Genomic DNA, 71,380 nt, shown 5'->3' with positions numbered 1-71,380 from the left:
TCTCATATGCTGGCTGGTGGGCTGCAGGAAGTCGGGGTATCAGGACTTGCCTGTGGGTGTCCCTGCCAGGTGGGTGTAGGACCAGGAACTGGAATGTGGACGTACCTCCAGAGGCCTCCTGAGCCTGAGCCCAGATGGGCTCCCTTCCTAGTGGAGGTGTCACTGAATTTATAAAGGCTTGTTCCACAGTGGACAGGACCCAGGATCTGGCTGCTGGAAGCATGTTTAGCAGTGATCCACAATCTCATTGCCTCCCAGGCACTAGAAGAGCTGCAAGGCATCTAAACACTGATATGTTTAAAGGAGATTCCAGTACTGGGGGTAGTTTTTGCTTAATTATTTTAGTAAATATAGTATGTTCAAATTTTTCTACAATGAACTGGTATTCTTGAACAATAAAAAATACTTTAAAATGGTGGGAAATAAAAGCTTTCTGCTATATTTAAATATTGTGGGTGGGGTCTCTTCTTTTCTTTTTAAAATGTAGTCACCATTGCCCCTCCAGCGTGGCTCAGTGGTTGAGCATCGGCTTATGAACTAGGAGGTCACAGTTTGATTCCCAGTTGGGGCACATGCCCAAGTTGTGGGCCCAATGCCCAGTAGGGGGGCATGTAGGAGATAGCTGATTAATGATTCTCTCACCATCAATGTTTCTATTTTTCCCTCTCCTTCTCTGAAATCAATAAAAATATTTTTTTAAATAAAATATAATCACCGTGCTGTACATCATTTATCTTATACTGTAACTGGAAGTTTGTACCATTTGACCAGCTTCATCCATTTCACTCACCCACCCACTCCAAGCAATCTGTTCACTGTATCTATGAATTTTTTGTTAGTTTGTTTTAGATTACACATAAAAGTGACATCACATAGTATTGGCCTTTCTTTATCTAACATAATTCACTTAGCATAATGCCCTCAAGATCTATCCATGTTGTTGCAAATGGCAGGATTTCCTTTTACATGACTGGATAATATTCCATAACTAGAGGCCCGGTGCACAAAAATTTGTGCACTCGGGGGGGGGGGGGGGGGCGCCCAGCCCGGCCTGTGCCCTCTCACAGTCTGGGACCCCTCGGGAGATAACGATCTGCTGGCTTAGGCCTGCTCCCGGGTGGCAGAGGGCAGGCCCAATCCCTAAGTGCAGCCCCTGGTCAGGCTCAGAGCAGGGCCGATTGGGGAGTTGGGGCGCTGCCCCGTCATGCACAGAGCAGGGCGGATCGGGAGGTTGCGATGCCACCCTCAGTCACACTCAGGGTAGGGCCGATTGGGGGGTTGGGGCACCGCCCCCTGTTACACTCAAGGCAGGGTCGATGGGGAGGTTGTGGCGCCACCCCCTGTCACGCACAGAGCAGGGCCAATCAGGGGGTTGGGGCGCTGCCCCCTGTCACTAACAGAGCAGGGTCCATCAGGGGGGTTGGGGCACTGCCCCCTGTCACTCACAGAGCAGGGCCCATCAGGGGGTTGAGGAGCTCCCCCCTGTCACACACAGAGTAGGGCTGATAGGGAAGTTGGGGCACCGCCCCATCACACACAGAGCAGGGCGGATCAGGGGGTTGGGGCGCTGCACCCTGTCACACTCAGGGCAGGGCCAATGGGGAGGTTATGGCTCTACCCTGTCACACACAGAGCAAGGCCCATGGAGGGAGGTTGGGGCGCCACCCTCTATCACCCACAGAGCAGGGCTGATCAGGGGGTTGGGGTGCCGCAACTGTCACACTCAGGGCAGGGCCGATGGAGAGGTTATGGTTCTACCCTGTCACACACAGAGCAGGGCCGATCAGGGGGTTGGTGCGCTGCACCCTGTCAAACACAGAGCCGCAGGGCAATCGGGGGATTGGGGAGCTCCCCCCTATCAGGCACAGAGCAGGGCTGATCAGGGGGTTTGGGCGCTGCCCCCTGTCATGCTGATCCCGGTGCCGGGAGCCTTGCTGCTCCGCTGATCCCAGTGCCGGGAGGCATATTACCCTTTTACTATATAGAATAGAGGCCTGGTGCATGGGTAGGGGCTGGCTGGTTTACCCTGAAGGGTGTCCTGGAGCAGGGTGGGGGTCCCCACTGGGGTGCCTGGCCAGGCTGGCTGAGGGGCTGAGGGCTGTTTTCCCGCTGGCAGTTGACTAAAAGCTCCCAACCGCTCCTTGTTTTCTTTTTCTTTTTTATTCTGGGCCAGCTTTAGCTCTGAGGCCTCGCTGCTGAAAACATGGATACAATGTTGCGGTCCGGGGCTGACTGAAAGCCGGTTTTGTTTAGCTTCTTATTTGCAACATAGTAATAGTTGCTTAGAGTTGCAGTTGAGAGTCAGGCAAGTGAGGCGGGGAACGTTGGAGTCTGCAGTCCCTGGAGGAAGCAAGCCTCATGTTCACTTCAAGCTTCCTGGCTGCCGGCCGCCATCTTGGCTGACAGTTAATTTGCATAAGGATATGCTGATTAGCCAATGGGAAGGGTAGCGGTCGTACGCCAATTACCATGTTTCTCTTTTATTAGTGTAGACTAGAGGCCTGGTGCACAAAAATTTGTGCACTCGGGGGGGAGAGGGGGTCCCTCAGCCCATCCTGTGCCCTCTCGCAGTCTGGGACCCCTCAGGAGATAATGACCTGCTGGCTTAGGCCTGCTCCTGGGTGGCAGAGGGCAGGCCCACTCCCTAGGTGCAGCCCCTGGTCGGGCTCAGAGCAGGGCCGATTGGGGGGTTGGGGCACCGCCCTCTGTCACACTCAAGGCAGGGTTGATAGGGAAGTTGCGGCGCCACCCCCTGCCACGCACAGAGCAGGGCCGATCAGGGGGTTGGGGCGCTGCCCCCTGCCATGCACAGAGCAGGGCCGATCAGGGGGTTGGGGCGCTGCCCCCTGTCACACACAGAACAGGGACCATCGGGGCTTGGGGCTCCGTACTCTGTCACACACAGAGCAGGCCCCATCAGGGGTTTGGGGAGCTCCCCCTTGTCATGCACAGAGCAGGGTCAATCAGGGGTTTTGGGAGCTCCCCCCTGTCATGCACAGAGCAGGGCTGATCAGGGGGTTGGGGAGCTGTCCCCTGTCACACACAGAGCAGGGCCAATCAGGGGGTTGAGGAGCTCCTCCCTGTCACGCACAGAGTAGGGCCAATAGGGGAGCTGGGCACCGCCCCCTGTCACATACAGAGCAGGGCCCGGTGGGGGGGGGGGGTAGTTGAGGCGCCACACCCTGTCACACTCAAGGCAGGGCCGATGGGGAGGTATGGCTCTACCCCGTCTCACATAGAGCAGGGCCCGTGGGGGGGTTGGGGCGCCGCCACTGTCACACACAGAGCCGCAGGGCAATCGGGGTTGGGGCGCCACCCTCTATCACCCACAGAGCCGCAGGGCTGATCAGGGGGTTGGGGCGCTGCCCCCTGTCACACACAGAGCCGCAGGGCAATCAGGGCATTTGGGCGTTGCCCCTTGTCACGCTGATACTGGTGCCGGGAGGCCTCGCGGCTCCGCTGATCCCGCCCGGCAGGGTCACAGATCCGGGTCCCAGACCACAGACAGCCTTGCCTGCTGCCGCCCGCCTTCAGTATGCAAATTAGCCGCCATCTTGTTGCTTCAGGATGGGGGTCTCCACTGGGGTGCCTGGCCAGTCTGGGTGAGGGGATGATGCCTGTTTGCAGCTGGTCACACACCCTTCAGGGTGGGGGTCCCCACTGGGGTGCCTGGCCAGTCTGGGTGAGGGGCTGAGGGCCGTTTTCAGGCTGGCGGGCGACTGGAGCTCTAAACCTCTCCTTTTTTTCTTTTTTTTTTATTCTGGCATTTATTTACCTTCTATGGCTGTCACTGGAGCTGAGAGCCAGCTTTCTCTCTGAGGCTCCGCTGAAAGCAGGTTTCTGGCCTTTGTTTTCTGTATTGGAAACAATGTTGCGACTCCAGCTCTGAGATCCCGGCTGACTGACAGGAGGTTTCTGGAGTTTTGTTTATCTTCTGTAAATGTTACTATGTTTCCAACTGAAGCTCAGAGGCCGGCGGGGAACGGGAACGGGAACGTTGGAGTCCACAGCAAAGCAAGCCTCCTGTTAGCTTCCAGCTGCCTGGCTGCCAGCCGCCATCTTGGCTGACAGTTAATTTGCATAAGGATACGCTGATTAGCCAATGGGAAGGGTAGCGGTCGTACGCCAATTACCATGTTTCTCTTTTATTAGTGTAGATATACATCACATCCCCTTTAAGCATTCAACAACATGGGCACTTAGGTTGCTCCCATGTCTTGGCTATCTATCTACCTATCTATATAATCTAATAAAAGAGAAACATGCAAATTGACTGCACTTTCACTACACCACAAGCCATGCCCACCAGCCAATCAGAGCAACTATATGCAAATTAACCCAATCCAGATGGCGGCGGCAGCCACGGAGCTGGAGCAAGCAGGAGGCTTGGTTGCCCCAGTATTGGAGGAAGCCAAGCTTCCCGCCTGCCCTGGCTGGCTGTGGCCTCTGCTCAAGGCAACAAAGTTTCAATTATAGAAGATAAATAAATCCCAGATACCTGCTTCCAGCCAGCCTCCACTGGGAGTTTGGGTGGCTGGGGGCCATGACCAGCCTGCAAACAGCCATCAGCCCCTCATCCAGGATGGCCACACCCTCATGGGGTGAGGGTCCCTGCTGGGGGGCTTGGCCAGCCTGCAAACAGCCATCAGCCCCTCACCCAGACTAGACAGGCACCCCAGCAGGACCCCCCCCCCCCCACCCTGAAGGGGGTGTGGGCAGCCTGAAAATGGCCCTCAGCACCTCACCCAGGCTGTCCAGGCACCCCAGTGGGGACCCCCCACCCTGAAGAGGCTGTGGCTAGCCTGCAAAGAGCCATCAGCCCCTCACCCAGGCTGACCAGGCACCCCAGTGGGACCCCAACCCTGAAGGAGCTGTGGCCAGCCTGCAAACAGCCATCAGCCCCTCACCCAGGCTGGCCACATCCCCATGGGGTGAGGGCCCCTGCTGGGGGGACTTGGCCAACCTGAAAACAAACCTCAGCTCCTCTCCCAGGCTGGCCAGGCACCCCAGCAGGACCCCCACCCTGATCTGGGACACACTTCAGGGCAAACCAGCGGGCCCCGACCCATGCACCAGGCCTCTATTCCTATATAATAAAAGGGTAATATGCAAATTGACCCTAACAGCAGAACCACTGGGAATGACTGGTCACTATGACACACACTGACCACCAGGGAGCAGATGCTCAATGCAGGAGCTGCCTCCTGGTGGTCAGTGCACTCCCACAGGGTGAGCTCTGCTCAACTACAAGCCAGGCTGATGGTTGCCAGTACAGCGGTGGTGGTGGGAGCCTCTCCCGCTTCCTCAGCCGCGCTAAGGATGTCCGACTTCAGCTTAGGCCTGCTCCCCGCTGGCAAGGGGGCATCCCTCAAGGGCTCCCAGGCTGCCAGAGGGATGTCTGACTGCCAGCTTAGGCCCAATCCCCTGGGGGAGCGGGCCTAAGCCAGCAGGTGGTCAACCCCGAGGGGTCCCAGACTGCAAGAGGGCACAGGCCGGGCTGAGAGACCCCCCCCCCCCCCTGCTGAGTGCACAAATTTTTGAGCACCGGGCCTCTAGTCCTATATAATAAAAGAGAAACATGCGAATTAACCGTCCCTCTGCTATGCTCAAGCTACGCCCAAATGAACACCGGGCCTCTAGTCTACACTAATAAAAGAGAAACATGGTAATTAGCGTACGACCGCTACCCTTTTCATTGGCTAATCAGTGAGTATATGCAAATTAACTGTCAGCCAAGATGGCGGCCGGCAGCCAGGCAGCTGGAAGCAAACATGAGGCTAGCTTGCTTCAGTGACTGCAGACTCCAACGTTCCCCGCCTGACTTTCCGGCCTCTCAGTTGCAACTCTAAGTAACTATGTAATATGTTGCAAATAAGAAGCTAAACAAAAGCCCAGAAACCGGCTTTCAGTCAGCCGGGCTTTAGCAACATTGTATCGATGTTTTCAGCGGCGGCGAAGCCTCAGAGCTAAAGCTGGCCCAGAATAAAAAAAAAAAAAAAGAAAACAAGGATTGGTTGGAAGCTTCAGTCACTCGCTTCCAGAAAACAGCCCTCAACCCCTCACCCAGACTGGCCAAGCACCCCAGTGGGGACCCCCACCCTGATCCAGGACACCCTTCAGGGCAAACCAGCCGGCTCCCACCCGTGCACCAGGCCTCTATTCTATATAGTAAAAGGGTAATATGCCTCCCAGCACCGGGATCAGCGTGACAGGGGGCAGCGCCCAAAACCCCTGATCGCCCTGTGGCTCTGTATGTGACAGGGGGCGGGGCCACAACCTCCCTATCTGCCCTGCTCTGTGCCTGATAGGGGGGAGCTCCCCAATCCCCTGATTGCCCTGCAGCTCTGTGTTTGACAGGGTGCAGCGCACCAACCCCCTGATCCGCCCTGCTCTGTGTGTGACAGGGTGCGGCGCCCCAACCCACCCCCACCCCCCACGGGCCCTGCTGTGTGTGACAGGGTAGAGCCATAACCTCTCCATCGGCCCTGCCCCGAGTGTGACAGTGGCGGCGCCCCAACCCCCTGATCAGCCCTGCTCTGTGGGTGATAGAGGGTGGCGCCCCAACCCCCCTCCACAGGCCTTGCTCTGTGTGTGACAGGGTAGAGCCATAACCTCCCCATTGGCCCTGCTCTGAGTGTGACAGGGTGCAGCGCCCGAACCCCCTGATCCGCCCTGCTCTGTGTGTGACAGGGGGCGGTGCCCCAACTCCCCTATCGGCCCTACTCTGTGAGTGACAGCGGGGAGCTCCTCAACCCCCTGATCAGCCCTGCTCTGTGCGTGACAGGGTACGGAGCCCCAACACCCCTGATGGGCCCTGCTCTGTGCATGACAGGGGGTGGCGCCGCAACCTCCCCATCGACCCTGCCTTGAGTGTGACAGGGGGCGGTGCCCCAACCCCCCAATTGGCCCTACCCTGAGCGTGACTGAGGGTGGCATTGCAACCTCCCGATCTGCCCTGCTCTGTGCATGACAGGGGGCGGCGCCCCAACTCCCCAATTGACCCTGCTCTGAGCCTGACCAGGGGCTGCACTTAGGAATTGGGCCTGCCCTCTGCCACCCGGGAGCAGGCCTAAGCCAGCAGGTCGTTATCTCCCGAGGGGTCCCAGACCTCGAGAGGGCACAGGCCGGGCTGGGGGACCCGCCCCCCCCCCCCGGCCCCGAGTGCACAAATTTTGTGCACCGGGCCTCTAGTCCTATATAATAAAAGAGAAACATGCGAATTAACTGTCCCTCTGCTATGCTCAAGCTACGCCCAAATGCCACGCCCACTGGCCAATCATGAGCAAGTATGCAAATTAACCCCACTAAGATGGCTGTGGCCATGGAGCTGGAGCAAGCAGGAGGCTAGGGTTGCCCCTGGTGATCGAGGAAGCCAAGCTTCCTGCCTGCCCTGGCCAGCCCTGGGCTCCACTCAAGGCTACAAACTTTCAATTATAGAAGATAGATAAATCCCAGAAAAGAAAAAAAGGAGAAGCTGGGAGCTTGGGTCACCAGGGGGCGTGGCCAGCCTGAAAATGGCCATCAGCCCCTCATGCAGGCTGGCCAGGCACCCCAGTGGGACTCCCCCACCCTGAAGGGGATGTGGACAGCCTGAAAATGGCCCTCAGCCCCTCACCCAGGCTGGCCACACTCCCATGGGGTGTGGGCCCCAGCTGGGGAGCTTGGTCAGGCTGCAAAGAGCCCTCAGCCCCTCACCCAGGCTGGTCATGCACCCCAGCAGGGACCCCCACCCTGATCCAGGACACCCTTCAGGCAAACCAGCCGGCCCCCACCCGTGCACCAGGCCTCTTTCCTATATAATAAAAGGGTAATATGCAAATTGACCCTAACAGCAGAATGACTGGGAATGACTGGTCACTATGACACACACTGACCACCAGGGGGCAGACGCTCAATGCAGGAGCTGCCCCCTGGTGGTCAGTGCGCTCCCATAGGGGGAGCTCTGCTCAGTCACAAGCCATGTTGATGGCTGCCAGTACAGCGGTGGTGGTGGGAGCCTCTCCCGCCTCCTCAGCAGCACTAAGGATGTCCAACTTCAGCTTAGGCCTGCTCCCCACTGGCATGTAGGCATCCCTGAGGGCTCCAGGGCTCCCGGGCTGCCAGAGGGATGTCTGACTGCCAGCTTAGGCCCAATACCCTGGGGAGCAGGCCTAAGCAAGCAGGTGGTTATCCCCCTAAAAGACAAAGACCAGGTAGGCAGCAGAGAACATGTTATGAGGTCATGAACACAGAGAGTGTTGCTGGAAGGTCAATGCCTGCTAAAGACATAATGCAAGTAACCTTGCCTTCTGCCAGTGATAGTTCATCAAAGAGGCCAATTTAAAATAAGGCACTGCCTGCAGAAGGTAAAAGGAAGAAGCAAAGGTCTGATAAAGCTGTAGGCAATGGATGTCTGATGAGACTACAGGCATTGGGTAAATAAAGGACACACACTCCCTTCCTCTGGGATATGTGCACAGCTGGGAGGTAGTGTAACTGGATAGCCAATGGGTCCAGGCTGCCTCTCACTACTTGAGCCAATTAAGCAGAGTCAGAGTCACATCATATATGAGTGTTTATCCCAATAATGCTGGCAGTATAGGAGAACATCCACAAAAATCTGCTCTACTTGAGGAGAAGGACAAAGATTACATGGGAAAGTAAGAATATAGGTATGGGAAAGTAGAAAAGGTATAATGGTTACAGGCAATGCAATCTGGGGGGTCACAGAGGGCAGGTATTTCTGGTTTCCTCCAGGACCAGATTACAGGCAATAGGGGCTGGAGGCTGCAAAAGCCCGGCACCTCTACTGAGGCCAGATTATTAATCTAGGCAATTCTCAGAAAAGGAGGATGGACTGCATTCCAATGTTAGCTCCCATGTCCCAGGGTGTACAACTTTCAGCCAGATCAGAATGTTCTTTCTCTAAACAGAACAGATCACAGGTAACAGAGCATGATTAATATTTCTTATAATTATAAGCAGCCCCCATTATTGTATTTCTGCCCCTAACAGTAGATCCAGTCTTCTCTAAGGTTCCTAAGTAGGAACAGTTTGAGGAGGACCCTCAGCTCTGAGTCCTGCACCATCCCAATTTGTGAGGGCAGGCCAGCAGTGCTCCCACCATGCTCTCTGCTCCTAGATTCATTGCAGAAAGCTCGGCTTTCTTCCAGTGCTTTTTGGGATTGTGGCAAAGAACCTGACTCCTTTCCTCACATATTTTAGCAGAGGTTCGGTCACCAACACGAGAATACAACTTTCAGGTGATCACTCTCCAGTGTTTCTTTCAGACTCAGAGGAACCATGTGCTAGAGAAGATTCCTCATCTCACTGGCTTTCCTTCCCTAAAATGTGACCATAGATTTGAAATCGATGTCAACATAAGAAACATTTGGACTTGTGAAGACTTTTTTGTGAGTTTATTTGAGCCAAACTGTAGACAATTGCTGGGAAGCAAAACCCCAGGGGGTTGAGATAATGTTCCAGAGAATGGCAGTTTTGCACCTTGTTTTATACATTACAATCAAAAAAGGAGACATAAGTGGGTTACATGAAATGCATTGGTAATAGATTAGGGAGGCAGCAGAAAGCAAAGTGGGGAAATATATGGAAGTGGATGAAAAGTAAAATAATAAGCATATTTCTTTTATTTAGGTGGGTATAGGTAAGTTAAGAATAAACAATTAACTCAATAACGATGAGGTAATTTTCGGTCTTTACAGAGTGGTGCTTGTGCTTTGAGGGGTCTGGAAAAAGGAAAATTACTTTGACATTCCAAATGTAGATGCAAAAGACAATAGACAGGTTTAATTAAGGTAAATATTGACCTTTGTCAGGCAAGATGCTGGACTAGGACATAACTAGCTGCCATAAACTGCTTTTAGTTTAAAAGTTTTCATTTCAGACCATCCTTGTGGTTACTTTAGTTTTCTGAATTTGTAAGGCCACTATACAGGCCTCCCCTGAGGTTGTTAGTTTAGCATGTGACCCGTTTTCATCCACACATCTCCCTTTTGGTCATAAATCAATCCAAAGGATGCATTGATGATCAACATTTTGGTTGGATAATGGGGTCCCATGGTCCTAGGAAGGCTCATTCCTAGGAAGTCCCAGTGTTAGCATTTGTCCTGCTGAACATGGTGGACTGCTGGGAATGGGGCAAGACCATAAAGTTAGATGGCATTCACGGTTGAATTATTATTTAAAATAAAAAGGCAATGAAAGGAAGAAAGAAAGAAAGAAAGAAAGAAAGAAAGAAAGGAAGGAAGGAAGGAAGGAAGGAAGGAAGGAAGGAAGGAAAGTCAGGTGAATGGGAGGCAGTCAGAACCTATGTGACCTTGTTAAAAAAAATATTCTGGATCATATCTAATTTTTCAACTATCATAATCTGAGTCTTTTTTTTAAAATATATTTTATTGATTTTTTACAGAGAGGAAGGGAGAGGGATAGAGAGTTAAAAACATCGATGAGAGAGAAACATTGATCAGCTGCCTCCTGCACACTCCCCACTGGGTATGTGCCTGCAACCAAGGTACATGCCCTTGACTGGAATCGAACCTGGGACTCTTGAGTCCACAGGCTGATGCTCTATCCACTGAGCCAAACCAGTTAGGGCCATAATCTGAGTCTTATTGCTGCTTATCTTAAGTTTTGTTTTTCTGCATCTAGTATAACATTTACATGCCAGGAACAAAAGCATCAGTATTAAACCAGTAATACTGATTAGGAACAGAAAATGTCTAATTTTCTAGACAAAGAAGGATCTAAGGGGAACAAGCATCCCAGTCAATTGAAAAACCCTTTACATGTGTTATCATTATTTTTTATTAAGCTAGTTATATGTTTTCCTTCTTCATACACTGTCACTTGCACCTTATGATATGTTTGGCCAGGTAAATAAAGACTTTCTACTATTTAATTATACAGAAGCTCTAATTTTTCTCCTAGCCAGTTAGTTGCAATAGAAATGACTTCATAGGGAGGATTAATTTCAATTTCCCAATACTTTGGATTTTCAGTATCAATATCATAGATTTTATTAACCTTAGGCAAAGTTATTCTGCCTATAATTTCATATTGTTTTCACTATGAAACCATAAGGAGGATAATAACAATATAAAAATTATTTTATGGAAGGCAGATTAAAAATGGCAGTGGAGTAAGTCAATGCTGCATGGCCATGCTCCCAGAACCAAATTGGAATTACAACTAAAATACAGAAAAACTTCCTGAATAATCAACAGAAGACTCACTGAAGAGAACCCTGATAACAGAGGACCTAAAGTGAAGACCACATAGAGCAGTGGTTCTCAACCTTCTGGCCATTTAAATACAGTTCCTCATGTTGTGACCCAACCATAAAATTATTTTCGTTGCTACTTCATAACTGTAATGTTGCTACTGTTATGAATCGTAATGTAAATATCTGATATGCAGGATGGTCTTAGGCAACCCCTGTGAAAGGGTCATTCGATCGCCAAAGGGGTCGCGACCCAGAGGTTGAGAACCACTGACATAGAGACTGGTAGGAAGGGTGGAGGTGCAAAAGGGCTAGCCGGGCTCCCACAAATAGCAACTGAAGTTCCGGAGAGATGTCTCAGCTGTCAGGGGTTCCCACTGAGAAATCTGAGGTATAATCCCCAAGCTGGGCCCCCCAGTGAAGAGCATCAGAACTGAGAAGGGTACCCACAAAATACCTGGCTATGAAAAGCAGCAGGATTGCAGTCTGCCAGGAAGAGATGGCTAGAAATTTAGGCATCCTCTTAAAGGGCCAACACACAAAATTTCCTGTAGAGCCACCCACCTTGTGCTCTGGCAGAGGGAGGGTTGGTTGGACTGGAGCTGTTTGAGCAAAAGCCAGGATCAAAGGTTCTGAGGTTAGAGCTTAGAAGGCAAAACTCCAGTTTCCTGTGCTGAGTCATTCCCTCATCCTGGGAAGGCCATCCTTCTCACCCAGGATGTACAGGCAACCTTGCCTGGGGGGGAAAACAGTTGATTCACCCTATTGGAAAACACCTTGCCTTTAGTGTGGAGTTGCTCAGGCCCATTAAGAGACTGACAGTAACAATTTCTAGGCAGAAGCAATTGTCCCACCCTGTTGAAAAAAAAAAAACTCCTGCCACACCTGTGGACAATTGCCTCAGGGCAATTCAAGACAAAATCTTATCAGTCTGTAGACAGAGGCGGTCTTGGAAAGCTTTGAATTTTGCCTGATCTAATTAATCTGAAACCACGTTTGACATTGCCTTGCCCTAGAGATTGAGAGGCATAGCATATATACCTAATACATACTCACGAGCCCAAACAGGCAGCCAAAATGAGGGGACAAAGAACCCTCAAATGAAAGAACAAGAGAATTCTCCAGAATAAGAGATAAATGAAATGGAGATAAGGAATTTATCTGATGCAGAGTTAAGAATAATGATAGTAAAAATGCTCAACATCATGAGAAAAGATATAGTAACTATGAAAACAAAAATAAAGAATTACATAGCAAAAATAAAGAACACATTGGAAGGAATACACAGCAGGTTAGGGGAATCTTAGGATCACATCAGTTAATTAAAAGAAAGGATTGAAAATATCATTCAATCAGAGAACCAAAAAGAAAAAACAACTCGCCGAAACCGGTTTGGCTCAGTGGATAGAGCGTCGGCCTGCGGACTGAAAGGTCCCAGGTTCGATTCCGGTCAAGGGCATGTACCTGGGTTGCGGACACATCCCCAGTAGGAGATGTGCAGGAGGCAGCTGATCCATGTTTCTCTCTCATCAATGTTTCTAACTCTCTATCTCTCTCCCTTCCTCTCTGTAAAAAACCAATAAAATATATTTTAAAAAAAGAAAAAACAACTTAAGGGAGCTGTGGGACAATGTGAAATGTAACAATGTAATAATATAACAATATTCAGATAGAAGGTATGTTAGAAGAGGCAGAAAGGGTGAAATTGATAGAGAATGAGTTTGAAGAAATAATGGCAGAAAACTTCCCTGACCTGATAAAGGAAAAAGTTACAGAAGTCCAGGATGCACAGAGAACCCCAAGCAAGAAGAACCCAAAACAGGCCCACACCTAAACACATCATAATTACAAGACAAAAATTAAAGACAAAGAGAGAATGTTAAAGGCAGCAAGAGAAAAGCTAACTGTTACCTATAAAGGAGCTCCAATAAGGCTGACACCTGATTTCTCATCAGAAACTCTACAGGCCAGAAAGGAATGGCCTGAAGTACTCAAGGTAATGGAAAGCAAGGATCTGAGACCAAGATTACTATATCCAGCAAGGCTATGATTCAAAATAGATGGTCAAATAAAGAGCTTCCCAGACACAAAAAAAAAGGCTAACGGAGCACATCACCACCAAGCCAGCATTACAAGAAATGCTAAAGGGACTGCTGTAATGAAAAGAAGAAATAGAGAAACCTAGACATACAGAATTAAAATGGCAATAAATAATACCTATCAATAATAACCTTAAATGCCCTACCTGGTTTGGCTCAGTGGTAGTTTTAGAATATTTTGGGAATTTTATAATTGTCCATTGTTTAGGTTAGTGTATGGTATTTTAAAATTCTGTAACTAGTTTTCCATTTTTTATGGACTGTCCTGAGGAAGTTAGGAAGCCTCTCTGTTTACATAACGTTCCAAAGTCATAAGCTACACCAAATGCATAGTGACTATTAGTGTGAATATTGACTATTTGATTTTTGGCCAGTTGACAAGTTGAATTAGAGTAACTTGTTTAGCTTGTTGGGCAGATCTGACTTCAGGCAGATAAGAACATTCAGTTATGTCTACCATGGAAGTTAATGCATATCCAGCTTGGTAAGGTTCCTATTTATTTTTCAGATAAGGTTTATCTATGAACTAAATTAAGTCAGTATTATCAATAGGAGTTTCCTGAAAATCATTCCTTCCTAGGATGAAGAAGTGGTCAGTAAACTAAATACAATTCTAGGTGTCTTTTTTTTTTTTTTTTTTTTTTTTGTAAAGAGGATAACAAAATTTTGTAGGGTTAAGGCAATTAAAATAATTGCCTGAGTTAAAATAATATTATGTGTAGAAAGTAGGAGCATTTTATGAGAAGTCAATCGACTGACAGAGAAGTGTTGAGCGTGATAAAAATTCAGTTAAGATTCGACAGAATGAGGAACATAAATAGTTGAAGGAGAGCCCATGAAAACATCTTCTGTCTGTTTATGTAATATAGCTGTAGTAGAGATTACCCTTTTACAGGGATGGAGCCTTTTCCTACTGAACGTAGTTGCTGACTATAATATCCCGTAGGTCTATGATGATCTCCATGTTTCTGAATTAGAACTCCTAAAGCTTTTCCTTTACTTTCATGTGTGAAAAGGAAGGAGGGAAGTTTATGATTTGGATGTCCCAGAGCAGGAGTTTTAGACAATACTTCTTTTAGAAGCTCTACAGCTTGTTTCCTTCTGGTGTTTTATTTAATTGGATTAGGTTGATTTGATTTGATATATACTTTTTATTAACTTCAAGGAGGAAGGGAGAGGGAGAGAGAAATAGAAACATCAATGATGAGAAAGAATCATTGATTGGCTGCTTCCTGCAGGCCCCTACTGGAGGTCAAGCCTGAAACCTAGGCATGTGCCCTGACCTGGAATGGAACCATGATCTCCTGGTTCCTAGGTTGATCCTCAACCACTCAGACACACTGGTCGGGCTGATTTGACTTTAATAGGCATATAGAGGCTGGGCTATTAATGAAAAGTTTGGAACCCAAGTTTGACAATATCCAATCAAACCCAGGAACCTTCTACGTTGTTTTTTTGTTTTTGGAAGAAGGAAAGATAGGATTCCTCTAAGTCTTACAGAGTTAATTTGTAGTGCATCTTTAGATATGAGATGGCCAAGGTATTTTACTTGAGGTAAGCAAAATTGAAACGTATCCTTTGAGGCCTTATGTCCTTTTATAGCTAGTTGCTCCAATAGGGAAATTGTGCCATTTGGGGCATAAAAGTAAGTCATTCATATACTGTATTAGAGGGGAATTTCTCAGAAATTTAACATCTATATATATAAAATCCTAAGTGACTGATTGTCCATTCAACCGGTTGCTATGACATGCACTGACCACCAGTGGACAGACACTTAACGCAGGAGCTACCAAGCGACAGCAACTTTGCAGAGTGCCCTCTTGCACTCCCGGATCCCTCGGGGGATGTCTGACTGCTGGTTTTGGTCCGATCCCCACGGGCCAGGCTGGGGAACCCCACCTGCCGGAGGGACCCCGCTCACTCTGCAAATGCCCTTTGAGCCCTGGCACTGTCCCAGGTGCAGCCAGTTGGGGAGGGACCGTAGGAGGTTGGCTCCAGGGCATATCTGGCCAGTCTTGCCCAGTCCTGCCCTGCTGGCCACCTAATTAATTTCCTTTCAATGTGCATGAATCCATGCACCAGGCCTCTGGCTATTTATATTAGTTTTTAATAATTGGAAGAAATAGGTTGGACTTTCGGTTTATCCCTGGGACATTACAGTCCAAGTAAGTTGTATATTTTCCCAGGTGAAGGCAAAGAGATATTGACTATCTTTTTCTACTAGAATTCTGAAGAAGACACTACATAAATCTATTATTGAAAAATAATGGCAGTTTACAGGAATGGCTGATAAAAAAAGTATGTGGATTTTGAACCACAGGTTGTGTGGGTATAACTATTTTACTTTCGTTCTGAGATTCCATATAAATTTTTATTCTTTGCAATTTTTTTTATTGGAAGTTAAGAGAATTACAGGGCCTTGTATATGAAATTATAAGTCTGCTTGTGAAGTAATCTTACATAATGGGATTAATTACAGCTAGTGTATTAGGTCTTAAATGATATTGGTGAGTATTCGGCAGAGGCAAAATATTGTCAATAGTTACTTTAAAAGGAGTGGCTGACTTGATTTTGCCAATATCTGTACTGGAAAGGGCCCAAAGTGGTATTGGAATATCCAGTAACAAATGTTGAGTTTCAAGATTATTTTCCTCTGGTGGAAGTTTCTTTAAAATCATTATTTTTCCAATTGATTTAGCATTTGATTAATTTGGTTCTAAATACATTCCACCCTTCCAGGAAAAGGATATGTGGGCATTATGGATTTTAAGAAAATCTCTCCATATCAGGTAAATCAGGGCCCATTGGACCAGTAAAAATATGTGTTGCCCCATAACATTCCTTAGTTGAAAGGTGACAGGTTTGGGTTTTAAAATTGTCATTGTTCAGATATCCCTGGCATTTGCACAGAAGCTTTACTCTGAGGGAAAGGGAAACTTAGTTGGGTAGCATTAAGAATAAATAAAGTAGCCCCAGTATCTACAAGGGCCTTAGTAACTTCCCCTTTTAAGATAATTTCAATTTCTCCTAAAGTATTAGCAAGGAGAAATCCTATAAGCAGCCATATGTTTGTTTTTTCTTTGTAGATGCCATTTCAGTGTTCTGCAATCTTTCTTATGGTGACCTGGCTTTCCACAGTAAAAACAGACTCCTTTCTCCCCTTGTCTAAGAGACTTCTGAGTAGATTTGATTTGGTTGTTTAATTGTTGGAGGTGTAAGTTCATAATTTTGTCAGTTTTATTTTATTTTTTTCTCTTTTGAATAGTTTTGATAGTTGATTGGCCAGAATAGCCAATTAATTAGCATGGGTGGTCTGTCAGTTCAATTTGTGTTATTTGATCAAAGTTACAAGCTCTTCATCTAGTCCTTCCATAAATGCCAAAATCAGTAAGGGATCATTTTGATGATCCTTAAAATCTTCTGGAGACAGCCCTGAGTATTGTTTGAAAGTTCTTTCAAAATGGTCAAAGAAATCAAGCACCATTTTGTCAGGCTTTCTTTTATTTTGCTGGATCTGGGTCCAGTCCATTTTCAGAGAAAAAATCTCATGTATGGCTTGATGAAGCTGGTGAGCTAATTCTCTGCATTTTTCCCTGTGTGTCTCTCTCGGTTTAAAAAAATCCTCTACAGGAGTATGCCAGCTCACCTTATTCTGTTGCCTTGCTCTCAGAAACCAGTAGGTATATTAACTGGAATAGCCAGGATCATATGTTCTAGCAGTTCCATCAGATTCCTTTGCAAACCCACCAGCATCCTGGCTGGAGCAGGCCAGGGAAATCTTTAGTTAGATTTCTTAATTCTGTTCTAGTCCAGGAAGATATACAATTGCTGGATCCCCTCTACCTGAGACAGGCTTTTCTCTGAAAGTAGCTGCTAGAATTCCTGCTTTATCTTTCTCTGAATTTGTATTCTCATTTTTCTCTAGGTCAGAAGGGAGTGGAAGTGAAGGAGATATAGAAGGAGAAGGAAGAAGGGAGGTTGAGGGCAAGTCTGCACAAGGCAGCTTAGAAAACAAAGGATACAGTGGAGAAGCTGTAGAAGGAGGAGAAATGGGATCTTGGCATTTATTGGCTTCAGAAACCTTCTTTAGTTAAGAGACAGTATCTAAAGTTGTTTACTAACTTCCTTCAAGAAGGATATTTTATCTGAGCCTCTCCTAGAAGCTTCTCATTTCCAATCAAGATAAGCTTCCCATTCATCTTATTTAATTTTAGAGCCGTTTTTTTCTAATTGAGTGTATAGGGAAAAAATCAGTTTGGAGTTGTCAAAATTCCCCACTTTGGCCATTTCAAGTTGATATCATTTTTAGTTAAAATTTTCCAATTTCTATAGATACTTGTAAGTTGAGATTCCATATGAATTGTATGTTCCTTGGGGGCATATTAATGAGGGGTTGGGATTCTTTGGGTTTATTGACTTTAGAGGCACAATTTTCCATTTTAATTTTAGTCTTTCTCTCGATATCTATGGAGTTTAAGAAAAATTTCTCGGGACTCTATGTAGTGGGTCAAAGTGTGCTGCTTATGGGTTGTGCTTCATGAGGCTCTCACTCCTCAAGTCATATTCAACCCTCTTAAGTGTCTTAGTTTCTCTCCCAGCTGTCTCAAACAACCAGAAGGGCTCAGGGCGCCGGGAGACCAACCCTCATGGGCACTTCTCCAGGGAAGCCTGTCAGTTTAATTACAGTGAGTTGGAATTTCCCTATGGAGTGGCAGCAGGTGGTAAGAAATGACTATTGATATCTCCACAAGTATTCTTTTTTTAAAAATTAAATCTTTATTGTTCATATTATTACAGTTGTTCCTCTTTTTTTTCCCCCATAGCTCTCCTCCACCCAGTTCCCACCCCACCCTCTGCCCTTACCCCCCTCCCCACTGTCCTCATCCATAGGTGTACGATTTTTGTCCAGTCTCTTCCCGCACCCCCCACACCCCTTTCCCCCCAAGAATTGTCAGTCCACTCCCTTTCCATGCCCTTGGTTCTATTATATTCACCAGTTTACTCTGTTCATCAGATTTTTTATTCACTTGATTTTTAGATTCACTTGTTGATAGATATATATTTGCTGTTCATAATATTTATCTTTACCTTTTTCTTCTTCCTCTTCTTAAAGAATACTTTTCAGCATTTCATATAATGCTGGTTTGGTGGTGATGAACTCCTTTAGCTTTTCCTTACCTGTGAAGCTCTTTATCTGACCTTCAATTCTGAATGATAGCTTTGCTGGATAAAGTAATCTTGGTTGTAGGTTCTTGCTGTTCATCACTTTGAATATTTCTTGCCACTCTCTTCTGGCCTGCATAGTTTCTGTTGAGAAATCAGCTGACAGTCGTATGGGTACTCCCTTGTAGGTAACTGACTTTTTTTCTCTTGCTGCTTGTAAGATTCTCCCTTTGTCTTTTGCTCTTGGCATTTTAATTATGATGTGTCTTGGTGTGGTCCTCTTTGGATTCCTTTTGTTTGGGGTTCTCTGTGCTTCCTGGACCTGTAAGTCTATTTCTTTCACCAGGTAGGGGAAGTTTTCTGTCATTATTTCTTCAAATAGGTTTTCAATATCTTGCCCTCTCTCTTCTTCTGGCACCCCTATAATTCGGATGTTGGTACACTTGAATTTGTCCCAGAGGCTCCTTACACTATCTTCATATTTTTGGATTCTTTTTTCATTTTGCTTTTCCAGTTGGGTGTTTTTAGATTCTTCGTATTTCAAATCTTTGACTTGATTCTTGGGATCCTCTTGTCTGCTGTTGGATCTCTGTATATTATTCTTTATTTCAGTCAGTGTATGCTTAATTTCTAGCTGGTCTTTTTTCATATCCTCCAGGGTCTCACTAAATTTATCGGCAGTTTCCAGAAAATTCTTGAAAAACCTTATAACTGTGGTTTTGAACTCTATATCCAGTCATTTGCTTTCCTCCATTTCTGTCATTTGTGACCTGTTTCTTTGTCTCTGCATTTTTTTATGCTTCCCTGTGTTGGTAGAGTGGCTTTGTGTGCTAGGTGTCCTATAGGGCCCAGTGGCTCAGCCTCCCCAATTACCTGAGGTAGACAGTCTTGGTGCACCCCTTTGTGGGCTTTGTGCACAGTCTTGTTGTAGTTAAGCCTTGATTTTTGTACTTATCACTGGGAGGAATTGACCTCCAGGCCAATTGGCTGTGAGAATCAGCTGTGTCTGTAGTGGGAGAACTTCTGTGCTGAAGACACCCTTATAATAAGGGCAAGACTTGCTTCAGTGGGGCTTTGGTGCTCACTGAGTGTGTCCCTTATGGATCTGAGGAGTTGTAATCTAGATGGTCCCGCTCTGACCACTGGCTCTTAGATCTAAGGAGGTGCTAATTTAGCCTCTACCTGAGGCTACCCAGCAGGAGCTACGGAGAGATCTGTAGATTCCTCTTCCTTTTTGGGGGTTTGGAGGTGCCCAGATGAGGCCCAGCTGTGAAGCAATGCAAGCTGCTGTGGGGCCTTGGGCCTTCTCTTGGAAGTTCTGGGTCTGTCTGGCCCAGCTGCAATTTGTTAGGTAATTTTCAGATTGCAAAGGGCCAGGGCATTCATATGCAAAAGCCTCTGCACAGCTTGGGTGGGGCAGGGTCTCAGGGAATCAACAGGGTGGAGCAAGCAGGTATGGCTGATCCTCAGCCCTGCCCTAAGGGGCCCCGTGTCTCAGTGTCCTGGTAATTGCTGCAAGCACCTCTGAGAGAAAGCCGCCCTCAAGTTCTGAGTTCTGCCTGCTGCCAGACAGTCCAGTTTCTCCCTGTATAAGTCCTGCGTCCCCAGAGACTTCCCGGTACCGGAGTTCAGAGCAGTCGGGAGCTTGTGACTCCCTCCCGATTCAAAAAGACAGCCGAGTCCTCAGCTGCCAGCCCCTTTCCGAGTGCACGCTCGAGCCTCAGTACCTCTGCACTTTACATCCGAAGCTCCTCTGAGTCTCAGTGTGCTTTTCTCTTTCCTTCTAGTTGTAGAATTTCCACTCAGCCAGCCTTCCTGTAGTTCTGGATAATGTTCATTTTGTCTTTTTGTTGTATTTTTGAAGTTGTTGTGGGAGGCAGCAATTTCCAGTGTTTAACTATGCCGCCATCTTGGTTTCTCCTCCACAAGTATTCTTAGTCACCTAAGAAAACCAGAGATTTGGGCTGGAGGGAGGGTGTGCCCCTTATCTTTGGAGCTGAACAAATTCAGCTCTCATTTATATAGCAAAGGGTTTTGTTTGTTTGTTTGTTTGTTTGTTTGTTTTTTGCTCAGACTCTCAGAAAGCAATTCCAATTGAAAAGTGGAAATCAAAATGGGCCACCCATTTCAACTTCTGTCCTTTAGTGCCACCTCAAGGATTTTCTAACAATAGTTTAAATAAAGTCAGGCCTTCTACCACCAGCAGGGGAAGATCCTGGATTCAGGAGACAATTTACCCACGTTCACCTGATGCAGTCAGTGGGAAGCTGGCGGGGCTCAATGGGCTCATTGCTGCATCCTAGCACAAGTGTTCCTGGGTGAGCTTTTCTGGAATCCTGCCAACTATGTCAAGTAAATGTCGATGTAAGAAACATTCACACCTGTGAAAAATTTTTGTGAGTTTATTTGAGCCAAACTGTTGACAATTGCAGGGAAGCAAAGTCTCAAGGGACTGAGATAATGCCCCAGAGAATGGCAGCTTTGCCCCTTATTTTATACATTACAATCAAAAGAGGAGACATAAAGGGGTTAAATGACATCCACTGGTTATAGATTAGGGAGGTGGGAGGCAGCAAAGCAGGGAAAGCTCACTAAATATGTAAAGCTAAAAATAAATATAAATATAATCCATAGATATAGTAAAGAGCTGATAATTTCTGATCATAAGATTTTAAAAATAGCTAACTGATAAAGAAATAACTGATAGGGGGCAGCTGACTTTGGGCAACCTTATTCCGAGGCCCCAGGTCGTTGCTGACGGAAGCTAGATAAATTCGCATGAGAAGTTTAAGGAAAGTGCTCCCTCCAATGCCAGAGCTCAACAGTTATGACGCTATTTCAGCCAGTCTGTGGCTTGTGCCATAGCACATGCAACAAGCCCCACCGTTTTTGCTTCCCTGGTGCCGGAGGTACTCTGGGATACAGGGGCTGACACTGGGACTTGCAATGCAGAGCAGTGGCCTTGGAGACCCAGAGGCTGCCTTCTTGGCCAAACTCCATGCTCAGAGAGTGGGATCCCCTTGAAAATGCACTATATTCTGCACAAAGGTAAGAGGTTTAATTTAGAAATACAGGCTTGGGCACCACAGAACCAAAGCCAAAAGGGACATGAGATACACATTTTTACATCTGCTTGGGGAAGGGTGGTCAGAACATTTCATTCTTTTTATACAAAGGCAAGCAGTTCAAGCACCTAGAGCAGTAATTCCCAAAGTGGGTGCTACCGCCCCCCGGTGGGTGCTGCAGCGATGGGGGGGGGGGGGGGGCGGTGATGGCCACAGGTGCATTTGGGGGCGATGAGTAACTGCTATTAAAATTTTAAAACAATTAATTTCCAGGGGCTGAGTAATATTTTTTCTGGAAAGGGGGCGGTAGGCCAAATAAGTTTGGGAACCACTGACCTAGAGGTACCCATCCACCCTGAGATACTGAACCTCAGTCCCTTATCAGGAAGGCAACTGTTCACCAAACCCCAGGGACAGAGTAGCAAGGGCTGAGGGAGGGGTTCTATCACCCTGTCACTCCTGCTCCTTCCTCTCCCCCACCCCAAACCCACCCTGTAATACACATACTTTCTCTCCCTTTCCTAGGGGCCATTGCCATTTCCAAAGTCAATGTAAGATCTTCAGAAGAATTGTGGGAAGTTCTTATCCTGTGAGTTATCTAAGTAATATGGGCAAAGTCTTTTAGATCATTTACTGGGTGATTCTTGGATAACTTGATGTTTGCTCATCAGCTGTAATAACTTTATTACATGGACTATCTAGCATTCATAAAATTATAACAGTGACGCACAAATGGGTAGTATGATTGATTATTTTGTTTATTCCACAAAAGTTTATTGAGCACCTACTATAGTCCAGAAGCTACACTAAGGTCTGGTGATATGGTGATAGAAGACATGGTCCCTGGCCTCGATATACCAGATAGATATTGTGATATTATAGAAAATATGTATATTGGTCTCTGCCTCCTGCTCCCAACACAGAGCTCTTGAAACCCTTGGGAGTTCCTGGGTGGTAAGAGCACTGGGAGCAGCTTTTGTTCTAATATTTGGTCTTTGACCGCAGGTCCTGACACATGGCTCCTGACACCCCTGTCATTTCCTGGCCGAGAGCAGTGTCTTTTGTTCACATGAAGAAACTCCAGATGGGCTCTTGGATAAAGGCTGTTCACCAGACTGACAAAGCCGTGGTTAGAAGCTTGGAGTTCTCAGCCTCACCCAGGGACAAGGGTTGAAAATGGAGTTAATCATTAACCATGATGAAGCTCCACCAAAAAAACCATTGGATGGGACTTAGGAAGCTTCTAGGTTTGCAAACATCCATACCTGGAGGGTGATGCACCCCAATCTATGGGCATACAAGCTCCTGTGCTGGGAACCCTAACAGAGCTCACCCTATGTATCTCTTCATTTGGCCATTTGTCTGTATCTTTATCAGATCGTTTAATATACCAGTAAATGTAAGTAGGTGTTTCCCTGAGATCTGTTAACTGATCGAGCAAATTAATCAGACCTGAGGAAGAAGAAGGGTCATTGAAACCTGCAATTTGTAGCAAAATCAGACAGAAGTTGTGGGTAACCTTGCGGCCTACTACTTGCAACTGGCATCTGAAGGGGGTCAATCGTGTGTGACTGAACCTGAAACCTGTGGAATCTGACTCTATCTCCAGGTTGGAGTGCTGAGTTAAGTTGTAGGACAGCCAGCTGGTGTAGTGGAGAACAACCCACACATTTGATGATCAGAAGGGTCAGAGCGAAGTGTTGTGTCAGAGCGAAAAACAAGAATGAGCTAAGCAGGTGACACACAGGAGGAAGGATTCTAAACTCAGCAACGGGAACACTTACAAAAGTATGCATGTTTGAGGAAACAAATAACTTACTATCACGATATCACTCAACCCGAGGCAGTTTAGGCTGATGTGGAGAGACTGTTCCAGGGCGTGGCCGCTGTCAGACCTGCAGGCAAACTGGACCAGGGCCTGAACGGAGACTGTAATCAATGACAGTTCTGACATAAACTAGCACCCCTCCCCTGCTACATGCTGCATTCTGGTTCCTGGGACAGGCCTTTGTCCTGACCTGGTCCAGCATGTGATTTCCCATACCTGGTAGCTTTCACATGCTAGTACCCATGACTGTTCCCCCTTTATCCTATATGATTCTTTGCTCCTGCCAAGCTGTGTGGAATCCATTTTGAATTGAAGCCACCTAAGATGTATTTAATGAGCTATGTCCATTAATAAACTATATAAATTACCAGACTGGAGTGGCTAGCCTCTTTCGTCTATCTTTCCCTGCCCTCTACTTACAGAGCTAGATTTTTAGTCCTGGATTCTTCACTGGGTCTGTGTATCAACAACTGGATATCTATGAAGAGCCTAATATGCGATGCCAATAAATTTCTACTTTACCTCACAGGCTACGGAGAGCCTCTGAAAAATTCTGAGCTGTGTGGTCACATAAACAGAATCATGTACTGGAAAGATTGCTCTGCAGCAATGTAGACAAATAGGATGAGGACAGAACAGAAGTACCAGTGCCGCAATATTTCCAATGAAAGACACCACGTGATGAACTGGAGGCACAGAAGGAAGAGCTGCTTGAGAACAATGCAGGACAGGCCCAGGGGATTTTAGGTAGGAAGGAGAAATCCAGCATAACTTTCAAGTTACTGACTTGGACCATCGGGCAAATGGCTGACAAGCAAGATTGGGAGAACAGAAGGCAAGTGAATTTGGAAGAGAAAATGAATTTCGTTTTTGATGTGGTAAGGTTGGGGTTCCATGGAAGGTTCAGGTCTAGGCACCAATGTCATTGTGGGATTCATCAGCCAATGGATGTAGCTGAAGTCAGGTGTTGGGGAGGCTTGCCAGGGAAAGGAGGGGACCCCTAGGAATGCTAGTACATAAGGGAGAATGGCATTTCCTTGTCTTTTTCTGGCATATTTCTAAAGACCCAGGGAAAGACACAGAGAGGCTGGATAGGCCAGAAAAGCACAAGAAGAATCAGGGAGTTATTAACAAAAGCACAAAAAGAGTTTTAAAGAAAGAGCTGCTACAATAATCAAAACAGTATGGTATTAGCAGAAAAATAGACACACAGACCAATGGAACAGAACTGAGAGAGCAAAAGTAAACCCTCATGTATATGGGCAACTAATTTTAGGCAAAGAAGCAAAAAACATACAATGGAGAAAGGAAAGCCTTGTCAATAGTGTTGGAAAATTTGGAAAGACACATGCAAAAGAATGAAACTAGACTGCTATTTGACACCACACACAAAAATTAACTCAAAATGGATTACAGACTTAAATAGAAGACCTGAAACAATAAAATACATATAAGAAAACATAAATACCAAACTTATGGATCTTGGTCTCAGAAAGCCTTTTGTGAACTTGACCCCAAAGGCCAGGGAAATAAAAGCAAAAGTAAATAAATGAGACATCAAACGAAAAAGCTTTTGCTCAGAAAAAACAAAAAAAACAAAAAGGCAACCAACCAAATGGGAGAAGATATTTGCAAATAATACTTTTGACAAGGGCTAATATCCAAAATATATAAATAACTCATAAAACTCAACAACAACAAAAAAACACCTAACAATCCAATTTTTAAAAAGGGATAGGAACCTGAACAGACCCCTTTCCCAAGATATACAAATGGGCAACAGGTACATGAAAATAGGCTCCACTTCACTAGTTCTTAGGGAAATGCATATAAAAACCACAATGAGACACCACCTCACATCTGTTAGAATGGCTATTATCAATAAGACAAGAGAGTTCTTACCATTTGCAACAGCACAGATGGAACTGGAGAGCATTATGCTAAGTGAAATAAGCTAGTCAGAGAAAGATAAATACCACATGATCTCACTCATTTATGGAATATAATGAACAACATAAACTGATGAACAAAAAGAGATCCAGAGTCAGAGAAGCATCGATCAGACCATCAAACCTCAGAGGGAAGGCAGGGGAGGGTGGGAGAAGGGGGAGAGATCAACCAAAGGACTTGTATGCATGCATATAAGCCCAACCAATGGACACAGACAACAGGGGGGTGAGGGCATGAGTGAGGGGGATAGAGCGTAACGTGGGGATAAGGACACATATGTAATAACTTAATAAAAAAATTTTTAAAAAAATAAGACAAGAAATAACAAATGTCAAGAAAAAGGAACCCTCATACATTGCTGTGGGAATGTAAACTGGTACATTCACTATGGAAAACAGTATGGCAATTCCTCAAAAAATTAAGAATAGAGCTACCTTAATGACCCAACAATCTTCCTTCTGGGTGTCCACCCGAAAAATTTGAAAACATTTATTCATAAAGATATATGTATCCCTATGTTCATTGCAGTATTATTCATGATGGCCAAGACATGGAAACAATGTACAGTACAGTGGGGCCTTGACTTACGAGTGTCCCGACTAACGAGTTTTTTGAGATACCAGCGGTCTCTCAGCTGATTTTTTGCATTGAGTTGATAGAGTAATTTGAGTTAACGAGCTCCGTAAGAGCTCCTTAACGAGCTCGGTCTCCGAACGAATTAAACTCATAAGTCAAGGCCCCACTGTAAGTGTCCTTCAGTGGATGATTGGAAAAAGAAATGTGGTTCTTTTATACAATGTAGTACTACTCAGATGAAATACTGCTATTTGTGACACCATGAATAGATCTTGAGAATATCATGCTAAGCCAAATAAGTCAGATGGAAAAGAACAAGAACCATATGATTTCAGTCATATGTGGGATATAAAACAGAAAGCAACGAAAGAACAAACAAAAGAAACAAACTCATGAACACAGACAACAGTATGGTGCTCACCAGAGCGCTGGGGCTGGGGGCAGGTAGTAAAGGGTAAAGGGGTCAAATATATGATGAGGGAAGAAGACTAGACTTTGTGGGGTGAGCACACAGTGCAATATACAGATTATGTATTACAGAATTGTACATTGAAACTTATATAATGTTATTAACCAATGTCAGCCCAATAAATTTAATTTTACAAAAGAAGCTGAGAAAGTGAGCAGTGTGGGAGGATTAGCCCATGTGTGACAGGAGTGGGTAGCCATGGCTGAGATGAGTAAGTGTCGGCTCTGAAGACACTAGGCTGCAGAGGTGTGGGGGGATAATGGCTGAGAAATGAATGGGGAAGCTACGTCAGATGCTAAAAACCAGCACGCAATTACGGGCGGTGTGGAAATGGCGGCTTGGGAGGAGGCCACCCAGGCCTGTCCAGCCGGAGCTGGAGGGATCAGATGGCGACTTTGACAGGAGGGTTCCGGAAAGGCGAGGCGGGGTAGGGCGGAGGAGGGGTGGATGGCAGGCCGTTCCAGGAAACACGAGCAAGTGACGGGAATGAGAGGGCAGAGCGCTGGGGTGAGTCCCGGAGCGCAGGGCGTGGGGTTCGCGGGAAGAAGGAGGGAGACGTGCTGGGAAGGGCTTGCCTCGGGGGAGGCAGCTGAGCTGTACTGGGAAATGGGCTCGGTGCCCCTGAGAGCTTCAGGCACCGCCCGGCCTCCAAGGGGCCAGCCCTGCACTGGAGTAGCGGCACCCCAGGCTCACCCCAGCTCCTCTCTCGCCTAGGTGCATGGGTGAGTGGAGGGGGGTCCGATGCGAGCCCAGCGGTTTGGGGACCGTCCTCCCGACCCCCATCCCCCGATCGCCCTCCCTTCCCGGGGCGCCCCTTCCTCCCCGCTGCGCGGCACCTGGCCTGGCTGGAGCCGCCCCTCCGCGCCCAGCCGGCTCCCAGAGTACCAGCCCTTGGTCTCAGTCCAGCTGCACCCACAGGAGGAAGCCGCTCCCTGAGCCCCCAGAACGCCACACCTGGGCGGGGTCCAGGGGACCAGGGCGCGTCAGGGTTGGGCGCAAGGGGAAAGAAAGGACCGGAAGAACGGGGCTGGGACAGGCCAGGGGCGGAGGGGGGGCGGGTAATGGGGGAGCTGGGACCAAAGGGAGGCGTGGCACCGCTGCAGGAGGACCTGGGAGGAGGATCCCCTGTGTCCGTCACCAGGGCCCTGCCCAGTGGAGGAGGGACTAGCGGCACCTACGCCGCTCAGCCCATTAGTTGGTACCACAGCGCCCTCTGTATTTCCTTCACGGCACCAGCCACCACCCTAAGGAGGAATTCCTCCCTGGGTTTCCACCAGCAGGTCACTGCCCGGAGAGGAGGCCAAGTCTCCTCACAGTCCCCGACCTGGGACAGCGCCAGGCGCGAGGTGCATCCACGAGGGTGGGCGAGGGGAGGGGAAAGAAGGGTAGGCCCAGGAGGCTGGAAGCCCGGGGAGGAGGAAGGACTGGGGCTCAGAATAAGGAGAGCTCTGCGGAAGGGCAGGGGGCTTGGCAAGGTCAGCATAGGGTACCTGCAAGAACGGTGTCAGCTCCCAGCACCACCATAGGAGAGCTAACCTCAAACCATCCGACCGACCGCCCATCCACTTGATGCACTCAGACCACTGCCAGAGCCCGCTGCCTTTGCCAGGGTTATGTCTCCAGATCATTAGACCACACCAATCACACACCTCAGGTGGGCCAGTGTGCGTACACTCTGTGCTCATGGAAGCCCTGAGACATTGCTTTCTGTTGTCTCTCCAATTCCATGTTTGGGATCTTATCTACACCTTAGAGCACTTTTACTGCACTTTCAAAAATAAGCACAATATATAATTTAACTTCAAGTTTATAGTAGAGTTTTCCTCAAACTACGCAAGTCCTTAAAATAGTAGATGTGTACCAGGCCCGAGTGGCTCAGTTGGTTGAGTGTCGTCGCCCTGTTCACCAAAAGGTTGTTGGTTTGATTCCTGGTCAGGCACATACCTAGGTTTCAAGTTCCACCCCAGGTTGGACATATACAGATTGATGTTTCTTTCTCACATGGATGTCTCCCCCTCTCTCCCTCTCCCTCTCCCTTTCCCTCTCCCCCTCTCTCTCTCCTTTCCTCTCTCTAAGCAATTCCTCCGGTGAGGATTTTTAAAAAAAAACAAAACAAAAAGATAGTAGCTATGCCTTGGAAGTTTTGCTGGTGCTTACTTCAGTGTACTATTCTCAAAGTTCGGATAAATATTGTAAAGTTGTGCTATTCACTTGGGTGGGCACACAGTGTCCAATTCAGGAGCTGATCTTCCTTTCTGCTTCTAATTAATCACCTTGGGTGGGAGCCAGGGTGCTATATCTGTATCTCTGAATCCCTGTGTATGCTTAGGGCTTCGCTGGAGCTGTTCCAGCTTTTATACCAGTAATCTCCTGTGATTGTACTTTTTCACTAAGTCCAGCTTTCTATTTTCAGTCCTTATTGGGAGTTTCTCTGATCCACCAAAAATTCTCTTCTTGTTTTCCAGTGGGACTAAGGGTTTATTATTTTATTTTTTCCCTAGTTCTAGGGATTTGGATGGAAAACCTCGGTATAAACTCAGTCTGCCATTATGTTTTTATCCTAGTTTAATTCCCCGTTTAGCTCAAGCCCAGCCCAGAGATTGTTCAACATAGACTATAATACTGTTGCAAGAGAACCAAGATGGCAAGAGTAAATGCCTGTACTCACCACCTCCCACAACCACATCAAAATTACAACTAAGCCCTAGCCGGTTTGGCTCAGTGGATAGAGAAGTGGCCTGCAGACTGAAGGGTCCCAGGTTTGATTCCAGTCATGCTTGGGTATGGGCTCAATCCTCAGTATGGGGCGTGCAGGAGGCAGCCGATCAATTCTTCTCTCTCATCATTGATGTTTCAATCTCTCTCTCCCTCTCCTGTCCTCTCTGAAATCAATAAAAACTTATTTTTAAAAATTATAACTAAAATACAGAACAATCATCATTCAGAACTGCTTAAAATCTGGCTGTATGGAAGTCCTACAACTAGAGAACTAGAGAAGAAAGCACATTGAGACTGGTAGGAGGGGTGGGGGCACAGAATGGTTGATCCAACACTCATGTGTAGCATTTTTTTAATCAGGAGGGATATCTCCAAGGTCTCCCGTGATAAGCAGGGGGTCTCAGCCATACTCCAGACCCCCAGCCCAGGGTTCCAGAGATGAGAAGAGAAGTCCCCTTAACTTCTGACCATAAAAACCAGCTGGGATTGTGGCTCAGTGACTAAAGCTGCTGAAGTCCCAGGTGTTCCCCTTAAAAGGCCTGTGCACAAACTCACTTCATCTAAGTTCCTGTGGGGCAGTAGCTTCGGGGGAATCCAGGGACATATGTGGAGGAACTAGACTGTCTGGCATCAGGACAGGAACTCAGGGGTGGCTTTCTCCCAGAAAAGGGTGTTCACAGAGGTCATTGTTCCTGTGCTTGAACCTCCCCCATTGCAGAGCTGACTGGAAGCCATATCTGAGTTCCCAGCAGCATGGCCCACACCTGGGTGATTCCCTGAGACCCCAAGCCATCCAATTTTTATCCCCACCTCAGCTGCTTTTCTATATGAATGGCCCTTCGTGGCTCAAGATTCAGACTTTGCTAAAATCTCTTAAACAATCAGCAGCTGGAGTTAACATGACCCTAACCCAGTGGTCGGCAAACTGCAGCTCGAGAACCACATGCGGTTCTTTGGCCCCTTGAGTGCGGCTCTTCCACAAAATACCGACTTCTGTGCATGGGCCACGAAGTTTCAATCGCACTGTACATACGCGCCTGCACGTGGTATTTTGTAGAAGAGCCACACTCAAGGGGCCAAAGAGCCGCATGTGGCTCGCAAGCCGCAGTTTGTCAACCACTGCCCTAACCTATCAATAAAAAGCCCAAGACCTAGCACTACCACCAATCTGCCTTGCTTCACAGTTGGGCCTCACCTGGGCACTTCCTAGCCCAATACAAGTAGCAGCCATCTGCAGATCTCTCTGTAGTTTCTACCCAGTGGACCCAGGCAGTGGCTGGCTTTATACATCCCAGAAGCCCCCAGAGCCAGTGCACCCAATGTAATCAGACCATAACAAATTACAACTCTACACATCCACAAGCAACACACTCAAGGGGAAAACTCGGTGAGCACCAAAGCACCAATGAAGCAAGTCCTGCTCCACAGAGGTGTCTCCTGCACAGCAGCTGTTCCATTGAAGACACAGCTGGCCCTCACAGTCAATTGGCCTGGAGGTCAATTTCTTCCAGTAACACCAATAGCAATCAAGTTTCAATTACAAGACTATGGACACAGCTCACACAGTGGAGCGCCTAGAGTGTCCAGCTCAGGAAACTGGGGAGATTGAGGCACTGGGCCCTACAGGACATCTAATAAACAAGGTCAGTTACCAATCCCAGGAGACATAATAGCTCTATCTAACATATAGAAACAGACACAGGGAAGTAGCAAAAATGCAGAGATAAAGAAACATGGTACAAATGAAAGAAAGGGAAGCAAGCAAACTACTGGATACAGAGTTCAAAACAATGGTTATAAGGTTACTCAAGGATCTTAATGCCAGCTTCACGGGAATTAATGAGAGCATTAAGGGACTTAGTGAGACTTTCAAGGATCTTAGTGAGAATATCAAAGACATGAAAAAGGATCAGTCAAAAATTAAGTATACACTAACTGAAATAAAGAATAATTTACATGGATTCAACTGTAGAGGATTCTGAGAATCATATCAACAATTTGGAATATGAAAAAGCAGAAAACACCCAACCAGAAGAGTAAAAAGAAAAAAACAATCCAAAAATATGAAGATTGTGTAAGGAGCCTCTGAGAGAACTTGAAATACCCCAACATTTGCACTATGGGGGTGCCAGAAGGATAAGAGAAAGAATAACAAATTGAAACCCTATTTTAAGAAATAATGACAGAAAACTTCCCCTACCCTGAAAGAAATAGACTTACAAGTCCAGGAGCACAGAGAAACCCAAGCAAGAGGAACCCAAAGAGACCCACACCAAGACACATCATAATTAAAATGCCAAGGGTTAAAGAAAAAGAGAGAATTTTAAAAGCAGCAAGAGAAAAATGATTAGTTACCTACAAGGGAGTGCCCATACAACCATCAGCTGATTTCTCAACAGAAACTGTGCAGGCCAGAAGGGAGTGGCAAGAAATACTCAAAGTGATGAATAGCAAGAACCTACAACCAAGATTACTCTACTTAGCAAAGCTATCATTTAGAAATTAAAGGTCAGATAAAGACCTTCACAGACAAGAAAAAGCTAAAGTAGTTCATCACCACCAAATCAGTATTACATGAAATGTTGAAGGGTCTTCTTTAAGAAGAGGAAGAGAATTAGAAGAAGAAGAAGAAAAAAGATCAAAAATATGAACAATAAAATGGCAATAAATACATATCTATCAATAATTGAATCTAAAAGAATTAAATGAACAAGAAGTCTAATGAACAAAATAAACTGATGGATAAAATAGAATCAGAGCCATGGAAACATGGAACAGAGAGATGAATCTCAGAGGGAAAGGAGTGGGGGAGTAAGAAGAAATTAACCAAAGATCTTATATGTATCCTAGAGGCCCGATGCATGAATTCATCCACCAGTGGGGTCCCTTGGCCTGGCCTGCAGGATCGGGCTGAAACTGGCTCTCTGACATCCCCTGAGGGGTCCTGGATTGCAAGCGGGTGCAGGCCAGGCCAAGGAACCCCACCAGTGCACGATAAGGACCTAGGAGGGATGCGAGAGGTTGGCAAGCTGGGGAGGGACCACGGAAGGGCTCCAGGGCATGTCTGACCCATCTTACTCTGTCCCGATAGGTCGGACCCCAGCAGCAAGCTAACCTACTGGTCGGAGTGTCTGCCCCCTGGTGATCAGTGCATGTCATAGCAAGCAGTTAAGCAGCCTGAGCATATCATTAGCCTATTATGCTTTGATTGGTTGAATGGCTGACTGGATGACCAGACACTTAGCATATTAGGCTTTTATTATGTAGGACTAGTGGCCTGGTGCATGAAATTCATGCACATTAAAAGGGGATTAATTTGAGGAAATATTTTAATATTGCTATTTGCCCTTTCTTTATAATAGAAGTGTCAGAGATGAAAGAAAATTAGTAAAATGTATATGAAAATCTTCCTCCTGTCAGAGTCTGAGGCACGCCGTGGGACCCAGAGTCAAGTCCCCACCCAGTCGTAGTGCCTCAAAATCGTGCGAGATCCAGACCCGGCTGGCCCCACCCTTGTCAAGCCCCGCTGGGTGGGGGACGCAGCCTCAAGTCCCCTGGCCTGGTGCCAGGCAGGGGAATCAGTTTCAGGGCCCCTGTCAAGCCCCACAGGGTGGAGGGCACAGCCTCAGGTCCCCTAGTGCACCCTCAGGTCCCCCAGCCTGGCACCAGAATAAGGGGTGCTGCCTGAGGTCCCTCGGCCCAGCGCCAGGGTGGGGGGCACAGCCTGAGGTCTCCTGTCCTGGCGCCAGTGCGGGGGGTGCAGCCTGGGTCCCCTGGCCCAGCACTGGTGCAGGGGGCACGCCTTGAGGTCCCCTGTCAAGCCCCGCCAGGTGGGGGACACAGCCTGAGATCCCCTGGGGCATGGCCTTAAGGCCCCAATCAAGCCCCACCTGGTGGGGGGTGCAGCCTCAGGTCCCCTGCCCCGGACCAGCGCCAGGCAGCCTCAGGTCCCTGCTGATTGCTCATTAAGGCTCTTTATGGGAACTCGGCCTCCACTATGGGTGCAGCCACCTTGTGTTATGGAACTCGGCCTCCACTGTGGGCACAGCCATCTTGTGTTACGGAAACCCCACTTCTGCTGTGGGCGCCACTATCTTTGTGATGGTGTGATGGTCAATTTGCATATTCCCTCTTTATTACATAGGATATGCATTTCCTATGGACACAGACATTAGGGTGGTGAAGGCCTAGGATGGGGCAGGAACTGGGTGGAGGGAGGCAATTGCGAGAAAGTGGGGTGGGGGCATCTGTAATACTCTCAACAATAAAGATTTTTTTAAAAATAATAATAATATTGCAAAAACAATGTGTCCCTGTAACAAAATCAAGCATTCCAGAAAAATGAAAAGGGAAGAATGAAATGTTTCTCTCCTTTCTTCCCCAAATAGCCTTGGTATATTAAAATATGTATATATGGAAACATCTGCATTTATGAGATACATTTACAACATCTGCATTTATATAAACACTAGAGGCCCGGTGCATGAAATTTGTGCACAGAGTGGGGGTTCCTTCAACCCAGCCTGCACCCTCTCCAATTGGAGACCCCTTGGGGAATGTCCGACTGCTGGTTTAGGCCTGATCCCTTGCAATCTGGGACCGCTGGCTCCTAACTGCTCACCTGCCTGCCTGCCTGATCTCCCCTAACTGCCTCTGCCTGACAGCGTGATCACCCCTAACTGCCTTCCCCTCCCGGCCTGATCTCGCCCCCAACTGCCCTCCTCTGATGGCCAATTTTGTTCTGATTGGTCAGTTTCTATGCCAGTCGGCATCAAAAGCTCTGCCTCTTAGGCACCCATTGGCTCCCCACAGCACCCAGATTCGGTTCTGATTGGTCAGTGTCTATGCCAGTCAGCGTCAGAAGCTCCGCCTCCTAGGTAGCCATTGGTTCTTCACAGCACCCACATTTGGTTCTGATTGGTCGGTTCCTATGCCAGTCAACATCAAAAGCTCCACCACCTAGACAGCCATTGGTTCTTCAGAGCACCCACATTTGGTTCTGATTGTTCGTTCCTATGCTAGTCAGCATCAAAAGCTCCACCTCCTAGACAGCCATTGGCTCTTCACAGCACCCACATTTGGTTCTGATTGGTTCAGTCAGCATCTCTAGGCCTGATCAGAGAGGCGGGGCAGAACAGCAGCTCCCACAGAGGCCAGGAGAGAAAGAAAGGCCCGGCTGCTGGCAAAGCCCGGAAAGAAAAAGGAAGAGAAAGAGAGAGGCAAGTACTCATCAACGGCTGCCACTGTGGCTGCGGATCAGACCCTGCCTCTCTCTCTGGGTCTCAGCCCCTGGGCAGTCAGCACTGGGTCGCCAGGCTGCAGCAGGGCAGTCAGTGCTGGGTCACCACGGCAACCCAGAGCTGACTGAAGGACTTCCAGGTTGGTCAGCCTTCGGTTGTGATTGGTCGTTTTGACCCTGGGCTTTTATATATTAGGATTTTATATAACATCTATACTTATATTAATACTTTTTATAAAAATGGAGCCATAATATTTATAAAGAAAGGCCTGCAAATAAATAATCCCCAACAGGAACTGAGACCCCCTTGTACTCTTATATTATTTAATTTTTCCCTAGAAGCAAATGAGATTAATAGCATGATTATCTACTCTTCCTAAGGTCTGTGAAAAAGACAGGCTGTATACTTTGGCACTGAGGGAGAACACATAACTGCCAGGGTTCTTGTTCCAGCATTAAGAAGTGTTCAGGAAATCTGGAGAAGGCTGTGAGTAGATTAAATAGGAGTCCAGAGATGAAATATAATTTTATAAGGCATTTGGGGGTCAGAGGAGCATAGTTTAAAGGAATCTAAGATCTCTTAGACTCAGGACCCCATGCTTTTTAGTAACACAAATTGTCCTGAGGTGAGGCAGAGATATACACTTCAAAGGGTCAGGGTTTCCTATACAGAGGCATTGTCAGAATGGAAGAATTAGCCTACGGCTGTTCAGGTGTTTGGCCAGTAGGAGGCAATAACATGTAGATTAAGATGCCCTGAGCTGTCTGGCAGCAAACAATTTAATGTATCCTATTCAGGTTTGGGGAAATGCCATCAGCTATTCCCAACAGGTGACAACATACGTGACTCAACCCTTGTTGAGTCCCCAAGTTCCATCAACCTTTTGATGAAACTCTTGCAATTATGACATGCTAGAATTGGCTTCCAGCATGTAACATCAGCAAAAATTTCTCCACATCAAGCCTCTTTATTTCAAACCTAACTCATTCTCTCTCTCTCTCTCTCTCTCTCTCTCTCTCGCCACCCCCCCCCCCCCACCCCCTTCGTCTTCAAGATGATTGCAATTATTCTTTGCACTAGCTCCCATTTCCCCTGGTAGTTTGTATGTTCCATGACTCCAGGGGACCAAGGAACCAGAGTCTGTTTTTGCTCAGATTTGAGTCCTCCAGGCCCCAAATAGTGACTGACACAGAGTAGGTGTAAACACTTTCTGAATGAATGAAGAATGAAAAAGGTGAATGAATGAATAAGTCCTCCTGTTCTCAAGCTTTGTCATTCTTTTATTATTTTTTAAAAATATATATATTTAAGATTTTCTAATTGTCAGCCATCAAGATAGTGTTGCATTGGTCTTCCTTAATTCTGGTTTGGTTTCCATGATCTCAATTCACTTCTTACCTACTTCTCTTTTGATTTTGCGTTGACACAAAACATTTAAAAACTTTTAATTTGCTAGAACACAAACACAAGGGATTTCTTCCATTGATATTTGATGTGAGATATAATAGAGGTGAAGTGTTTCATAAAAATATGATAAAATGTCATAATTACTATAATTTTCTATCTTTGGTGTTAAGGCATGTAACCACTCTTTAATCATATATAATACAGGACCAAGATTTGGTTCAAAAAAGTGATTTCCTTGAAAAAGACTTACTTGTCTCCAAGGCATTTTCTAACACTTGCTATTCCACAGCTTCCTGGTCCTTTCGTGGGATCCACACCACCCAGAGGTCTGGCTGTTGTTTTCTTAGAAGATCTCACAGCACAAAAGACAAAATACACCCCTCCCACTGGACACCAGGGTTACTTTCCCTCATTGTAGGAAAATCTACCTTCTGTTATTCCAGAGAACCTGACCTGCACCTCCCTTTCTTAGGGTGACTCATTTACTTTCTACCACACAACTATTATTTGAGGACCCCTGAGCCAATTAAACCAGAAAGAGGAGAAACAAAAACAAATGTTATCTTTGTGGACATTCTAGTATATTTGGAAATACCTTGAGTACTTTTCCTCTGATAAAGGTAATTCTAAAATAAAGTCTGCTTCCAGGACTTCCTAGGCTCACAATGCAAGGTGGCCCCGTCCCCTGCTGGCAGGAGGGCATCCCAGAGAGACCATATTCTCCTCCCTGAATACAAGGAAAGCAGCAGCAGCAGACAAACCAACCCCAACACCGTCTACAAACAGCAGCACTTGTGCTCATGAGGAACATTAGGAACACAGGGGATTCCTTACTTCTGCCCTATTGTTTGAACAGAACCATCCAAGGACACCAGAAATCAAGGCGCAGAGTTGGAGGACAATCCTTGGGATGTCATCATGGTAGATGGACTGCCAAATGAGATGGCACAAACCAGCAAGTGGTGGGAAAAGGAAAAAAGAGACAATGAGCTCATTGGCTGTATCATTAGTTCATTCCTTTTTATTGCTAAGTGTTGTGCCATGGCCCATCATCTTTAAAATTTACTTCAAAATTATAGTTATCATACAATAATATATTACTTTTAGGTGTACAGCACAGTGCTTAGATATTTATATACCTTACAAAGGGACGACCACAGGAAGTACCTACCTGGCACCACACATCATTATTACTAGTATTGACTAAATTCCCAATGCTGTACTTTTTTATCCATTCATCTACTAATGGGCAGGCCTTGTGCAACCCAAGTTCCCCTGTGATGTTTTTATAACTAGCAGCTTGTACTTCTGAATACAGTTCAACATTTAAAAAAAAAGAAAAAACAATCTCATTAAGACATGGGTGGAGGACCTGAACAGACATTTCTCCAAAGACATACAGATGACCAACAGGCATGAAAAAATGGTCAACATCACTAATCATTAGGGAAATGCAAATCAAAACCACAGTGAGCTATCACCTCACGCCAGTTAGAAGGACTACTATGTTGGCCAGAATGTGGGGAAAAGGAACCCTCCTGCACTGTTGGTGGGACTGTAAATTGGTGGAACCACAATGGGAAATAGTAAGGATTTTCCTCGAAAAATTAAAACTAGAATTACCATACAACCCAGCAATTCCACTTTGGGGAATTTATCCGAAAACACTATTTCAAAAAGATAAACGCACCCCTGTGTCCAATGTTGCATTACTTACAACAGCTAAAATATGGACCTTCACTTTTTACCCTAGATCCCTACCTGGGCAGGGCAGCCCTCTTCCAAGCACGGTGGGCCCACCATCCCCCACAGCACTCAGCCAGCACAGGTGCGGCTTCAATCCGAGGGGAGGAGGGAGTGGGCACAAGGCGGGGCCAGCGGCGTGACCAGAGGGCATTGTCTGAGGAAGCGGAGCAGGGTAGTGGGTGGGGCGCGGCCGCAGCGGGGCGAGGGGGAGGGGTGAGGGGGCAAAGAACGGCCCTGGAGCCGGCAGGGGCGGAGCGCGGGAGAGGAGTCCTTGGAGGAGCCGGGGGCAGGGCGCCCGGGACCAGCCCTTGTGCAACCCAAGTTCCCCTGGCCGCTGGGTCTGGGCCGAGCAGGGCAGTCTGTCCTCGGCCTGGCAGCTGCGAGTGCGCGGCCGCAGCGGCCGGAACCTGGCGTGGACGCCCGGAGCTTCCCTCCCGCCCACGCGGGTTCGGCCCTGACGCTTCTTTTCCGGGGCGTCCGCTTCCAGAGGGTGAGTGCCTCCTCTTGCCATGGACCCGGGGGCTTGGCCGGCGCAGCTCCCAGAGCTCAGCGCGCTCTTGGCGGGGACTGCAGGCTGGAGAGGTCTCTGCGGATTTTCACGTCCCGGCCAGAGTGGACTCACTGGTCCCCTTGGTTCTTCCTACCGTGGCCCACTGACCCTTTCAAAGTCAGGATTTTACGGACCTCTTCCTAAATCCTACCGCATGCCAGGCCTGGTTATATCGGGCTCCTCTAATCTGCTCTCAGCCCTATTACAAGTGAGGACATTTACAATCGAAACAGGCTCAGGTTCGTGAAGAGGGTGCCAAATAAGGCCAGCGCCCCACAGCTCGCCCTTTGTCCAGTACATTGTGGCAGTCTGTGACGGAACCTTTAAACATTTTAAACAGCTTCTTTAACCTTTAATTTCCCTTAAAATATCAGCCAAAAAATACATGGAAAGGGGCATGTATTAAATATTATATGCTTCTAGCAGTGCTGTGTATAGTTCTGGACATAACCCAAGTGCCCAGAAATGGAGAAACGGTCACAAATGGGCATGCAGACAGTGGTCTGGTTACCTAGTGAAATGCTATCTACCTGGAGTGACAGGCACAGAGCCTGCCAGTGTGTAAAGAGGCAAAGTGAAAACACAACAGCTTCTGGATACTGATAAAGAAGTAATGCACATCAACAATATCAGCCTATTTGATGCAGTCTATGTAGTTTAATAACCGCGTGGTTCTTTTCTGTCGACCTGGGTGAGAGCATAATTCCTATCAAAGGGGAAGGATTCCTGCTGTGGAGTGGGGTGTAAGGAAGGGGAGTGAGTGGGAATTGAAGGGCACTGGACAGCAAGTCCAAAGCCTGGCTCGAATGTTTTATTTGGAACAAGTAACTTCCTGAGCCTGTTTCTTATTCTGTACAACTTAGAGAACTGTAGGAGAGCGGGAGTCACAAACTCATGCCTCAAGTGTCCAGGCATGTGATGTGAATATGTAACTGGGCCAGGCAAGCAAGAGGGAATGGAGGGGTTTGGGGACACAGAATACATGTCCTGCTAGAGGCATTGAAATTAAATAATTTCCCCCCAACCAAAATTGTCTTGGGCCTTCATCGTAGGAAGCTCAGGATAAGTTATTATTTGAGTCTGAAGTGACAATGATAACTTTTTAAAAAGTAATCAGGACATATCATTCCTGCTTAAGAATAATGTCCTCACCCCAGGCCCACTGACCCCACCCACCTCTGACTGCATTGCCCACGAAAATTCTGTGTTTAACCACAGGCTAGTCAAACAGGGTTTATTGAATACTCTAGGTCAGTTCCCAACTCTGGCCTCTTACTAGTACTTGCTATTCTCCCGAGGTTTTACATGGCTTGGCCCTATCATCATTCATCTGTGCTTAGAGATACCTTCTTGGACCTTTCTATCCTAAAATATCAAACACAGTCCAGCCATTTTATCTGCTAAAGTACTTTATTTTCTTTCTTTTTTTTTCTTCTTTCTTTCTTTTTTTTCTTTTTTTGGGGGGATCACCATTTATTTAATGTATTTTATAGTGTTACAGATATTTTCCACCCCCCCCCCCTTTGTCCCCTCCTCCCAACCCCTACCCACCCCCTCAGATCATATATAAGTTCTTTGGTTTATCTCTTCTCATTCCCCCAATCCCACATTGAGGTATGTCAGTCTGTCCCATGCCTCTATGCTTTGGGTCTTATTTTGTTGGTCAATTCATTTTGTTCATTAGATTCCACAAATATGTGAGATCATGTGATATGTGTCTTTTTCAGATTGGCTTATTTCACTTAACTTAATATTTTCCAGGTCCATCTATGTTGTCCCAAAGAGTAAGAGATTCCTCTCTTTTTTACAGCTGCATAGTATTTCATAGTATAAATGTCCCACAGCTTTTTTATCCATTCATCTACTGATGGGCACTTGGGCTGTTTCCAAATCTTAGCTATTGTAAATTATGCTGCTATGAACATAGGGGTGAATATATTCTTTCTGATTGGTGTTTTAGGTTTTTAGGACATATTCCCAGAAGTGGGATTGCTGGGTCAACAGCAGTTCCATTTTTAATTTTTTGAGTAAACTCCATACTGTTTTCCATAGTCTCTGAACCAATCTGCATTCCCAGTAGCAGTGAACTAGGGTTCCCTTTTGTCCACATTCTCACCAGCACTTGTTGTTTGTTGATTTTTTGATGATAGCCATTCTGACAGGTGTGAGGTGCTATCTCATTGTGGTTTTAATTTGCATCTCTCTGATGATTAGTGACTTTGAGCATTTTTTCATATATCTCTTGGCCATTTATTTGTATGTCCTCTTTGGAGAAATGTCTATTCAGGTCTTCTGCCCATTTTTAAATTGGATTGTTTGTCTCCCTTTTGTTGAGTTGTATGAGTACTTTATATATTTTTTATATTAACCCCTTATCAGAAGTATCATTGGCAAATATGTTCTCCCATACAGTGGGTTCCCTTTTTATTTTAATGATGGTTTCTTTTGCTGTGCAGAAGCTTTCTATTTTGATGTAGTCCCATTTGTTTATTTTCTCTTTAGTTTCATTTGTCCTATGAGATGTATCCATAAACATATTGCTACATGAGATATCTGAGATTTTACTGCCTATGTTCTCCTGTAAGATTTTTATGGTTTCATGCCTTACATTTAAGTCTTTTACCCATCTTGAGTTTATTCTTATGTATGGTGTAAGTTGGTGGTCTAGTTTCATCTTTTTGCATGTGTCTGTCAAGTTTTCCCAGCACCATTTGTTGAAGAGACTGTCTACTCCATTGTATGTTCTTGCTTCCTTTGTCAAATATTCATTGACTGTAATGGAGTGGATCAATTTCTGGGGTCTCAGTTCTGATCCATTGGTCTATATGCCTGTTCTTGTGCCAGTGCCAGACTGTTTTGGTTATAATGGCTTTGTAGTATAGTTTGATATCTGGTATTGTGATCCCATCTACATCATTCTTCTTTCTCAAGATTGCTACAGCTATTCGGGGTCTTTTATGGTTCCATATAAATTTTTGGAGTATGTGTTCTAGCTCTATGAAGTATGCCATTGGTATTTTAATAGGGATTGCATTGAATTTATATATTGCTTTGGGTAGTATAGACATTTTAATGATGTTAATTCTTCCAATCCATGAACATGGTATATTCTTCCATTTATTTGTATCTCCCTCTATTTCTTTTTTCAATGTCCTATCATTTTCCAAGTACAGGTCTTTTACTTCCTTGTTTAAGTTTATTCCTAAGTATATTATTTTTTTGTTGTTACAATGGTAAATGGGATTGCTTTTTTAGTTTCTCTTTCTGAGAGTTCATTATTGGTATATAAAAATGCCATCGATTTCTGGAGGTTGATTTTGTATCCTGCTACCTTACTGAATCCATTTATTAAATCTAGTAGTTTCCTGGTGGAGTCTTTAGGATTTTCTATGTACAATATTATGTCATCTGTGAATGACAGTTTTACTTCCTCCTTTCCAATTTGGATGTCTTTTGTCTCTTCTTCTTGTCTGATTGCTGTGGCCAGGACTTCCAGAACTATGTTGAATAAGAGTGGTGAAAGCAGACATCCTTGTCTTGTTCCTGTTCTAAAGGGAAATGTTTTTTTTTTCCCTATTGAGTATTATGTTGGCTGTAGGTTTGTCATATATGGCCTTTATTATGTTGAAGTCAGATCTCTCTATTCCCTTTACTGAGAGTTGTTATCAAAAAAGGATGCTGGATTTTGTCAGATGCTTTTGCTACATCTATTGATATGATCATGTGGTTTTTGTCTTTCAATTTTTTATGTGACCTATCACATTACTGATTTGTGAATATTGTACCAGCCTTGTATCCCTGGAATAAATCCCACTTGATCATGGTGTATGAACTTTTTCATATATTGCTGGGTTTGATTTGCTAATATTTTGTTGAGGATTTTAGCATCTGTGGTCATCAGGGATATTGGCCTGCAATTCTCTTTCTTTGTAGTGTCTTTATCTGGCTTTGGAGTTAGGTGACATATTTCAAATACCTTTTGGAAGAAGGCCCCTCAGAGGTTACAGTGATCTCGCTCTTGCTTCTTTCACTGGTTACAGTGCCTCCACCAAATTTCCCAGCTGTGATTCTGTTTGCTACAGAGTGGGGCAGTCACTGGTGAACTTCAGAACCCACTTCTTTTTCTGCCCATTCACCACCAGCTTCTTCACTGGCGCCCGGCCTCTCCGGATAAGCCTTTTGCCTTTTGCTGATCCATTTGCGTGTCCTTCAGAAAGTGGTGGTGAGGCCTGGAGCCAGTACTTCAGCCTCACCTCCTTGTCTCCCCACCTCCCTCAAGTGTTTGTTTTTTCTCTTCTAGGTTGTTGAGGCCCGAGGAGACTGACTACATCTGAGAGCCTGGGGCTCACCACTCAGAATCCTTGCCCAGGATTAAAGCAAACCTCCCCTGTGACCTGTCAGAGAGAAATCCATCTGCCTAGAACATGGCAGGTGACTATTGGCTATTAACTTTTCTAAATTAAAATTTTAAGTAAAAGTTGAATATGTTGTTAGAAAAAATCTAAACACTGAAGTGTATAAAACTTGCTTTGTTTATATGGATCACTACCTGGAATTACTTTATTTTTTATTTTCTTACTTATTTTATTATTTATTTAAATCCTACCAAAATATAAGTTCCTCCAAAGTAAGGGCCATGCTTATCCAATCTCTGGAATGATCCCAGGGAATAGTAGATGTTCAATATATAGTTGCATGAATGAGCCCCCTGGGTAACCATGGTTAAAAATTCAGTATAACTCCCCATCTTTACTTGTCTCCCTGCTCATGGCCCCATTCTGCTACATCTTTTTTTCTCTCAACAATCTATATATATAAAAGTCTAAGTGTCCATCCGACCAGTAGCTATGACATGCACTGACCACCAGGGGGCAGACGCTCAATGCAGCCAAGATGCACACTGGCCATTTAAAAATAAACGGCACCGCCGATCCGGTTTGGCTCAGTGGATAGAGCGTCGGCCTGCAGACTCAAGGGTCCCTGGTTCGATTCCGGTCAAGGGCATGTACCCTGGTTGCGGGCACATCCCCAGTGGGGGGCGTGCAGGAGGCAGCTAATCAATCTCTCTCATTGATGTTTCTAACTCTCTATCCCTCTCCTTTCTTCTCTGTAAAAAAATCAATAAAATATTTAAAAAAATAATAAAATAAAAAAATAAAATAAATAAAATAAAAATAAACGGCACCATAGACCTGGCGCCACAAAGCAACACTCGGCTTCCCCCAAGTGGAACACAGGCCCCACCACCATCCTGGAGTGACAGCCCACCAAATCACAGCCAACACTGCCAAGACCCCATGGTGCAAAATGCGGCCCATAGCCCAGCCCAGCCCAGCCTGGAAACAGTCACTGTGGGTGCCGGGTAATGATGTCACATAGCAAAACCCAGCTTCCTTTCCCTAGCAACTAGTCTCCTTGGAGTTTCTTCAGCCCAGGAACATGACTTGCTTTATAGCCAGGTGGAAACTTTTTACACTTTAACCAAATGTCTGTGAAGCGTTTTCATGTGCCTCATCTCATTTGACCCTCACAGAAGTCCTGGAGTAGGTAGATAGGAGACTTGGTAGAATCCTATTTTCTTTTCATTAGCCAGAAAAATGGAAATTTAGAAAGTTTAGAAACTTGACCCAACTGAAAAGAAGTAAGAAATGGTGGAACTTGAAAATGACTTCAGGTTTTCTCACTGTGCAGAATATAGTCAAACACTGCTGCAGTTAAATATTTTACCCTTTGTTCTCCCTGCATGATCTACAATAATAATGTGTTTCATGTTGATATTTACTGCTGTGTTGCTGACAATTATCTGAAAGAGAAGTTGGGGTGTTTCACTGGGCTGGAAAAAGTTCAGAAAGCAGGTCTAATTAAGCAAGTTTATTCTGTATAAAAGGCTAAGCTGACTGGCGCATGCGTGATACATATAAAGCTCTCGCTGGCTCCAGTTGCATGCGTATGTTTCGATCTGTCATTGTCGATCATAAATTTGGTTGGCACTTCTATTATAGAGAAAGGATGAATAGCAATATTAAAATATTTCTTCTAATTAATTTCCTTTCAGTGTGCATGAATCTGTGCACTAGGACACTAGTATAACAAAATCTTTTAATTTCAGAACATAATGGTACACCTTACATATGATACTATACATTGGGGTTTTCCACCTCAGCACTACTGACATTTTGGGCCAGAAAACCCTTTGTTTTGTGCATCACCCTTGGGGCTCTATCAGATGCCAGAAGTTCCCCTGCACCCCGCCCCCCTGCATACCCTGAACCCTCCCAGCCATGATAACTGAAAATGTCTCCAGTTATTGTGAAATCTCTCCTGGGAGGCAGCACTGCCCTAGTTGAGAACCATTGATATAAATATTTTATTTGTATCCATTTTCCCAAGTAGACTCCATTCATGACCAATGAGTCTGAGAAGTTAAAATTTAAAAAAAAAAAAGTATATCATTAACTCATGGAATTTAACCTTTATACTCAGTGGAATGCCCCAAAATTGTTTGCTTCAAACTACCTTTGTATTTTCTCCTTAAGGACCTAAACTGAATATTTTAAATCAAAAGTTTAAATACTTGGCCTTAGACTTTACCTGGGAAAATTTAAGCAAATCACCAGAGCTGCCTCTTGCAAAAAAATCAGAGCATAATTTCAAGCTATCTTCTAGCAAGGACAATACTGCTTCAGGAGCTATTGGTAATAGTGACACAGCCAGGACTCGTAAGACCTGACTCTTACACTTCTTATCATCTCACCACCAAAAGCTGGGCTCCTTATAGCCCTGCCTTCCCTGGAGTAGTACTAGAAGTCCAGTTTTTCATATCTTGTTTAAGTGTGACATTTCAATGGGGCTGGAGGAAAAAAAGCAAGACTGTGTGTCAATAGCTGACACCTGCCCACGTAGGGTTAGCACAAAACATGAGTCAGGGAGCTTTTCATTTCATTGAGTTTGGGAACAGGGCTTCAACTTCTCGGAGGATAACCAAGCTAGATTGGGCTTTGAAGAACCTGGTTGTGTGAGTTTTGACCAATCATAATTGGACCCATTATATATTTGCATATTAGTAAACTCAAGTACCCATGAGCTATGCTATAACTGGATTAAAACCTCACCCACTGAAAAGGTTGGTATTTCTTAGCTTTAAATGCTGTAATGCTCCTACACATGTCATTTCCGTTTTAGTCTTTTTGAATTTTGACAAAGAAGAGTTGCTCTTTAAGAGAAATCATTTCTTCTCTGGACTTAGGTAAGAAAGTGCTCATCGTCTATGCGCACCAGGAGCCCCGGTCTTTCAACGGCTGTCTGAAGAAAGTGGCTGTGGAGACCTTGAGCAAGCAGGGCTGCACCGTCACCGTGTCTGACCTCTATGCCATGGACTTTGAGCCGAGAGCCACAAGGAATGATATCACTGGTAAGTCACGGGACACAAGCTGTGTCTTTTAAAACTTCCTTCTTTGTGTGTGTGCATTTTTTTATTGAGGCACAACTGATAGAACATTAGTTTCAGCTTTACAATGTAAAGATTCAATATTTGTATGCATTGCAAAATGATGACCACAATAAGTCCAGTTAACACTCATCACCTCACATAATTACATATTCCTTTTCCTTGTGAAGATCCACCATCCAGCTACTTTCCAATGAGCAATATAGGCTTATTTACTGTAGTCACCATGCTGTACATAACATCTCCATGACTTACTCATTTTATAACTAAAAATTGTACTTTTGACCTCCTTCATCTGTATGGCCCACTCCCCAATCCCTGCCTCAGAAACCCACCAATCTGTTCTCTATATCCATGAATTCAGTTATTTTTGTTTGGTTTTTGGTGTTTTGTTTGTTTGTTCTTTTCTTTTTAATATACATTCCATGTATAAGTGAGATCATACAGTATGCATCTTTTTCTGTCTGACTTATTTCACTTAGCATAATACCCAGTAGGTCCACCCATATTGTTGCAAATGGTAAGGTTTCATTCTTTCTTTGTGGCGGAGTAATAGTATTCCATTGTATATATACCACATTTTCTTTATCTATGTATTCACTGATGGACATTTAGGTTGTTTCCATGCCTCAGCTATTGTAAATAATGCTATAATGAACACGAGGACCCTATATTTTTTCAAATTAGTGTTTTTGTTTTCTTTGGATAAATACCCAGAAGTGAAATTGCTGAGTCATAAGGTAGTTCTAGTTTTAAATTTTTGAGGACCCTCCATGCTGTTTTCCATAGTGGATTCACCAAATTATATTCCCACCAATAGAGCACAGGGGTTCCCTTTTCTCCACATCCTTGCCAACACTTGTTATTTCTTGTCTTTTTTATAATAGCCATTCTAACAGGTGTTAGGTGGTATCTCATTGTGGTTTTGATTTGCATTTCTCCAATAGCTAGTGAAGTTGAACATCTTTTCATATACCTGTTGGCCATTTATATGACTTCCTTGGAAAAATATTTATTAAAGTCCTCTGACCATTTTTAGGTCAGATTATTTGTTTTCCTACTTTTTATTTTTGTAATTAAAAAAAATTACAGAAAAAAATAACCAGCACACATAATATACAATTCTCAAGTGGAGAATTCCACAGTGCAAGTTTGTTTACCATCCTGTGGACACCAGTTTCTCTGGCCCTGAGGTAATGAGTGTTACCCATTTTCTCACTATCCTTCCAAGGACAGTCTGTGCTGTATAAAGCAATTACAGGTATATTCTCCACTTTTTAAAAAATACATATATATATATTTTTAAATTAAATCTTTATTGTTCAGATTATTACATTTGTTCCTCTTTTTTCCCCCCATAACTCCCCTCCTCCCAGTTCCCACCCCACCCTCCGCCCTCACTCCCCACCCACTGTCCTCATCCATAGGTGTACGATTTTTGTCCAGTCTCTTCCCGCATCTCCCACACCCTTTTCCCCCCCAAGAATAGTCAGTCCATTCCCTTTCTATGTCCCTGATTCTGTTACAATCACCAGTTCATTCTGTACATCAGATTATTTATTCACTTGATTCTTAGATTCACTTGTTGATAGATGCATGTTTGTTGTTCATAATTTGTATCTTTACCTTTTTCTTCTTCTTCCTCTTCTTAAAGGATACCTTTCAGCATTTCATATAATACTGGTTTGGTGGTGATGAACTCCTTTAGCTTTTCCTTATCTGTGAAGCTCTTTATCTGACCTTCAATTCTGAATGATAGCTTTGCTGGATAAAGTAATCTTGGTTGTAGGTTCTTGGTATTCATCACTTTGAATATTTCTTGCCACTCCCTTCTGGCCTGCATAGTTTCTGTTGAGAAATCAGCTGACAGTCGTATGGGTATTCCCTTGTAGGTAACTGAGTTTCTTTCTCTTGCTGCTTTTAGGATTCTCTCTTAGTCTTTTGCTCTTGGCATTTTAATTATGATGTGTCTTGGTGTGGTCCTCTTTGGATTCCTTTTGTTTGGGATTTTCTGTGCTTCCTGGACCTGTAAGTCTATTTCTTTCACCAGGTAGGGGAAGTTTTCTGTCATTATTTCTTCAAATAGGTTTTCAATATCTTGCCCTCTCTCATCTTCTGGCACCCCTATAATTCTGATGTTGGTATGCGTGAAGCTGTCCCAGAGGCTCCTTACACTATCTTCGTATTTTCAGATTCTTTTTTCATTTTGCTTTTCTGGTTGGATGTTTTTTGTTTCTTCGCATTTCAAATGTTTGACTTAATTCTTGCGATCCTCTAGTCTGCTGTTGGGAGTCTGTATAATATTCTTTATTTCAGTCAGTGTATGCTTAATTTCTAGTTGGTTCTTTATCACAACATCGAGGGTCTCATTAGATTTCTTGTAGATCTCATTAAGTTTATCGGCAGTTTCTAGAAAATTATTGAGAGACCTTAAAAGTGTGGTTTTGAGCTCTATATCCTCCAATTCTGACAATTGTGTCCTGTTTCTTTGTCTCCGCATTTTTTTATGCTTTCTTGGTGCACCCCCTAGTGGTCTTTGTGTGCAGTCTTGTTGTAGTTAAGCCTTGATTGTTGTAGTTAACACTGGGGGCGATTTGACCTCCAGGCCAACTGGCTGTGAGAATCAGCTGTGTCAGCAGTGGGAGAACTTCTGTCCTCTAGGGAGGTGCTAATCTAGCCTTTGCCTGAGGCTATCCAGCAAATGCCTCTGTGCAGGGCTTGGGTGGGGCGGGTCCCAGGGGATCTACAGGGCAGGCGGAGCGAGCAGTTATGGCTGCTCTCAGTCCTGTCCCCAGGGGCTCTGCCTCTCAGAGTCCCAGCAACTGCTGCAAACCTCGGAGAGAAAGCTGCCTTTGAGTTCCGACCGAAGCCAGACAGTCCCGCTTCTCCCGTTTGAGTCTGGGTCCCTAGAGACTCGCCCGGATCTGGAGCTCAGAGTCTGAGACTCCCTCCCGATTGAAACAGACAACCGCGCCCTCAGCCGCCAGCCTACTCCGCATGCACTCCGCACCTTAGTATTTTACTTCAGCACTGCGCCTCCTCTGAGTCTCGGTATGATTTTCTCTTTCCTCCTAGTTGTAGACCTTCCACTCAGCCAGCCTTCCTGTGGTTCTGGATGATGTCCGTTCCGTCTTTTAGTTGTATTTTTGAAGTGGTTGTCCGAGGCAGCAAACTCCGGCATTAACCTATGCCCCCATCTTCGGGATTCTCTTTTTTTAATATGTTTTATTGATTTTTTTACAGAGAGGAAGGGAGAGAGATAGAGAGTTAGAAACATCGATGAGAGAGAAACATCAATCAGCTGCCTCCTGCACACTCCCCACTGGAGATGTGCCCTCAACCAAGGTACATGCCCTTGACCAGAATCGAACCTGGGACCCTTCAGTCCGCAGGCCGACGCTCTATCCACCGAGCCAAACCGGTTACAGCATATTCTTCACTTTTAAAAAAAATGGTAGTATATTATATCCATTGATTTGCATATTGCTTTCCTTTTTCACTGCTACAAACTATTCCATTGTTTGGATGTCATAGTTTAAGTAGCCCCTACTCAAGGGCACTTTAGGTTGTTTTCCACCTTTTTCTGTTATAAACAGTGCTGTAGTGAATAATCATCACCACATGTGTTGTCCTACATATGCTAATAGGTCTACTAGTGGACTGGCTGGTGGGAGGAATGTGCATTTTTAATTTTCATATGTAATATCAAATTGCTTCCCATAAATGTTGAACCAGTTTACACTCCTACCAGCAATGCTTGCAAGTGCTCATTTCCTCACTGTCTCCAAAAGTGTTATCAATTTTTGAAAATTGGGAATCTGACACGTGAACAAATTGGCTCCTGGTATAGTTCTAATTTGCATTTTTCTCATTCTAATAAGTGAATTTTACTATTGTGGGGAGGAAGAAATTTTCCTTTGTCTTCTGGTCCAATAAATATAAGACGGATCAACAAGAAAAAATAACAAAATTTAGGGGACCATCCAGTTTGCAGCTCCGTGAAACCATAAAAGACACACTCAGGGGGCAGACTCAGTGAGCACCAAAGCCCCATAGAAGCAAGTCTAGCCCCAGAGGGGTGTCTCCAGCACAGAAGTTCTCCCACTGCAGACACAGCTGATTCTCACAGCCAATTGGCCTGGAGGTCAATTCCTCACAGTGATAACTACAACAATCAAGGCTTAACTACAACAAGACTGTGCACAAAGCCCACAAGGGGGTGCAGCAAGAGTGTCTACCTCAGGTAATTGGGACACTTAGTACAGAAAGGCACTCTATCGACACAGCAAAGCATAAAAAATGCAGAGACAAAGAAACAGGACACAAATGACAGAATTGGAGGAAAGCAAACTGTTGGATATAGAATTCAAAATCACACTTTTAAGGTCTTTAAAGAACTGTCTAGAAGCCGCCGATAAATTTAATAAGGCCCTCGAAAAGACTGGTGAGACTGCCGATAAATGTAGTGAGATCTTCAAGAAGACTGGTGAGACCGCCGATAAATGCAGTGAGATCCTCAAGAAATCTAATGAGACCCTCAATGTTGTGATAAAGGACCAACTAGAAATTAAGCATACACTGACTGAAATAAAGAACATTATACAGACTCCCAACAGCAGACTAGAGGATCGCAAGAATCAAGTCAAAGATTTGAAATACGAAGAAGCAAAAAACACCCAACTGGAAAAGCAAAATGAAAAAAGAATCCAAAAATACGAAGATAGTGTCAGGAGCCTCTGGGACAGCTTCAAGCGTACCAACATCCGAATTATAGGGGTGCCAGAAGAAGAGAGACAGCAAGATATTGAAAACCTATTTGAAGAAATAATGACAGATGCCAAAACCGGTTTGGCTCGGTGGATAGAGCGTCGGCCTGCGGACTGAAGGGTCCCGGGTTCGATTCCGGTCAAGGGCATGTACCTGGGTTGCGGGCACATCCCCAGTGGGAGATGTGCAGGAGGCAGCTGATCGATGTTTCTCTCCCGTCGATGTTTCTAACTATCTATCTCTCTCCCTTCCTCTCTGTAAAAAATCAATAAAATATATTTAAAAAAAATAAAAATAAAAAATAATGACAGAAAACTTCCCCTACCTAGTGAAAGGAATAGACTTCCAAGTCCAGGAAGCGCAGAGAACCCCAAACAAAAGGAACCCAAAGAGGACCACACCAAGACACATCATAATTAAAATGCCAAGAGCAAAAGACTAAGAGAGAATCCTAAAAGCAGCAAGAGAAAGAAACTCAGTTACCTACAAGGGAGTACCCATACGACTGTCAGCTGATTTCTCAACAGAAACTATGCAGGCCATAAGGGAGTGGCAAGAAATATCCAAAGTGATAAATACCAAGAACCTACAACCAAGACTACTTTATCCAGCAAAGCTATCATTCAGAAGTGAAGGCCAGATAAAGAGCTTCACAGATAAGAAAAAGCTAAAGGAGTTCATCACCACCAAACCAGTATTATATGAAATGCTGAAAGGTATCCTTTAAGAAGAGGAAGAAGAAGAAAAAGGTAAAGATACAAATTATGAACAACGAATACACATCTATCAACAAGTGAATCTAAAAATCAAGTGAATAAATAATCTGATGAACAGTATGAACTGGTGATTGTAATAGAATCAGGGACATAGAATGGGAATGGACTGACTATTCTTGGGGCAGGGGAAAGGGGTGTGGGGGTGAGTGAAGTGATTAGACAATAATCGTGCACCTATGGATGAGGACAGTGGGTGGGGAGTGAGGGCGGAGGGTGGGGTGGGAACTGGGTGGAGGGGAGTTATGGTGGGAAAAAAGAGTAACTAATGTAATAATCTGAACAATAAAGATTTAAATAAAAAAAAAATTTAATTATGTACATACATACATATGGGAACCCAACATACATGAGAGATTCAGAGACAGAAAGAGAAAATGCGGTATACATGGCATTCTGAGCTAAGGATGAAGTAAGGCACCTTGGGGCTTCAGAAGGGACGAAGGTCATTGCAGGACAATAAGAAGAGCAGGTGTTCAGTAATTAGAAGTCTGCCCTGCCCTATAAAAAGTTATTTCTGCTAATAACACTTATTATAGGCAAGTTCCTAATTTAAATTCTCTCAGGGAGAAGTAAAAGTTGTTTGTGGGCCAGCAGGTTCTCAATCGCCTTCAGCTCAAAATAATCCACATGTCAAGTGGCACGTCTGGGAGAGGCCTGTCCTGAACCCCTTCAGTCTCACCATTAAAATTTCCTGAGAAGTTCACATTTCAGAAGGTGGGTTGGTAGGTTGTTTTAGTTCTCGTTAAACCAGACTCAGTCTTGAGAAGAGTTTAGTTCATTTAAACAGCTGTGTCTCATTTCAGGAGTCAGTGATGCATATGGGCTCCCAAAGTTAGGCCTTTGGTCTACGTGATCAGGTATTTAGGAGAGTCATCTCTATAAGAACGGAAGTTTTGTTTAGTGATTGGAGCAGATTATAATCCCAGGTTCTGAGTTCAGAAGACAGGCATCAAGAAGATTTCTAGATGTCTCGCTCGAAGTATCTATGTACTCTGGGCTTCTCTTGTTCTTTTTCTAATTCTTTAAGTTGTAGGGTTAAATGGTTTTTTATTAATTTTTCTTGTTTTTTTGAGGTAGGCCTGTAGTGCTATAACTTCCCTCTCAGCACTGCTTTTGCTGTGACCCAGAGATTTTTGGGTTGTGGTGTGTTCATTTTCATTGGTTTCCAGGAAGTTTTTTATTTCTTTCTTGATCTCATGGTAACCCAGTCATCTTTACTCATGTTGTTGATCATCTTTGCCATCATTATTCTGAACTCTATATCTGATAAATTTCTTATGTCCATTTTGTTTAGCTCTTCTTGAGAATTCTCTTGTTCTTCATTTGGGGCTTATTTTTTTTGTCTCCCCATTTGACTGCCTGTTTGGGTTTGTGTCTATGTATTAGGTAGATCCGCTATGACACCCAGTTTCTAGTACAGGACAATGTCAGACACTGAGTCTTTCTCTGAGTATCCTCCTGGAGCTATCTGCAATCCTCATCTTGTGGCTCCCTCTGCTGGGGCTTTGTGCCTTTGGAAAGGACCAAGATGTGCACCAGGGTCTGCTTTTCCTAGCCTCAGGCCCAAAAGAAGATCAGGCAGAGACTCAAAGCCCACAGAGATCTTCCTCTGCCTTCAGTTCAGTTGACACTCAAGCTTTATTAGCCTCCGGCTATCAACATCAGGGTGGTGATAGAGGTCTTCCAACAAGGTGGGGCAACTGCCTTCCCCCAGGCAAAAACTGCCTGAATAGCAAAGATCTGCCAGACAAAGGTGTCCTCCACAGCGTGAGGTAATGACTCAGCACATGAAATCAGGGTGCCTGCACTCTGAGCTCCAACCCCAGAGCCCCCAACTCTGGACTCTCCTCACATAGCTCCAATCCACTCTGCCCTCCCTATGCCAAAGCCCAAGGTGAGTGACTGCATACAAAATGTTTTGTATTTGCCTTTTAAGAGGGTGTCTGCATTTCTAGCTGCCTCTCCCTGGCCAACAGCAATCCTACTGCTATTAACAGCCAGGTGTTCTGTGGGCACCTTTCTCAATTCTGGTTCTCTGTTCTGTGGAGCCCAGCTTGGCATTTAGACTCAGGGTTCTCATTGGGAATTTCCTAAAACTGAGATATCCCTCCATACATTCAGCTGCTGTCTGTGAGGGCTCAGCCCCTCCACACTTCCTACCAGTCTCTATGCAGTCTCCACTTTCTGTCCTTGATTATCAGGGTTCTTTCTGTCCTTGGGGACTCTGGGATTGGAGCTCAGAGTCCTCAATTAATTTTTCTGGGTAGTTTTTATGTATTTTAGTTGTATTTCTACTTTGGTCCTGGGAGACTGTCAGTGTAGTTTCCACTTATTCTGCCACCATTTTAGAATCCTCCCTTTTCTTATTGATTTTAAAGAGCTCTTTACATATTATAAAATTAGCATTTAGTGTGGGATTTGAATTGTAAATACATTTCCACCAATTTTTTTGTTTTTTACTGTGCTTATGGTATTATCTTTTTTTTCCATGCAGGATTTTATTTACTTTTAATTAGTTGGCTTTTGAACAAAGGTCAAACTTTCTAAGATCTGGATTTTGCATCATATATATAAACTCTAAGTTTATTTTTAAAAAGTTTTATAGTTTCTTGTAGTATTTTACAGATTCTACTTTTTAAAATTACAAACTTTATCCATTCAAAATTTATTTCAGTGTCTAATGTGAGGCATGAGTCCAAGCATTTCCCAACTATCTACTCAGTTTTCTGCCACCATTTATTGCATGATCCAGCTGTTTGCCCTGATTTAAAATGCCACCTTCATTGTGATCTAAATTTCCACTTACATTTCACTCTATTTTCAGCATAACAAACATTCAAACCTTTAGAGAACTTTTATGAGTTTATTTGAGCCAAACTGACAACAATTGCTGGGAAGCAAAATCTCAACAGATTGGGAAAATGGCAGTTTTACCACTTACTTTATGCATTAGAATCAAAGGGCAAGGTGTAAGGGGGTAACATGAAATTCATTGGCGATGGATTAGGGAAGCAGGAGAAAACAATGCAGAGAAATCTCTAGGCGTGGATAAAAAGTAAAATGGATAGACAAATACTTATTTTACATTCGTGGGTATGGGATAGTTAACAGTCAATAATAAACATGATAACAAGAACAATGAGAGAATTTGTGGTCTCTGCCCTGGTGCTGTGGTTGTGCCAGGAGGGGTCAGGAAAAAGGGAATTAACCTTGACATTCCAAAGGCATGTCATGGTAGATGCAAAAAGACACTAGACAGGCTCAATCAAGGTCAAAATTGACCTTTGTCACAGAAGATTCTAGCCTAGGACATGACCTGCTTTTAGTTAGAATGTTTTCATTTCAGACCATGCTATGTGGTTACTTTTGGTGTCTGAGTTTATAAGGCCTGCTATACAGGCCTTCGCTTAGCTTGTCTGATTAAGTATGTGGCCCCTTTTCATCCACACTACTTTATAGTTTCTCTTTGTTTTCTGTCCATGACTTTGTTTATTTTCTACCACACGACTTTATTTATTTTGGCAAATTTAATATATGATAGAGTTATGTCACCCTCATTTCCCTTATTTTCTATTTTCATTTTACTTTTCCATTAAATCTTTTGAATTAGGTTTCTAGATTCAATAAGTAACCAGATGATATTTTAATTCAGATACCATTAAATTTACAGATGAGCTCTAGCCGGTGTATCTCAGTTGATTGGAGCGTCATCCCGTATGCCAGAAGGTGGCGAGTTTGATTCCTGGTCAGGGCATATACCCAGGTGTGGGTTCAATACCAAGTGGTGGTACGAGCAGAAGGCAGCTGATCAATGTTTCACTCTCACATCATTGTTTCTCTCTCTCCCTCTCTCTAAAGAATCAGTTAAATAAGTAGATAAATTTACAGGTTCACTTTTATGATGCCAATTCTTTCTATCTGAGAAAATTGTATGGCTTTTCATTTGCTCATGTCTTTTTTACAACTCTCTAAGTCTGTTAACAAGTTTTCTTTTAGAGATCTTGCCTGATTCTTATGGACTGGTTTTTGTTTTTCTGTGTAGAGAGGAATACTCTTGGTATATACCTCTGCATCCACGTGTGTGTGCATCCAACCATTGCTCATTTACTTACTGTCTGTGGTAGTTTTCAGGTGATGCACTGTGCGTTTCCAATATACAATCACATAATCTGCAAATAAGGATCATTTCACCTCTACTTTTCCACTGTTTAATACCTTAAACTTCCTTTTGTTTGTAATTGCATTAACGAGATCTCCATATTTAGTATTTAGTACTGAAGATAATAGCTGACATCCTTGCCTCTCCAGGTCTTTATTTTCTATTAATAAATCAATCAACTATTTTCACATACTACACTGTACCCAGAGTCAAGTAAGCTTAACTTTCTGGTATGGATCCTTGTAGACCTTATTCTAAATATTAAAAAAAAAGTTTGTATTGATGTATATGATTAGAAAATCTATAGACACAGATATAAACACAGCCATTGTTACTTGCTTTATTCCTCAGAAGTCTTTTTAAAGATTATGTAGCACTCCCTGGTATTGTTATCGGTGAGGAGCTCTCTGTTTCCTCGCCTGTTGCTGGTGGGAGTGGGATTCTCGAGATGTCACGAGTAAAGCAATTTTCTGAGATTTGCATGGGAGAATTAGTGATATTTATTTGCATGGAACTAAACACCTGAGTTTCCATGGTCCCATCTCCATCCATCAACCAAGGAAAAACTCCAGTCTTGTCTCAGTGGGGCTAGAATTACAGCCAGTGCTCAGAGTTTCCACACCATATTTGCACAGTCCAATCAAGCATCAGGCTAGCTTAGCTTGTGTTCCCAGCTGCAGTCCTTTATGTGTGGGGTCCGCACAGCCATGAGCCATATGACTTCTGCAGTCCATTGGGTATGGAGGGAACAGGGACAAATGCAAGTAACCAGGAGCAAAGCCAGAGGAACCAGAGGGAGAAAATTCCTTTGTTTCAGGGTTATGTATTCCCAAATTTTCTAAGGCTTGCAGTGGCTCCACCCTTCTGGCCAATTATCTTTGTTCCCAGATTAGATTGACAGGCAAGTGCTTTCCCTACATCACACTGACTCACTGTGCATGCGCCCATCTTCCCTTTGGTCCAGTCCCTTCCCCCAGGGATCTGCAGGGAATGGGCAGTGGTTCCCTGTGGAGTGTGAAATTGCAGCTTCCTGGTGAAGCAACCCATGCTTCACCCATAAGATGGCCAAGCTTATAATGTCTGGCCTTCCCTTTACTCCTTTCCTATTATTAATAACTGGCTAATGACAATGGTAACAGTATTGATTTATATTTATGTTGCTTCCAACTTTTATTTCAAACCATGTGTCAGTCTTTCTTTTATAGCTCTGGATTTACTTCTTGCTTAGAAAGGTCTCTCCACACCCACACTAATAAAAATTATTGCTTTGATATTGTTGGGGAGGAAAAGTGTGCCTCTCTCCTTCTAACTTCTTCTAGCTGGTCTAATAATTAAATTGACATGAGACATATTATCAGGAGAAAAACAAATTAAACTTCTATTCTTCCCATATACATGAGAGAGACTCAGGAAAAGTGAGTAGCTCTTCAAAATGGCAGAAGCCAGCACCTTAAATACCATCTTTAGCTAAAGACAAAAAATGACGTTGGGGGTGGGGAGTCAGTTATGAGAGGTTACCAGAAAAGGCACAGTAAACAAGGGTAGGATTGTGCAGACTTAAGTTTGAACCTTCTCCATTGATAACAGTTTCTAGAGAAGTAGATGTCTTCCTCTTCCTGGTACAATGAGGGATTTCCCTTACTCGTACAAATGTAAGTGCCCTAACACAGCCAAGGTAGGAATGTCCATTCCTGTAGAAAACTTTATACGTTTATTTGAACCCAAACTGACAACATTGCCAGGAAGCATTCTTGGGTACTCCTGAGAATGACAGTTTTGCAATTTATTTTATGCATTTGGAATTAAAGAGAATATAAGTGATACCATGATAATAAACCCAGTTATTAATAACTGGAAAAGAGCAAAGGGGAGACCAAATATTATAGGCATGCCCAGTAAAGTCTGGGTGACATAGGGAAGGTACTTATCTGTCAATCACACCTAGGAACTGGTCATTTGCCAAAGGAGGTATGGCCACTGAAAGCAGGGAAAGATTTAAGAAACTTAAGCTCCTAAACAAGGGAGTTCTCTCTCTTGCTCTCTTGCCTCTTGTGCTCCAGGCTTCCAGGCTCTCATGTTCCTGCTCTCTCGCATTCACCCACATGGCTCAGAGCCATGTGGACCCACACAATGGGCTGATGGACTGTAACTAGCCTGTTGTACCAGTCTAGCTCCACTGTGGAACGGAAATTTTGGACACTGCCCTTGCTTTTAGCTGCTGAATCACCAGCTGCACCTCTTCTAGGCCTAGATTAGAAATGGGACTTTAAGAAACTGAGGGATGGCCCTACCCATCAGTGGATAGAGGGTTGGCCTGTGGACCAAAGGGTTCTGGGTTCGATTCTGTTCAAGGAAACATGCTTGGGTTGCAGGCTTGATCCCAGTGGGATGTGTGCAGGAGGTGGCCAATCAATGATTCTCTCTCATTGATGTTTCTACCTCTCTCTCCCTCTCCCTTCCTCTCTGAAATTAATAAAAATATATTTTAAAAAAAGAAAGTGAAGGATGTAATTTCATGCAAATAAAACTTTCTATCACAGAAAATTCTGCCCCTCCCTTAACTACCTGGAAGGCCTGAATTAAAGGCCTTGCCCATATTGAGATTAGAGGTAACCTCTTTTGACCTATCTATAGGGCAGTTACCCTCCTAGGGTTCCCTGTCAATAATGAACCTTATGCAAAGAAGGCACTCAATATGTGTTTTTTGAATGACAATGAAATGTAGGTAGATTAAAAGAGGTGGCAAAGAAGACTGAAGTTTTAAAATTGTGAATCTATTGAAGCACTGAGGGTCCAGTTCTCCTCTTGGCTCTTCTCCAAGCAACCTGGAGCTTGCTGGCTCATCTCCAGACCCCGAGTGCGCAGTGGTTCAAACCTGCACCTTCATCCTCCCACCTCTGCTGCCACTTAGGGCCCTGGGGCATTGAAGTAGTCTCTGGCCTCTCTTTAGTCTCAGTTTCCCCTTTGGTAGTTGGGATTTATACCCATCTCACCCGGTGTTGTGAAGATAGAGAAGGCGGAGTGTGTGGAGCGCTGCCCCTGACAATGAGGATGTGCTCAGTAAAGTGTAACCTGTGGTTAATACTGATGAATGCCTTCTGATGAGTCATTCTAATTGACACGAGCCCAACTAAAGTGAGAGATCAAGATATCTCATCTTTCATCTTAGTTGCTGTTGGATGGTACTGTAAGTTCTAGCCCTGAAAAACCTCCTCCCACCCACTGCTACCACCTGACTTCCGCCCCACCCCCAGGCTTGCTCTCATACCCCTGCTGCTATAGGAAGCTTTTCTAAATCTAAACCACAGAACTTATTTTTTCTCTTCTTAAACCACATGGCTCCCCATGTGCAGGAAAAGCTAAGCTCCTTAGCAAAACTCAAGGCCAGAGGCCCATCTGCAGACACATCACACGCATCCCTACTGGATTTCCACCCCAGCTCCTCAGATGTGCTGACCTTGTTGGCAGTCAAGTGCCTTGTGTCTTTTGTCCAGAACATCCTTCCACTTCCCTCTAGTGTTCCAGGCTGCCTGGTGACTCCTGCTCCATCTTGAAAACCCAGTTCACAAAGCCCATTCCCAGAGATATGTTTGCTAACCCAACCAAACAGAGCTGGTCACTGCCTCTGAGGGCCACCACTGTACTTAGCACACACCCAGAGTTAGACCACATGAATCTTGACTGTGTGATGTGAGGCTGATCGGGCTGTAGCGCTGGACTGAGCTAGCTGACCAATTCTGTTTTGTCCCGTATGTTAATCATTTGGTTAGTTATTTCACTACTTCTCCTACTGGACTTTGAGTCCTTGAAGGTAAGGACAGCAGCTTCCTTTGTTTTTATTCCATAGCCTGACTACCTGGTTGGGTCTCAGTGACGATCTGGTGACTTGCTTTGGGGAGTCCAGGGTAAATGACACCAGTGGACTTGGCCTGGATGGCGTGGATGTTGCCCTGAGAGTGAGAACATTTGGCCTCTTCCTCTCCAGGTGCTCTCTCTAATCCCGAGGTCTTCAGTTACGGGGTGGAAGCATATGAAGCCTGCAAGAAGCGGTCTCTTACCAGTGACATAGTCGATGAGCAGAAGAAGGTTCAGGAAGCTGACCTAGTGATATTTCAGGTTTGTTTTCCTCAATTATTATACTGAATTAGATTCATTCTATGGATAAAATCTTTCCAAATATTGGATTTCATACTTCTCAAAGTGGTGTTGATGTTTTCAGCACATTTGCACACTTATTTATGCCTAGTTGGGTAAGGAGATCCATATAGCAAATATTACTCATCCAAAATCCTGACCCCCAAGTAAATAGAAGTATTTTGCCTTTAGCCCAATGGTCCAAGAAATGTCATATCATGTTGCTTTCATTTCCCTCTTTTCCGCACCCCAGACAGGCAGGGGCTGGAGGAAAACCATAAGCAGCTCCTGCTTTAAATATCCTAATCATTAAGAGGAAAATCTATTGGTTTCCTGCCTCTCATTGGTTGCCTCACCCGCCCGCCATCCCTGTTTCATTCACAAATTGTTCCAGGGCCAGGATTCACTACCTAAAGATCTGGCCCAAGAACTGGCCTAACTCATCAAGGCCACTCCCTGCCACAGCTAGAAGGTTTGCAGTCAAGGTTGTGACCCTAAGCTTGGCAGCAATATCAACACTTACTCTTTGGGAGTCATTGGGGTAATGGAAATACAAGCCAAACTAGAAAAAAAGGGAATTGATTCTTAGGGCCCTGGTCACCTAGGTCTCCTGGAACCCAGGACAGATGGTGGCAAAAGGACAGTGGAAACAGAGGCTCTTCTTTCTCTGAGTCTCATCTGCTCTCCACCTGCTGGCTCTGTCCTCCCCTAGCTTCACACCAAGGACGAGAGTCTCTAGATCCAGAGTCTCCAAGATGGAACTGATCGGTCCAGATTGTCTGCTTCCCAACCCTGGTGAGGGCAGGAAGTGGGAAGAACAAGGCCACCCCTTTCTGGCAGAAGGACTATGGGGCTGTAGCAACTCTGGCCTCAGAACCACAAGCAGCTCTCATTCTCCTTCCTGTCTCCCGGGGTCAGCTGACCACTCATGGAACTGGGTAGCTAAAGCAAGCCAAGGCCTGTTCTTTTATAATGGTTTGTTTTGTTTTATTTTGTTTTGTTTAGCTTTATTTTTATTGTTGAGACTATTAAGTTGTTTTCTTAACCCTCCATGTCACCTCTCTTCTTCCACCCTCCTTCTCACTTCCTTATACTTTACCAATAGGGTCTGCATTGTTGGTTTATTTGTTTCATTCAGCCCCACTCCTACTGTTACCATGCACATCTCACTCTTCACTGAGCAGTTACTCTGTTCTGGATCCTCCCTCACCACAATGCTGTGAGCTAGGGACTAGGAGTAGCCCAATTAGCAAATTAGGAAAAGGAGGCACAGACAGGTTAAGTAACTTGCCAGTATCACACAGAAGTAGGTTGTGAAGCTTGGATCAGTGCAAGTCCCAAGTTTGAGTGTGAGTTAGGGTGAAAACACATGAAGCACAGGCCTCCTTTCATCTTTAGTAACTGGTTCTTGTCTGTGTCCATCTCTTTGCATTGATGGCATTATTGGACATAGTGTCAGGGCTTCCAGGAGAACACGAAAACTTTGGGGAGATCTTACTACTGGTGTGTGGGATCTGAGGGTAAGGCTTTAGTTTGTGTTAAACCTGAAGCTTCTCAGAACCTAACTCAGTCTGATTTCCAGATGCCAGCAGCTCCCCCCAGGCACACAAAGGGGCAGAATCTATTTCCACACCCTTCCTCATGTTCCTTCCATTGTGTTGGCCACAGGCTGCCGCCGCAGATCCGAGTCTAGCAGAGCTTCTGAGCGCCTCCCGGTCTGCTCGGGGTCCAGCGTAAGGGGGCTGTCGTAGGGGATGCAGAGGCACCTGTGACAGCAACCAGGACCATTGTCCACTCTGCCCTACCCCACTCCACCTTCTCAAACCCACACTGCATGCCTCACACTGAAAGGGAAGAAATGTTCTCAACTTGTGCTGCCCTGTGGGTTACACTCGCCTGCTCAGTCACCCTGCAAGCGGGCAGCAGAATTCCTTCTGAGTCACCAGATAGACTGAACCACGAAGCCTGAGACAACCGCAGCATTCGTTTGTCCTTGGTGTTGTCCCCAGTTCCCGCTGTACTGGTTCAGCGTGCCGGCCATCCTGAAGGGCTGGATGGACAGGGTGCTGTGTCAGGGGTTTGCCTTCGACCTCCCAGGATTCTATGATTCCGGGTTTCTCAAGGTATGTGCTGGAATAAGGATCACTATAGACCAGCGGTTCTCAACCTGTGGGCCACGACCCCTTTGGCGGTCAAACGACCCTTTCACAAGGGTTGCCTAAGACCATCCTGCATATCAGATATTTACATTATGATTCATAACAGTAGCAACATTACAGTTGTGAAGTAGCAACGAAAATAATTTTATGGTAGGGTCACAACATGAGGAACTGTATTTAAAGGGCCAGAAGGTTGAGAACCACTGCTATAGACTGAGGGAGGGATAGAGTGCATCTCATCGAGTTATATTTCTAGTTTCCTTTTTAAAAAACAAATATTGATTGAGCACCAACTATGGGCAAAGAAAGCTCTGTGCGCTGCACGTGGGTGAATAAAAGCATTGTTTCTGAAGCCGTGGAGCTTTGTCTCTAGGGAGGGCACAGCCACAGCCACAGTGCACTACGTGTATGGCTGTGAGGGCCTGAAGTTTTGCTAGGAGGGTGGTGGTGTTGCTAGAGAAATTAGTGGGCTGGGTGCACACGAGTGGGAGTGGGGTTCTTGCGTACCACTGAAATGGTATTTTCAGAATACCCCCCAGGTGAATGAGATGTGGTAGAAAGCTTTACAAGCATGGAGTTTCATTCCTGGGGTTGTAATGTCCGATGCACCTTAACCCAGTCCTGAAGAGGGGGCCGCTGAGGTTCCAGCAGCTCCAAAAGCAAAGCCAGTGTCCAAAGTGTCTGTTCCATGTTGCAGCTGGGTCCAGTTCAGCATCAGTTAATCAAATTCCATTAGCCTATAGTTTGGGTTCCACATGGCCGTGAGCCACATGGGTGCAAGGGAGGACACTCCCTGCAAGAGGAGAGCCGGGAGCCCCGTGCGCCAGGCAGAGAACCAAGAGAGCGTGCATCTTTGTGCAAATGTTTAAATATTCAGGTTTCATGCCCTCGCAGTGGTCCCACTCCTTCTGGCCAATTACCTGTTCCCAGGTGTGATGGAGAGATAAGCATCTTCTCTTTACTGGGCATGCGTCCAAACTGCCTGTGTCTAGTCCCTTCCCACATCAGTCAGTGGGGAACAGACTTGGATAGTGTTAAATTAGCAAAGCTGTATAAATGGCATTCCTATATTCTCTAGTCTTCCCTGTACTCCTTTCCTGTTCAATAACAATCAGATTATAACAATGGTCTCCAAGTGGGCCACGTGCTGCGCGGCCCTGACTTCGAGAGGGCTGGCAGCTCTGCTCCCCTCGCAGTTCGTCTCTCAGAGCTTCCCATGGAAGCTGGTACATACCCAACACGTGGTAGCTATGACTTTCTTATTAAAATACATGATTATTAAAATTCTAAAAGCTTCAGAAAATAGTGCATATAAAGAAAACACTAAGTCACAAAGATCCGGCTTGGGCCAGAAGTGATGCTAACATTTGCTGAGTGGTGCCATGTGTGGGCATGACCTGGCCTCCTTCAGCCCCCAACCTCCCAGCCCTCCAGGTCTGCGCCCGCCTTACCCACTTCTCACCTGCAGCGCTGAACCCACCTTCTGCCAGAAGTGGGAGATCAGACTATTCCCTCTGATTGCTCCCTCCCTGCCTCCCACTGGGGGCAGCTGTCACCTATAGCTGGCCTTCCTGGAAGTGGGAGTGTTATATTTGTCCCTCCCCAGATGCCCCTCCTGGTCATTACAGAGCTCTGTGCTGGAGTCACAGTGACATTTATTTGTCTCCTCCTCTGGGGTTCACATGACACATGTGCTTTCTCCTCCGCAGGGTAAACTGGCCCTCCTTTCCATAACCACGGGCGGCACGGCCGAGATGTACACGAAAACTGGAGTCAGTGGAGATTTTAAATACTTCTTGTGGCCCCTCCAGGTAGCCATTGCACCGCACCCCACCCCCTCTCCCCACAGCTTCCCAGGTGCAAAATGAGATGGGACTGAAGCCTGAAACCCAGATCATTTTGACTCCATCTGGATACAGGAAATTATAACATTTTACCCTTTTTAATTTTTTGACTTAGCAGCACTGAAAAAGTTGGCCAATAGGGACAACACAAATTATAACAACAGGCTGCATTATTGTTTGGGTGGAAGCTAGGACAAGCCTGGTTAGCTGGAGTCTGCTCTGCAGATAACAGGATTGCCCTGGCGGGGGCTGGGGCAGGGTGGAGGGGGGGTAGGGGGTGGGGACTGGGCAGGTACTGAGCCCACAGAGCTATGGAGTCCTCCACAGGCCTTGCTGCTTGAAGGCAGCATCGCCCTCCAACCCTGGTGAGAGGTGCCCAGGCCTGGCATTCCCAATAGCCTCACGCCTCCCACAGAGGAGGTCCATGGGGCCCGGGCTGAGCCTCCTCCTCAGAGCCCCTCACACGGGTCCCCAGGATTCAGGCCCGACTGTGTGCACATCCCTGGGCCCAGGGGCCCCGGGGATGGTGGTTTGCAAAGGGGAAAGCAGTGGGCGTGGCAGGTTCAAGCAGGTTGAGGGGAGGAGCACAGAACTGCTAGGAGAGTCTAACTGAGATGGGAACGTTCTTCCACAGTGTTATGAGGGGATGGTTGTCCAGGGAGGGGTGATCACATATTTAAAAGTTGGTGAGCTCACTTTTAAAATGTGACGGTGATGTGTGGGCCTCTTGCCCTCCCACCAACCCTGGTAGGGTAGGCCTGGACAGGGTGTGGGTTTGAAGGGAAGGAGAGGGATATTTCTAGGAAAGAAAAAGTGGTCTTCTTTGAAAGGAGATGACACAGGGATTCCACTTAGTGATGCTCTGAGAAAGAAATGATTATTTACAAGCCTTAACGTCTTTCTTCAGGGCCAACTGGTCTCTCACGTGCCATTGTCCACACTTAAATTCTTCTTGTTTTAAAAAAATCTTTATATTTTTTCACTTTGTAAAAGTGCATAACAGAAAAAAAGTGCAACTATAAAATACAAAAATACAAAGTCAGTACTCTTAATTTCACCTTAAAAATAATCATTTTTAATAATCTATATTATTATTAGGTTTATTATATTTATTTTTTTTCACCTAAATGGTATACTATAAATGTTGCTTCAAACTTCTTATTGTTTTTATTTAATACATATCTTGAGAAATTTCCAGGGTAGCACATTATAGCTAGAATAATCTCATTCTAGAATAATCTATCATATAAATGGATACTAATTTGCCTAGTCAATCAAAACCATAAAGTTCACTGTCTGAGTCAGTAGCAAAGATCAATGATCAGAATAGAATTTGGAACTTCTTGTTGCCCAGAATTCTTCACCTCCCCGGTAATAGCATCCTAAGGTTATAGGGTACTTCGTGGTTTTCAGTTACCCAGTAGCATTCAAGGTTTTCAGTTGTGTTTTTGAAGTTTTATTTTATATCATCTCCCCCTTTAATTGTTCACCTGAATGCTGTGTAAGGGTGTGGCTTCCGATCAATTCTTTTGTTTTTTTGTGGCTGTAGCATGGCACCTTGCACTTCTGTGGATTTAAAGTGCTTGCCCCCCAGATCAGTTTTGCTCCTGAGACTGCATCAGAAGAGGAAAGAAAGCAGATGGTGGCATCTTGGGCCCAGAGGCTGGAGACCATCTGGAAGGAAGTGCCCATCCCCTGCACATCCCCTTGGTACTTTGGGCAGTAACATCGCGTGAACAACACGCTAGGCAATGCAAGTGCATGGGGAGAGAAGATGCTCTGTAATAAAACTCAGTTACAACAAGTTCACTGGATCTGTTTACTGAGGTGTCGGAATGGGTTTCTTCAGAGGGCTATACAGCCAGGTCCAAAATTTCTCTAATCAGCAGGTCCTATTGAATTCTGTTCTAATACCACTATTCGCCCAGGCTTGCTTTCCTTTCTGATATCTGTCCCTCTCCCTATATTCATTCTTCATGGGTAATGTTGTTTTCAGATATTCCCCTTCACATTAAGCTGCACTTGTTAATTTGTGTTTGTTTTATTTCATAAGTTGAGTTTCTATTTTTTTCATAGGAAACTTTAATCTTTCCATAGCTAGTGTTTTAGTGCTGTTGGCACTTATTTCTTTCATTTTTTAAAAAATTTGTATTATGACCATGAGTTTTAATTGAATAGCCATTTAAATTATATTTAAAATCATTGAGTGCTAATTACAATGAAAATTCCCAAACAATAGTCTGATGGCTTCCTATCACAATGCATGTGTTCATGTAACACCACTAATAATTACCCCTACAGAGTAGGCAGGGGGAGATGGAGGTGTCTCCACGAAAACATGTTATAGAGATCCAATCTTCTCCTCCTCTTGCTTCTCATCTTCATCACCATCATCATCATCACCATCATCACCTCTGAGGACAAAGCCTCTGCTTGTGGACAGGGCCCTTCCTTGTTGCTAACACCCCTGCAGAGCCCCTCACATGGGACTCAACATGCACCCCTCACTGGATCCTCCTCATCAAACACCATCTTGTTGGCATCCTCATCTTCCAACAGCTGTTCACCTGCATCCTCCTCCTCCTCTTCTTCAGCATTGTCAGACCTTCTCCATCTGCATTGTCTTCCTCCTCTTCTCCATCTGATGCATCATCAAATACGTTTTCATATTAATCTTCTTCCATTGCATCTGGATCTTCACATTCAGTGCTTTTCTTCTTATTCTCTCAGACCCATTATCCTCACAATCTAAATTTTCAGGGTCATTTCTCCTAACTGTTCAACACCATTTTCTTTTAATTATTTTTTGGAGCCATCTTTTCAAGAGCAGTCTTCAGATTCTCTTCCCAAGACATCTTCCTCAGACCTTTTTGGGGCCATCCTCCTGTTCAGCTTCCTTTTCAGGGTCTCCTTCAGACCTTTTACAAAGCCTTTATTGTCACCTTTTTTTTTTTTAATCCTCACCCGAGAATATGTCATTTTATTGATTTTTTGAGAGAGAGAAAAAAACATCAATGTGAGAGAGAACATCGATTGTTTATCTTCCATATGTGCCCTGACCAGGAACCAAACTTGTAATCAAGGTATGTGCCCTAAGCAGGAATCAAATCCACAACTTTTTGATGCATGGGATGACGCTCCAACCGAGGAGTCCAGCCAGACTCCTCGTTATCTTTTTATTTCTTTTTAAATATATTTTTATTTACTTCAGAAGGAAAGGAGAGGGAGAGAGACATAGAAACATCAATGATGAGAGAATCATTGATTGGCTGCCTCCTGCACACCCCCTACTGGGGATCGAGCCCGCAACCCGAGCATGTGCCCTTGACCGGAATTGAACCTGGGACCCTTCAGTCCGCAGGCCGATGCTCTGTCCACTGAGCCAAACCAGCTAGGGCTCGTCATCTTTTTTTGAGGCTCATCTTTTTAGGTTCTCTTTCCTGACTCTTCTCTGCAGACTTTAGGAACTGCCTTCCTCAGATTCTCCTTTGGGGCCATGCTCTCTAGCATCATTTTCAGAAGCATCTTCTTCAAAATCACCCCATCTTCTTTTTTTTTCAATTATCTTTTCATATATAGTTTATTTTTAAGGGATTTAATCCAGTACTTATTCCATACTCAGATAATTGTCTATAATTAGAATGCAAGTCATAACAGCCTATTAAATAATTTTCCAATAATAATCTACAATAAAAGGGTAATATGCTAATTAGACCAGACATCTTCCGATGTCATTCCAAACGTCCTTCCTAATGAAGCCGGGGCTGGAGGGAAGCCAGCCCATTCCCAGGTACTGGAGGGAAGCTGGTGCCAGCAGCCGGGGGGGGGGGGGGGGGGGGGGGCGGGGGGGGGCGGGGGGGGTGAGGAAGGCCTACTTTTGCATGAATTTTCGTGCATCGGGCTTCTAGTCCTAAGTAATGTAGCATAGTATTACTTTTCATATGTCTCTGTTCTAGATTAAGTTTAAAAACTCAAACAGCAGTTTTCATTATCAATAAAAAGTTTGAATTTTTAAAAAAGGATGCTAGCCTGTCCAGTGTGGCTCAGGGTTGTGTAACTCTATCATTGACTTTCAAGGACACGTGGGTGTTCAGGGAATACATCAAGTCATCTTTCTTTCAGTCATGGCAACACTCCAGGTTTCCGGTCTTCAGTCCTGCAGGTGGCTTTTGTGATGTCTGTCCTAGGCTTCCTTGCTTTCCTCCCCATTGCCAGTGCCTGAGTTTAGTCCTTATCATCTCTCATGTGGAGACACCAATTGAGATGGAGGTAGAAGTCATTAGTACCTGAGTGTCCTCAGCCTCTCTGCCACAGAAGGGTTTCATCTTTATCCTCAAAGCTTCCCACCAACCTCCAGGCAGAGCACAGATCTTGTCAGGCAAGTTCCCAGGTTCCTATGGTGCAAAGATGGGAAACTGGGAAGAAGGAGGTGGGCCGAGAGTGGGAGGAACTAGGTTTGCATGTGAGAGGCTGCAACATGGAGTAAAAAATACCTACACAGAGCTTTGTTAAGCTCCAAATGCTATTCTAAAAGCTGTGGATTCAAGAAAAAACAAGACACAGAATTCCTACTCTCCAATCACTCACACTTAAGGCATGTGGATTGCTGAAGAGGAAAAATGGCCACAATGTGTTGCTATGTGTTTTGAATTGCATTCCCTTTAGCATTTTTCAGAAGCAGAAGAAAAGACTGGAATGTTTTTAATAACGTTATTTTAAAAAATAACTTTTACTAGTTGTACCAGCTAATGCGGATTTTTCTCAATAGATGGAGTTACACATAAATTGACATATATGCGATTTGATATGTATGCTGTTTTGTTGTATTGACAGCAAGCTTCAAAACTTCATATGTCAAATTTGCTGAATGTGTTTTTCTATGCTTAAAAATGTCGAATTTCGTGCCAAAAAAAGAGCATTTGCAGGAAGTTTTAATTCATTATTTTGAAGAAAAAGTTATCGTACACTTCAGGAAGCTTATGGTGAACATGCTCCATCTCAAAATACTTGTGAACGCTGGTTTAAATGCTTTAAAAGTGATGATATCGATGTGAAAGACAAAGAACGTCCAGGTTCTTTGGTTCTTTTTTGGTTAAAAAAGTTTGAAGACCAACAATTACAAGCATTATTGGATGAAGATGCGTGTCAAACTCAAAAAACAACTTGCAGAAAGATTAAACGTTGCTCAGCAAACAATTTCTGATCATTTACAAGCAATGGGAAAGATTTTAAAGGAGGAAAATGGGTACCACATCAACTGAATGAAAGACAAATGGAAAACTGAAAAGTCATCAGTAAAATGTTGCTTCAATTGCATGAAAGAAAGTCTTTTTTTGCATCGAATTGTGACTGGTGATGCAAAGTGGATTTATTTTGAGAATCCCAAACACACAAAATCATGGGTTGATTCAGGTCAACCATCAACATCAACTGCAAGGCCAAATCGCTCTGAAAAGAAGACAATGCTCTGCGTTTGGTGGGATCAGGAAGGTGTGGTGTATTATGAGCTTCTAAAACCAGGTGAAACCATTAATACTGATCGCTACCGACAACAAATAATCAATTTGAACCACGCTTTGATAGTGAAATGACCAGAATGTGCCAGAAGACACGGCAAAGTAATTTTGCTTCATGATGATGCACCATCACACACTTCAAAACTAGTTAAAGACATGTTAAAAGATCTTGCCTGGGAAGGATTAACCCACCCGCTGTATTCACCAGACCTTGCTCCTTTAGATTATCACTTGTTCTGATCAATGGCACACACACTTTCTGAGCAGCACTTCAAAATGTACAAAGAAGTGGAAAATTTGGTCTCTGAATTGTTTGCCTCAAAACAAGAAAAGTTCTATTGGGATGGTATCCACAAATTACTTGAAAGATGGGGGAAATGTGTAGCTAGCAATGGACATTACTTTGAATAAAGCACTTTTCTCTTGAAATTATCATGTTTTCTTTTATTATGAAATCTGCCATTATTAACCAGTACACCTAGTAGCTGTTGCGTTTTGTTTCTTAGCATGAAAGCCTGATGAGACTGGGCTACATGGGGCCCTGGAAGTTTTTATCTATATACTAGAGGTCCGGTGCATGAAATTCATGCACCTGGGGGGTGTCCCTCAGCCCAGCCTGCACCCTCTTCAATCTTGGACTCCTCGGGGGATGTCCGACTGCTGGTTTAGGCCTGATCCCTCTCACAATCCAGGACTGTTGGCTCCAAACCACTCGCCTGCCTGCCTATCTGATTGCCCCTAACCAATCTCCTGCCGGCCTGATGATGCCTAACTGCTTCCCCGCTGGCCTGATCGCCCCCAACTGCCCTCCCCTGCAGGCCTGGTTGCCCAAACTGCACTCCCTGCCAGCCTGTTCGCCCCCAACTGCCCTACCCCTCCGGCCCGATTGCCCCCAACTGCTCTCCCCTGCTGGTCTGGTCGCCCCTAACTGCCCTCCCCTGCCAGCCTGGTCGCCCCCAACTTCCCCCTGCCGGCCATCTTGTGGTGGCCATCTTGTGATGATGTGAGGGCGCAAGGGCCACCTAGTCTTTTATTAGTATAGATATAAAAGCCTAAGTGACTGTCTGTCTGACCATTTGCCCAGTAGCTATGACATGCAGATGCTCTAACCAGTAGAGGAGGGAGCGCAGAATCAGCTGTGGGTTAGGTTGCTGCTGGAGGGAGGGTGGGAAGAGATTAACCAAAGATCTTTTATGCATATTAGAGGCTCTGTGCACGGATTCGTGCACCAGTGGGGCCCCTGGACTAGCCTGTGGGAATCGGGTGCAAACCAGCAATCTGACATCCCCCAAGGGGTCCCAGATTACAAGAGGGTACAGGCCAGGCCAAGGGACCCCACTGGTGCATGAATCTGTGCATCAGGCTTCTTGTTATCATATAATCACCTCCAAACTAGTTGTCTGACCTCCACCCTTGCCCTTTTCTACATTGCTCCCAAAACATGTCTCTAAAACACAAATCTGAGCATGCTCTAAGTCCCCTTCCAGCACAAACACCTTCCATTGTTGCCCATTGCTTCCAGATGAAATCAAAGATCTCCCATGATATGGGCCAACCTACCCCTAGTCTGCTTTCTTGTAAAGACTCCCTAGCCCTCCCTTGGCTGCCACAAACTCTGGCACAGTCCACCCTGGCACTCATAGGCCCCATGCTTTGGGGAGAACTCTCATACAGTCAAGTGCTTTGCCTTCAATGACCCCATTCCTGCCACTTCTCAAACTTGTCTCTGGAAAACCCAGGCATGCCTCAAAGTTCCATTCAAGAATGCTCTGTCTGAGGAGTCTTCCTGGCTCACCTCAGTGGAGCTAACCCCCCACCCTCCTCCATGCACATTGGTGCTTTAGATTTTGATTATGGTTTTGACTGGTTCTGGCTGGAATCTGTTTCCCAGAGTTGACCGGACAGATATAGCTGTCTAAGCAGGAGTTCCTTCCCACATTGCTACACATATTTTGGTTCCCATTTACCTATCCATTCCTTAGGCCATGAAAATGCATACCAGGATTGGAAACCCGTGGTGCTAAGCACATACTAGAACACCAATGAACACATGTGGAATGGAAGAGAGAGGACTGCTCTCGCCCTGTCTGCTGGGGAGGATCTCCTACTGGCTAGGCGGCTAGAATAGCTAGGTGTGCCACATCTCTACCCAGGAACCCTCTGCCACCCAGGTTCTTCGGGTGTGAGTTGGAAGGTCATGGAGACTGTAAGAAAATGTCTGCAGCCAGAGATATACTTGAGGAACAAGGGAAGATTTAGGAAGCTAATCTGGTGATATTTCAGGATTGCTTCTCTCTCTCTCTCTCTCTCTCTCTCTCTCTCGTCCTCCTATTAAGTATATTTAATATTTTTTAATATGGGATAAGCCAGGTATCTTCAGATTGCAGTGTGGTGTACAAACCACACGTATACTTGGTAACGTGCATGAAGAAATAATATTCACAAATCTGATTGCTTAGTCCAGGGGTGGGCAAACTTTTTGACTCAAGGGCCACAATGGGTTCTTAAACTGGACCGGAGGGCCGGAACAAAAGCATGGATGGAGT

At 45.0% G+C, this 71,380-nt stretch overlaps 1 protein-coding gene across 3 annotated transcripts; it reads left to right on the top strand.

The window, feature by feature from the left end:
• The first annotated feature begins 26,857 nt into the window (after positions 1–26,857).
• On the top strand, positions 26,858–65,122 carry NQO2 (N-ribosyldihydronicotinamide:quinone dehydrogenase 2). 3 transcript variants are annotated; one of them, XM_070405814.1, is made up of 7 exons: positions 26,858–26,878; positions 42,333–42,463; positions 45,279–45,443; positions 59,167–59,297; positions 61,325–61,438; positions 63,184–63,285; positions 64,868–65,122. In XM_070405814.1, the coding sequence occupies exons 2-7, from the start codon at positions 42,457–42,459 to the stop codon at positions 65,042–65,044; spliced, it is 696 nt and encodes a 231-aa protein (XP_070261915.1). In that variant the 5' UTR covers positions 26,858–26,878; positions 42,333–42,456; the 3' UTR covers positions 65,045–65,122. The 3 variants fall into 3 exon arrangements, with proteins under 3 accessions (XP_070261915.1, XP_070261916.1, XP_070261914.1); XM_070405813.1 differs by lacking the exon at positions 26,858–26,878 and adding an exon at positions 37,737–37,972; XM_070405815.1 differs by lacking the exons at positions 26,858–26,878; positions 61,325–61,438 and adding an exon at positions 37,734–37,972.
• The last annotated feature ends 6,258 nt before the right edge of the window (positions 65,123–71,380 follow it).

Source organism: Myotis yumanensis, unplaced genomic scaffold, assembly GCF_028538775.1.
Source record: "Myotis yumanensis isolate MYYU_CA2020_CCGP unplaced genomic scaffold, mMyoYum1.0.hap1 SCAF_2, whole genome shotgun sequence".
In the NCBI taxonomy this organism is placed as follows: Eukaryota; Metazoa; Chordata; class Mammalia; order Chiroptera; family Vespertilionidae; genus Myotis; species Myotis yumanensis.
Note: the sequence above shows the minus strand (reverse complement) of the source record. Positions and strands in the feature narration are given on the sequence as shown.

Bases quoted from the DNA above. Each gene is read 5' to 3' on its own strand.
- NQO2 (XM_070405814.1), top strand. The intron at 45,444-59,166 runs GTAAGTCACGGG...CTTCCTCTCCAG, and splicing joins CACAAGGAATGATATCACTG to GTGCTCTCTCTAATCCCGAG. The intron at 59,298-61,324 runs GTTTGTTTTCCT...TGTTGTCCCCAG, and splicing joins CTGACCTAGTGATATTTCAG to TTCCCGCTGTACTGGTTCAG.